Consider the following 51,057-nt stretch of genomic DNA (forward strand, 5'->3'; position numbering starts at 1 on the left):
TGAACGCACCCACCTCTTTTTCCTGCCCGCCTCCCCTTGAGGTGGACAGGTCCACTGTCCAATCACGATCCACGCACTGGGCGTCGCCGGGTTAACAGGCCGAGGCGGCTTCACGTTTCCCTCTTCGCCTCACAAGGGGGCGTCGAGGCGTTACTATGGTAGTCACAAAAGGCTGCCGGGGTGGCGGGGAGGGGCTTTGTCCTGTGATTGGCCCGCGTACGGACCAATCGGAGTGCCCAACCTCCGCCGGAAATCCACGGTCAAAAGGATGAGTACCTAGCCCCGATGGGTGCAAGCTGGGAGGCGGAGCAGCGGCTGGGGCAGGCGAGCCGATCTCGGTGAGCTGGTAGAAGGCAGGGGGTGCGCGTGGAGGGGTGCTCTTGCGTTATCTGGCGTCGCGGCCCGCCCGCCGTGAAGTCGGTGGAAGGATGGGCGCGAGGGCGAAGAGTGCGCATGTGCGCTGCCGGTGCGGCCTTTGCGACGGTGGCTGAGGAGGACCAGACTTCTCTTCCCCCCCCGCCCATCACCCCCTCCCTCAGGAACGCGTTTGTTCGAGCTGACAGCCCGGCCTGCGCTCGAGGGCGGTGGCGGGCGCGGGAGGTTTCCGCCTTCGAAGCTGAAGGTCTGCTGAGTGGGGAGGGGACGCCGAACGGGGGTGGGGATGGAGGGGAAAGAAGGTGGGTACCCAAGAGGTTTGGGGGCTCTGGAGGCAGGTATGACGGGTCTCACCTGGCAGGGCTGTTGCCTTGGATAAGGGAGGAGGGAAATGGTTTCGTGGTGCCTCTCGGTTCACCTGGCCTGGCGCCTGCACTTTGAGCCAGCGGCACCATGACGAGCCGAAGTACAGCAGGTAGAGCACCCCCCCCAGCCCCACCCCATATTGCCAGCGAGGGGATTAGAAATTAGATGGGGGGGGGCGCGGCGACGGACGTTCACCCGCTGAACTTCTGCTAGCTTTCCTGTGCCTTTTGAGCTAGTAGCTTAACAAGCAGAAATTCAAAGTCCCTCGTTTTTTCCTCCTTTTCTGGCAAAGGAGTAACTAAAAATTAAAACAAAGTGAGCAAAGGCTTCACCTGCTGAACTTCTGCTTGACAGGCTGGTGGCTCGCAGGAGCAAAGCCACTTTTCTTAAAAAGTGGGTGAAGCTCTTTTTCATCTCTCTGTCCCTGTGAGGGGCGGGGGCGGGGAAGAAGCTTCATGTGTTGAGGACTTGGTTGCCATACTGCTGGTACAAAGGTGCAGGGCCATTCAGGGTACCAGCCTTGGCTGGTCGTTTGACAAGTGGCTCAGCAGGTGAAGCTTCCCTGGCTTGGTGATTAAAATTAACACAATGGAAGAAAGGTAAGCAGGTGAGTGTTTGTGAAGATCCCGACAGCCTGCCTTTTAAAAGTGGTATGCTAGAGCAGTGTTTCCCAAACTTGGGTCTCCAGCTGTTTTTGGACTACAACTCCCACCATCCCTAGCCAGCAGCACCAATGGTCAGGGATGATGGGAACTGTAGTTCTAAAACAGCCGGAGACCCAAGTTTGGGAAACACTGTGCTAGAGTAAAAGGTGAAAAAAGATTGTTATATCTCAATGAGAGAAAATTAACTTTTTTTAAAATAGATGCAATACTTTTTAATTTTACCTCTTGTTACTATGTCTCTCTTATTAATAATAGTATTTGAACTTCAGTTGGTGAAACCTACATCTCTTCTCCCTCTCCCTCCCCCCCCAAAAGAAAGCTTATAGACATGAGACGTTGGCACAAAACAAAAGGTGACATATTCAGAGCAAGGGAAAGAATGTGGAAGGTGAGAAGAGGCTAGTCATTTGAAGCCAAATGTACCTGAGTGGTGCCTCTTTTGTGGAATTGGAAAAGATGTTGGTGAGGAGCACTTGATGGACCAGTGGATTTCCTTGCGAGCCAAAAGAGAAGGTATCCACCATCTGGGTGATGGAGGTGGAGGGGTGGGGTAAGAGGTGCAAGAGGAGTTCTGGTCCAAAAGGTGTTGTATGTTCTGGGAAGTTAAATGGGGTGAGTGACTCATGAGTAGAAGGGGTCTGAGTAAAGTACAGTAGTGTCACCCTCTGGGGATGGGAAGCTCTGCCTCTGGCAGGCAGTGAGGCATAGGTGGAGAAGGAATTGGAGGTAAAGGGGTTGTGTGTAAACATTGCTGGGGAATGGTTATTTCTGGAGGCTGAGGAGAGTCAACTCATAAGGGAGAAATGGAGAGTTCATTTCTGGTTTAGGGGTTAGTAGGGAAAAGGGCTATGTTTAATGCTGGGTTGTAATATGATTGGGTACAGGAATGCTCTCCAAATGATGGAGAGACAACATGTTGAAGAAAAGCTAGGAAGTTAGCTGGGTTAGGGACTTACGTTGTTGGATTTATGTGGCCTTTGTTGGAGAACCTCACTTCTGGTGAGTGAAGATAGATTTGAGCTTCAAATTCTGTGCTGCTTTGTTGCAGCCACCCATTCTGTGACTGTCTTTTACACAAGGAGCTATTGTTCCTAAGAGTACTGTGCTAATTCTCTGTGAATGCCTCTTGGGAGGTTGTGTTGTTTCCTTGCTGATCAAGGGTGCACCTGTGGGGCTTCACATAAGCACCTGGCTAGCTGCTGTGCTGGATGAGGTAGACCTCTGGTTTGTTCCAGCTAATGTTCTTAATCAGTAAGTAAATTAAGTCACATGAGTATATTGGTAACACAGTCTGGGTTGAAATAGAGAGATCCCTACCACTAAGCCTGCTATCAAAGATGTACAGTATGTGGTTTTTTAACTGCAAGCTTTCTCACCCCACCGTTTTTTGTTTTTGTTTTGCTTATTTTGAACTCTTCGCCTTTTCTCCCCTCAGCTCTCTGGGGTTTTTCTGCCTGTGAAATGGTTGAACTAAATCAGGCATCCCCAAACTGCGGCCCTCCAGATGTTTTTGCCTTCAACTCCCATGATCCCTAGCTAACAGGACCAGTGGTCAGGGAAGATGGGAATTGTAGTCCGAAACATCTGGAGGGCCGAAGTTTGGGGATGCCTGAACTAAATGTTAAGGCAGCACCATTTCATCTGACCTATTTGTGCTCCTCTCTTCATCAGTACGGAGTTCATCTGCCTTGGTGCATACCCTTGCATATTGCAACCAAATCAATTAGGTGGGCAAATATAGGTGTCCAGAATCTGACATATAAGAAGGGTTGCTATAGCAGATTATTAAGAGGCGTGGGGTGGGGAGGTATGACAGCATTTTAATGGACCTGGCAGACGAGTTTAACCTGTTGCTATTTCTCAACTAGCCTATTTTTATGTTGCATGCTCATAAGGTGAGCTCATGCCTCTTTGAAGATGGCTTGCAAAGAGTATATATAAACTCAGAGGAAAGGAGAGGAGAGCCATAGAGTGGGTCATGAATAAAACTTGCTAAAATGTACAAAGAAGTGACTCATGAATACACGACAAAGAGGGGAAAACACTGGAGAATCTGCTATTTTTTTGGGGGGGGGGAATCTATTATGAGCCCTGCTCAAGTCCCTCTGAAATGAAGAGAGACTCTACAACAGCAAATACTGACTGCATTGTTCAAAATTCAAGGGGTTTCATGGTTGGATGTGCTTGTTAGTCCCCCTTCCTTCTCCTGTGAAACATACAGTGCCCTTAGCTAGAGTTTGCCCTTCAGCTGTAGCATGTGCACAGTTAATTTGCTGTGTGGTCCATGCAGAGAAAGAGCATGTTAGTATATGCGCTTTTGGGTAACCATATTTATTTGTTCAGGAACTGCTTCACACTCCCTCGTTTAGCATTAAAACCTTAAGCTAGTGCCATGGGAAGCACACATACGGTGTTCCTTTAGTTGTAGTTCATATATGGCATGGGTAGCTATATGAATTAAAGCTGCATTGGGGTGTGTGTGTGTGCAGATCTATGATGATAACAGGTTGGATAATTAATAGACCTAAGGAGGAAGATACAGCTGGATATTCATTTGGTATGTTTTAATCATCCAGTGGCAGAAACAAAACAATTTTTGCCTCTTGAAGAGATAGTAGTGATTTAAACCCTGTATAGAGAAATTTCAAAACAGATTGTTTTGTGAAATTCTTGGTAAATACTGGTTGAGAATTCCTCCCCCCCCCATATTTTTATTCTAAATCTGCTCCATCCTTGAACCTAACTGAGTTCTTGTAACTTGCCTCAAAATCATTGAGGCTAAAGAACATACAAGAGTGAGTTAAGGGCTGCAATTTATAAGAGGACACTTGAAATAAAAGTGGAAGTTGTTGAGTGGCTGGTGTTCAAGAGCTTGTCAACCTTCTTTGACTATATTACTGAATTTATCTTGTTGCATATTATAGAACATGATACCGTAGCTTGAGAGCAGCATTCATATATCTGGGGCTTGTTGAGATTCCCTTGGAAGTATTGTATACTTTATTCCAGGACTAAGAAAAAGCAGTGGATGCTGAAGTCAGGTTATAGACATTTCTCTTTTATAACAGGTCTAGCAGAGGTTGCAAACTCTGAGCTCAAAATCTATTCCCTAAGCTGCGCTCCTTCTTTTTGCAGAAATGCGAAGTTAACTATACCCTTGGCTAACTTGTGTCAACTGGGAATGGTGCTGACTGGGACTGATGGTAGTTAACATAAGAAGAGCTCGGTGGATCAGGTCAATGGACATCTAGACCAGCATCCTGCTCTCACGGTGGCCAGCCTGATGCCTGTGGGCAACCTGCAAGCAGGACCTGAGTAGAACAGCTCTCTGCCCACCTGTGATTCCCAGCAACTGATGTTCAGAGGCATACTGTCTCTGACAGAGGAGGTTGAACAAAGCTATAATGGCTAGTAGCCATTGATAGCCTTATCCTCTATAAATTTGCCAAAACCTCTTTTAAAACCATCCAAGTTGGTGGCCATCGTTGCCACCTGTGGGAATGAGTTCCACAATTAGTACTTCTTCACACCGTGCATAGTTTATTTTCTCTGGCCTGAACATTCAGTTTCACTTGATAGCCATGAGTTCTAATGCTCTGAGAAAGGGAGAAGTAGTTAAGGTCATATTGTAAACCACAGAGCCTTTGTGGTTGAATAAAGCCACATAAAACAGGATGTACAAAATGTAAAAGCACATGGAGATCTGGTCTCTCAGCCATTTTGGAAACATCCAGGGTGTGGGAATGGCCATCATTTCTACTCTGCTTAAGATCCTGTAGTGTTGAATGCTCTTGCATGACAAGGTGTGTAAGAAATTTGTTTATATGATCTCACCTCAGTTATCCCCACCCTTGTTAAATTCAGATTGGGTGGCTTTAACATGCTTTTTGTGGGGCTGCCTTTCAAGTTTGGAAACTTCAGCTAGTACCAAATATGACTGCCTACTTTTTGGGTGGGTGACAGGTGGCCAGAACATGTGACGCTGATTTTTGTATCTGTTGCACTGGTTGCCAGTGTATTTCTGGGCCCAGTCCAAAGTCCTGGTTATGACCTTTAAAGCCCTCAGTGACCCGAGGCTGGGTTACTTGAAGGACTGCCTACAGCCCTGCATTGCTGCTCATATATTGAGATATACATTCAGTGTCTGCTAGTGAAGGCAAACCGGCTGGCAGAAACTCTGAACTGGACTTTTTCAATGGTGGTCCTAAACTTATGGAATTCAATTCCTGAAGAGGCTAGAGACCACGTCCTGTGTAACTTCCAGAGCTTTAAACATGGTATCAGAGTGAATACCTGCTTATTGGAACGTGGATAGTTTTATTGTGGTCCTTTTGCCCACATTGATTCTGTTGTTAATGTTTGGTTGTGCATTTTAAGTAGCTTTTTATGGTTTGCATGTATATTTTAAACCTGATGCAAGCTGCTTTTGTAGAAGATTTCCTTTAAAAAGTTGGCTATAAAACAAAAAAAGATTTTGTTGAGAAGTGATCGAATTCGTTCTTCTGCATTTGCGTACAAAAATCTTCTGTAATGTATCTGGTAGAGGCATATTCAGTTTATAGATCAACTTTAGGATTGACATGTATATATGCCCCATCAGTTATGAATAACTTGGCGTTTACATTTTTAACAATTCACATTGGTGTTGATATATAGATTAGGATTAGCCCTGTGCTTCTGCTGCTGCTTCCCCTGGGAAATGGGGAAACTGGGTTCCACACCTATTAGCTGATCAAGTCAAAATTATATTGGAGTTTTCATGGGAGATGTATGAACTGTTGTGGTAAGAATATAGTTTTTCCACAGTAAAGGCTTCATGGGATGCAAACACATTTGCATATCAGCTGGGAGATTCTAAAGTGATAGCATATATTTTAAGAAGGGGGTATCTGAAATTGCCATTGTTGTTTGGTGACTGTCTTGAAAGCATGATGTTTATGGTTGATCAACACAAAACTTTAGTTCATCACGGAGTGTGTATCAACAGCAATAAGTACAGTGGGCCAACTTGCTCAAACAACATAAAGAATACTCAGTTCCAACAAGATTGGCTAATGTATGTGAGGCCTCATCCACTCTGTGAGCTCTGTGACACAGGAAATGTTAACTCCAAGTGCTGATGTAATAGGTTTATCTTCTAAGTATACTTCTTAATTAAAGAGACAGAAGATTACTAGAAGAGTAGCATGCAGCAATGACAGGACATGCTATATTCAGCGGCTGAAATCTCATTTTCGTAATGCTAACTATGCAGGAAGTTACCGGTAGAAGAGTGGTAACATCTACACCATTCTCACTTTCTTATGAGTGCAATGAATTTGTCCTAAAACCCTTCAAGTAACCAAGGGTTTGTTAGATGGGACTAGAAAGAGATGTACAATAAGGTGACACTCATGTCTTTTATTGTTTCTTTGAAGCCGGAGTTGCAGTGAGTCATAGTATAGTAGATTACTTTGATAATCTTTTAAGGGAGAAGTTTTATTTAATGATTCATGAGTTGTTCCCACTGACAATAAAAATGTTACTTGGCCTCTACTGCTTATTTTCCTGTGGGTGCAACTACATGTTGCAATTAAAACACGAGGTTCCCAAGTCCACACCATAATGCGATGTGGGGCATTTGTGAGAGGGGGTGGTCTTTAATTCTTCCCCACCTGCTACATCTGATCTGCCAGTGTTGCTTTTCCAGACTGCTGCACATCATTTGACTCCCTCTCCCTCCTTCCATGTTCTTAAACCAGAAATAAGTTGGGGGGGGCAGGCTGCACCCCCTGTTCCTGTGGCCTCTGATCTTCCCTTGCAAGTGCTCCGCCCCTACATTTTTGTCATCTCGCCAAACAATCGTTTGAAAATATGTTTCCTAAGGTGGAAGCCCAGCTGAGTGCAATAAATTCATACTATATCTGAGAATCGAACTATCTGTGGGTGACCCTGAGCAAAATTGTATAACTTGAATGCTGAAATTGCACACATAACAACAAAAACTAAAACAACCAAAAGTTCATTTCTCTGCCAGAGCTTTGCTGAAAGAGCTTTGCCGGTGGTTTGACTCATGGTAGCCTCTAAAAAGCCCTTGGTTATACGGGTTTTATCTGGATAGCCTGGGAAGGGCCGTTGCATAATTAGTGGTGTCTGTGAAAACAAAGGTGAGGTTACTTGATTAGGTCCTACTCGCTTTGAACAAAATATTCTCGTGTGCTTCACAAAGATAGATGCCATGCTAGTCCTCTTGCTCAGCTCCAGTAAAATAGCACAGGTAAAACAACCTGTTTATTGGCCACAAAACTGTGCTGCAATCTTGAAAAAGAATTGGGAGGGACTATTGATAAGTGGTTTAGGTTGTATAACATGTTTGGGGTGTCTCTTAATATTTGGGTGGAATCACAATATGACATTGAATTGGTAACTTCACTTTTTTTGTTTCTAGGGCAGAAGGTAATCCCAGAAAGCTGGCTATTTGGGTGGCATAGAAGATTTACCACCCTCTACTCGGAATACACGTTATGAACCCTTTCTGGAGCATGTCTACAAGTTCTACACGCAAGGTGGGGTGTGGCTGACTGCAAGGCAGGCCATTTTCAGTTGATGAAATGTGTGCTATATGACTCTCTCCCCTCCCCCTTGGGTTTTATTATACTCTGAAAGAGTATCCAAAGGATCTTTAAATAATATATGCTAATCGGAAACCTGATGTGGATTAAAAATTATCATCATGGGATCCATTAGAAAGCAATCTTGAATGCAAGAAAGCTCAGCTTAATGTTTCAGTTGAACTATAATCACAGGCCTTCTCAGGATGATCTTTCCGATTACATTTTCTCCAGAAGTGGGCATTGCTTACAAGAGATTTTGGGTAGTAGTTTAAACAGATCATTTGGTGAGACAAATATATATGTGGACAATTTTAAAAGCAGACTTGGGTGCGTTACGTTACTTGTGGCCAGATCTCAGCCAGTTCCATAGTTGACAGTAGCCAATTTTATACAATTGCCAAATTCAGCTAAGCAACTGGATATATCATAACTGTTTGGACTGGCAGGATATCTTCAGTTCAGTACCCGAACTGGAGTGTTAGTGAATATGAATTGGAGTGTTAACCATTGGATACAACTGGAACAATTACCCCCCCCCCAAATGTTTTACATTTTCTAACAGAGATCTGAAACAGAAGAAAAGGCTCTGGTTGGTGAGCTGAAGAACAGTCCTCCACGCACCACTCAAAAAAAGCAGCTGCCTTCGATTCCCAAAAATGCTGTGCCAATGACCAAGCCTGCTTCACCCGCCCTTTCAGCGCAGTCTACAAATGGGACACATGCCTCCTACGGACCTTTCTACCTAGAATACTCTCTCCTGGCAGAATTGTATGTTTCTTTGTGTGTGGTTTCAGTTCAGAAATTCACTACTTCGTGCTTTATAGAGGAGTTCCTTATCAACGCTTATTTTTGGTTAGAATATTCTATTGAGGCCAAAAAGCAATGTATAAAATAATGTGTTAGCTGATTTTCCATGCTGCATTCACTTTGGTGGCAAGTGAAGTGAGGCATTTTCCTGTTTTCTTCTGTGCAGGAGCTGAAGAGGGATTCTTTGAGCAGCTGGAATTATGTGACATTTGTTTTCAAATGCTCCTTGAAAGTGTGCAGCGCTGCAATTGGCCAATTGTTAATATGTAGTATCTTTTGAGGCTAGTTATTTATTTATAGACTCAATATACTGCACAGTAAACAAAGTATCTAGGTGGTGAAAGTAACACATTCATAAAGCAGTGTAAACATACTTAGTCAGTATCTCAGTAGTGATACACAATAGCCAAAAGTTAAGCTATAGGTCAGAAAAAGCCTGTGTAAACAGAAGAGGTACCTGAAGCAAAGTAACCAAATGTGCTTGCTTAATAGAATGCACATTCCCTTCCATTTTTCAAGGTTTGGGGAACCGTTTGTCCTGCTGTCTTTATTAGAGCAAGATGCTTTTAAAAAGTCATTAGGCCCAGTCTTTTTCACACTGCATTGTGCCCAAGGGATCTGGAGTAGGACTAGGCAAATGAAGGGGTGACACTATGACACATAGGCTTTACTTGGGTGATTCTCATTCAGTTCTATGGGACTAAGTCAACAGGCCACAATGTAGGGCACAGTTCAAGGAGGGCAAAACATGCCCCTGGCAGTAAGGGCCCAGGCACTCACTGCAGGGGCCTCTCAGTGGAGAACAATACATTGCTGTGTGCAGAGCACTCTCATATATGTATTATGTCACCAAAGTCTCCTTTTATCTGGCCCAGTTGCACATCATAACTGGTAGTTCATTAGCAAAATTGTTGAAAAAGAGATGGAGTTAATAGCAGTGTATTTCAATACATGAGATGGACAGCACTATATGAGTAAGAGTGGATCTGTGTGATTCTCTCTTCCACTGTGTGTGAACTCTTGTTATCCTGTAGTACATTTTGATTTTGTAAAGTCGTTTGTTGTAAGCTGGGACATAGCAAAAGGGCAAGTTGGATTAAGGCTGCCTTCTGCCTTGCTGGCCTACAGCTGAATGTGTGGAGTCCTTACATAAGTTGTACAGCTCCCATGTGGATCTCCTTGGCAAAAATTGCCAGGTCTAGTGGCTATAGTTGTGAGCCTGCCTTTAGAAGGGGAAACAAGCCAGCTTAGTAAACGAGAATGCTTTCCTCATTCGGCTGTAGAAACTGAACCAGGAACAGAAAATGAGTGTTATAAATGAGAGTTTAAATTATTTTCTGTGATTCAGGCTTTGCTGGGGGCACAGCTGGTGACGGGGCGCATTATTGTTCTGTGGGCAAGCTTTGTTCAATTAAACAGGCTTGCATGCTTCAGCTACTGAAAAGCTTGTTTATGAAAGCTTATTTGAGGCACACTTGGCAAAATGCCGCCCATGGCCATTGCTTTGCTGTCATAGGGTGGCTGGGTAAAATTCCATTCATTAATGCTGTGGTGTTGAGAACACAACTCGCAGTTTTCGCAGTTGTCTTTCAGCAGAAGTGAAGCCTTGGATCTCTTCCCTTAGGACTGTAATCTGGTCATGTTATATAATGTATACCAGAAACTGGGGGGGGGGGGGAATGATCAGAAGTCATCCTCCAAACATGTGTGAACTTTGACTGCAACAGCAAAGGAGAGCACAAAGGGACAAGCTTCTGTTTTACTTATCTGATGCAGGACTAGAAAGCAGTTTTATTTATCTACCCTTTACCTGAAGTGGAAACATACACAGTCTAAACCAAAATCAAACAAGATTGAAACAAATGCACTTTGTTTAAAAATAAAATATGCAGGGACAGAAATTAAATTGCCCAATATACCCCTCCCCAAATGCATCAGTTACATCAAAAGCCTCATCCACTAGGTAGCTTCTCTGTGTATCTGAGTGATGGAAAGAGATTGACTTTAGCCTTATGGAGTATGCTTGCTTTGTTGCATTTATATCCTGCTTTCATTCTATCATAGAACTCCATGTGGCATATATGGGGATTCCCAGTCTCCCTTTCAGACGCTGACCAGATTCAGACCTGCTTAGCTTCATCAAGGTTGCTGCATTGCCTGCCTTCAGAAACCATAGCCCTGCCCCCTCCCCACACTTGCATTTATGGCTTGTTCTCATTGCTGGCTTCTGCCTTGATGCCTGCTCCCATTTCCGTGCCTGTCTTTTACTCTGTCCAAGTGAGTCCCTAAAGCCAATAAAATAGCTAACTGTTTTGGTTTATTACAAGCTTGCAAAGGCCTGTCTGATATTTAAAGTGCATTTCTGTTGCTCTTGCAAGTGAGTTGAGTGTGGATGACATTGATTCGGCTTCTCTGATGTCAGAAAGAACCTTCTTGCAAAGCCTTGACTTGTACTGCCTGCTGGTTCAGTCCTGAGATTCACAGGCAACTCCTCTAGATAAATTGGAGTGCACTTTGGCTGTGCACATGTGGAAGGGGAGAGGCTTTCAAGTCAGTGTCTTCTTGTTGCAGGTAGGCTGTCTGGCTTCTGAACAAAATAACAAAAATTCCTTCAGTAGCACCTTAAAGACCAACTAAGTTTTTATTTTGGTATGAGCTTTCGTGTGCATGCACACTTTTTCAGATACACTTGAAACAGAAGCGTTTTTGGTCGTGAGGAAGAAACATCCTTAGCTGCTTAAGTAAAAAGATTATGGGGAAATTCACGGTGTACTCTAATTGAGAGTCTTTGAATAGGGGTTTGTGTATGCCACTTTAAACCTAACTAGGTGGATTACATTTCCTTACAGCACGTTGGTTGTGAAGCAGAAGCTGCCAGGTGTCTATGTGCAACCTTCTTACCAATCAGCGTTAAGTAAGTATATCTCTGTGTTTTTCTTCCTATAGCAAAGCTATTTATTTACTTTTTACATCTCATCATCTTTCTTTTTTTCTTTTGCAGTGTGGTTTGGAGTAATATTCATAAGGCACGGATTGTACCAGGATGGTGTGTTTAAATTTACAGTCTACATCCCTGACAACTACCCAGATGGTGACTGCCCAGTAAGTATCAGTAGGCTGAAACGTCCATCATTTGTGGACTTGCTTAGTTGGCTGTGGGGCATGTGATGTTTCTCTTCTAGGACAGGGCTTTGCTCAGCAAGCTAGACCATGGAGGAACTGGCAATTCTGGCTTACATAACACTTTGCATTTATAAAATCATACCTCAGTTTGAGTATGCTACGGGTTGCGTACTTTCAGGTTGTGTACTCAGCAGACCCGGAAGTGTTTACTTCCGGGGTCTGCTGTGCGCGCATGCGCAGAAGTGTTCTGCGCGCTTCGCACGTGCGCAGAAGTGCTCTATTGGTGCTTCACGCACACGCTCTATTGCGCTCGGGTTGAGTACTTTTCGGGGTGCGAACGGCACCCTGGAACGGATTGGGTACTCAACCCAAGGTACCACTGTAGAGCTCTTTTAAAACATTCAGGAGTGCTTCACATATGTTATTGTTGCAGCTTTTAAGGTAGGTCAGTATATCTCCATATTGCTGGTGTGAGATATTATTGTTTTTTTGTTTGTTTGTTGGTTACTGTGCATTCACCATAAGGTCTTAGGGAAGGTTACAACAATTTAAAAGCCAGTATTAAAATATTTTAAGGAGAATGGGGTGGATGCTAAAATACATATAATAGTTAGCCTAAGGCCACCTAGTGCATTTGTGGCAGGAGAGATTTGAACCATTCTCTTAGCTATTTATATGATGCCAACTCTTGACGCTTCCATTTATTGTCAGCAGAGGGTAATTTCTTACTTTCTCTGGTGGTAGTAAGTCTTAGCTGTTCCTAGCAAGTGAGATTGTTTGAGATTCAGCTATGATGATATTTAGTTATCTGTAGAAACATTTGCCTGCCATAGCTTTGTTCTCTTAGTTAAATGATCTGGCCACATCTGCTATCCACAGTTATGTTTTTATTGCTTTTGGAGATCTGCTCTTAAAATCAGACTCCTTGGATCAAGCAGCAGAACGTTCTTGTTTACCAACTTCGGTTTCCTCTGTTGGCTCTGGCAGATTTCAAAAGGCAAGAGAGTCAGCCAAGCTTGGACGTTTTTATGGCAATGGGCAGAGCAGTTTTTGGCAGAACACAGTGGGCACTAAGCTTCTAACGGTAGAGGCTACTTTAAGAAATTAACAGTGCTTAAATTTAAAAGGTATTTAAATATTTAACATGGTATCTACTAGGAGTGTGCATGGTCAACAAAGTTTCTCTTAACTGTGTCACTGCATTAAATTTTTTTATTGAGGTCTGTTCCTGAGTTGCTCTGTGCTCTAATTCCACTTGGTTCTGTAATTAAGTGTTCTGGGCTTCACTGAATAAAAAGAAGCCTGATTCTCATAGTTACTTGCTCCCCGCACCCCTCCACCAAGCCAATCCACATCCCTATGATCCACCAGCAACACATTTTAGCCAATTGCAAATGCTTTTAGATTAGTTGCATGCCCTACCCAAATTCCTACTTGTATTGCCCCTTTCTATGGATATAATTGTAAGCTGCTTTCAGAACAAATTGTAGCTGAAAAGTGGTGTACAAACTAGAAATAGTTCTGGTTTCCCAGGAAATGCAATGCAATAGTCAATTTATTTTAGTCCTTTGTATCCCACCTTTCAGGATAAAAAACCTCCTGCAATACCTTAGCACAAAATATTAAACTACAGTTTAGTAAAGCATTACAGGCTCATTCACATAGGACAGATGATTGGTCACTTTGTCAGGGGACTGGGGAGGGGAAGAGAAGGTGCAGCTGAGACTGGCTCTTTACCAGCCTCCATCTCTCACCTGGAATTCAGTGTGCTCAGAGAGAATTGTGCCTTTTGAGGGCTTGCATTCTCTGAAGGTACATCTCTGCTCCCTGCCTACCCATGTCCTTTAATTCATTAATACAGTGCCAGCCAGAGCTGTCTTTTCTCTAGCTACCTACCACATTTGCTGAAGCCATCAAAAGCAGCAATTTAGTTACATGTAGAAATATCTCCTGTATTGTGCTTGGATACCTAACATACACCTAACATTCTCATGTATATGAAGCTTTCCCCCCTTTCTAATAATAATAAAAATAAAAATAAATAATAAATAATTTTATTCATACCCCACCCATTTGGCTGGATTTCCCCAGCCACTCTGGGTGGCTCACAGCACATATAAGAACATACAAAAACATCAAACATAAAAAACTTCTCGATACAGGGCTGCCTTCAGACGTCTTCTAAGTCAGATACAGTGGTACCGCGGGTTACAAACACTTTGGGTTACAGACTCCGCTAACCCAGAAATAGTACCTTGGGTTAAGAACTTTACCTCAGGATGAGAGCAGAAATAGTGTGGTGGCAGCAGGAGGCCTCATTAGCTAAAGTGGTACCTCAGGTTAAGAACGGTTTGGGGTTAAGAACGGACCTCCGGAATGAGTTAAGTTTGTAACCAGAGGTACCACTGTAGTTGTTTATTTCCCTGACATCTTCAGGGAGGGTGTTCCACAGGGAGGGCGCCACCACCAAGAAGGCCCTCTGCCGGGTTCCCTGTAACCTTGCTTCTTGCAGTGAGGGAACCAGCAGAAGACCCCTGGAGGAAGATCTCAGTGAACAATGGGGGAAGAGACGTTCCTTCAGGTATACTTTTTAAGCTGCCTTGGGAAGGCTTTACCTTGCAAGGTGGCATATAAGAGTAAATAGGCATCCTTTCATGCTGCATGTTATCAAAATATGTTATCAGAATATTGTTCTAGGTTTGTAACTAGTCAGTTGGCTGAGCTACATAACAACCTCTCCACTGACCAAAGAGGGAAGCATTTTTAATGCAAAAGGTTAGTTCTGCATGTATAATAGGCAGAGAGGTTAATAGCCCATCAGCTAATCTGTAAGGTTGCTTATCAGCTTGGTTTTGTCTTTCAGCGCTTGGTTTTTGATCTGCCCATCTTCCACCCACTAGTAGATCCCACCTCAGGTGAACTGGATGTGAAAAGAGCATTCACCAAGTGGAGGTCAGTGTGATGCTCTAGAATGCAAGTATTGAACAGAAGTTATGTCTGGGTGCTTCACTAAATGTGCTGCTGTGGCTTTCTTGTGCTTCTCCTAAAGGCGAAACCATAACCATATATGGCAAATACTGATGTACGCTCGAAGGGTCTTCTACAAGATTGACACAACCAGTCCTTTGAATCCTGAGGCTGCTGTGCTGTGAGTTACTATCAGGGTTGAACTTTCTAGTACTACTCCAGGTTTTCTCACAAGTACATGCATCTTACCAAATGTCATGGATATTCCTATATGCATTGGTACCAGAATTGATTTTTAGCTGCATGTTCCTAGAATTGGCTTCTGACATTTAGACACACATATGTGAGGGGCCAACCTGGATAGGAAGATTTTTAGTGTGGTGCAGGTACATGGCAATTTACTCTTCCTCTGCACTTGTGATGCGATGTGTCCTGCCCTGTAACTAACATCACACATTTGGGCAAAGAGCCTTGTGCTTTCCCGATAGCTGATAGGTTGTAGGTATGTGGCATTTCTCTATTTTGCATTGGCTGTGGCAGCTTTCCTCAATCTAGTGCCTGCAGATAGCTTGGAGTACAAATAAGAGCTGATAAAGGGCACCAGGTTGGAGAAGGCTTGCTGTAGAATAGGAGGCTCACAGTTTAGCCTGATTATGCCAGTTGGGTGGAAATGGCATTTTGTCTGGGCCTTTCTCCTGTCTTAGCCTTGGCATTGTGGCTACTGATTTCATCTAATGTGTCTCCTTTTTTGTCTTTGTCTCTCTCTTAGGTATGAGAAGGATATTCAACTTTTCAAGAGTAAGGTGGTTGACAGTGTGAAATTATGCAGCAGTCACTTATTTGATCCACCAAAAATAGAGGATCCCTATGCAATTAGGTAGGAAATTGTACTACAGTTGTCATGTGGCATATTAGCAGTGTTTTTAAGGTATTTGTGCATCAAAAAAAAAATGAAAGTTACGGTGCCCCTGTTCACTTCTGCAACATGTAAGCAACAAACATCTGTTCCTGCCGTGCCTCACTGGGAGAGGCTGTTGCAGCTCTGCTGTGGCCCTGGCAGGGGCTGGACATCCCCATCCTCCCTTGGCTTTGGCATGGCAGGAAAAGGCACTTCCATCTCTTCTTGCTGTGCCAATTCCCAAGGACTCACCTGTGTGGCTAATCAAAGGCATAGTGAGGGGGTAGAGCTTGGGAGCAGAGCCAAGAGAGAACTTTTTCCTTCCTACCTACTCCCTGGGCATATAAAGCCGGCCGGCCGGGAGCCCAGACAGTAGTCAGCACTGGATTCCCCTCCCTCCTTTTCAGGGAGTATGATTTGCCTGAATTTTAGGAGGCATACCCTTCCTGGACTTTGCTATGGATTACCTTGGTCAATGTATTTGGGGCCAGGGATGAATGTTCATTGCAGAGCAATTGGGCCTGTCTACGAGTTTTGCCTACCTCATGGCAATTGTCGCGACTTCTTGGTGGAAAAGGCATTTGGTTGGATCCTTAGTCCATGAAGCCCCCCTGCTCTGCTGTCCTGGGTATCCTCCTAAAGGAGTCTGGGGAGTCGTTTTATGTCCAGATATTTCGCTCAGGAGTGGATGCGCCATAGCCCATTGGTGATCTTGGCAGGTTGCCTGGATATGATGCACATTGCAGGGATACCCTTAGCCTTAGTCAACACCGTTTTACCACCAACCAGTAGACTGACTGGTTGATCTTTGGAGACATATCTAATGCCTACATCTGCAATCTGTAATCAATAGAATTAAGACCTTCTTTCATTCCAACAATGTTGCCCTCTCTTCTGTTGCATGGCCACATGTGCTTTCACCTTGCCACTGGCTCCAATGCTGCCGGGCCTGCAATGCGTTCCCGTCTCTTGTGTTGTGCTTGCTTCCAAATTGTGTTCTCTCTTTCCCTTCACCTTTCAGCTGGGATGACTTCACCGTCACAGCAGCCCAACCTTCAAACACTGTTATAAATTAATCCTCTTAGCATAAATAGAATACATTTTGTAGCTGAAGTAAATTTACAGAGATTATCTGTACAGCAGCATTCCTCAACCTGGTACCCTCCTAGATGATGTTGTTGTTTAGTCGTTTAGTCGTGTCCAACTCTTCGTGACCCCATGGACCAGAGCACACCAGGCACTCCTGTCTTCCACTGCCTCCCGCAGTTTGGTCAAACTCATGTTCATAGCTTCGAGAACACCCTCCTAGATTGTGTTAGACTAATACTACTCCTATCATCTCTAGCCAGCATTGTCAGTGGTCAGGAAGTATGGGAGTTGTAGTCCAAAATGTCTAGAGGGCAGCAGGCTGGGAAAGCTACTGTAGAGTGAATAATTACTTTGCCAATTTTGTTGTTTGAAGTGTGTAAGCAAGCACAAATACTTGTGGTGTCCCATTGATATACAGTGGTACCTCTACTTATGAATTTTTCTACTTACGAATGGAGCTCCGTCTGCCATCTTGGATGCGGTTTAGAAAGGATTTTTTCTACTTATGAATTTTTAGATAGGGTTGCTTCGACTTATGAATTTTTTCTCCCAATGCATTCCTATTGGATTCGACTTACAATTTTTTTCGACTTACAAATGTGTGTTCGGAACACATTAAATTCATAAGTAGAGTACCACTGTACTGTACTTAGAAAAGTGGCCATTTTCATTCTCATGTGTACTACTTTCAGACTTATTGCATGTCTCTTTAAAGATATTTGTATCATACAATGGATACATTTTATTTCAGTTTTGGAGATCAGTTACAGGCTCATGTTCTTATGTGTTAACAGTTTTTCACCCTGGAATCCAGCTATACATGATGAAGCTAGAGAGAAGATGTTGACCCAGAAGGTACGTAAGAGGGATTGAGCTTGCTCAAAGTAGTTGGATTTGAAAACAAGCAAGACATATTGATTTGGTATGAAGCACAACTGATAAAAGTTCTATGCGAATGAAATGTTTCTGTAAAACCTCATCTCAGACGTACATTGGCAGTATTGTAGCCCTAAAGAGTTAGTTGTGTCTTGTAAATGTGGTTGTGCTGGCCCTACAACGTACATCCTGCACTTGGGAAGGAAGTGGTATTTGTGTTTAGCTGGCAGGCTGGGGGGTGGCAACATTTTAGACATGCTTGGGTTTCCCTCCAGGAGGAGCTTAATCCTCCCACATACCTCCTTTGCCCAGAAGACTTTCTTCAGGGTGCCTTGGCTCAGTGTTGGTGGTTGGCACTGTTGGGTGACTGCCAAGACCCATGTTCCTCAAAGAGGCTCCCTGCCAGCTCCTAGAGTCTTCTTGTCTTATTGGTTCTCTTTGCTGGCTTTTTCACATGCTCCTTCTGTGTGAGCAAGCAGTTAGGGGAAGATTGCAGTAACCTCCACAAGCCTTTGGTATTTCTCCTCTCTTGGATATTGTTGTGATTTAGAGAGGAAAGTGTCAACAGAAGTGGTGAGGAGGGAGTCTCTAGGAGCATTTTGCTCAAGGGCTCGGTAACTCCTGCGATCGGCACTAAGCTGGCTAATCTCATATGGTAATGTAGAAGTGACTGAGGAAGAAATTAACAAGCTTTAAAAAAATAAACATCTTCCTTAAAGGAGCATTTTTGATCTGGGCGCAGAAAGTTGGTATGTCAAAGTTTATTGCGATAAAGGCAGGGCTTTTTTTCAGCCAGAACCCACCAAAACTCTGATCTGGCACCCCTCAGGTGGGTGCATTTTCAAGATAACAAAGGAGGCTTTCATGGTGAGTTCCGGCACCTTTTTCTAGAAAAATAGCACTGGTTAAGGGTACTATAGGACCCAGGTGGCGCTGTGGTTAAACCACTGAGCCTAGGGCTTGCTGATCAGAAGGTCGGCGGTTCGAATCCCTGCGACGGGGTGAGCTCCCGTTGCTTGGTCCCAGCTCCTGCCAACCTAGCAGTTCGAAAGCACGTCAAAGTGCAAGTAGATAAATAGGAACCGCTACAGCGGGAAGGTAAACGGCGTTTCCATGTGCTGCTCTGGTTCACCAGAAGCGGCTTTGTCATGCTGGCCACATGACCTGGAAGCTATACGCCGGCTCCCTCGGCCAATAATGCGAGATGAGCGCGCAACCCCAGAGTCGGTCACGACTGGACCTAATGGTCAGGGGTCCCTTTACCTTACCTTAAGGGTACTATGCTGGGTTTTTAAAAAACCACATTTCCTGCTACCTTCTGCACCTAGAAGCCCTTCTGCTGGCTAGAATTCAGATGTTTATCTGGACTAAAGCTGAAGGATTGGGTTTTTAGCTTCTCTCCATACTGCCACCACCCCATCTTCTTAAATAGGCTCATCCACCAGTCAAGTTATTAACATTCGTGTTTATCATTGCTAGGGTTACATGTATGTCTTTAGAGTTCTGGAATTCTCTCTGGGGCTGGGAAGGTCTTATTTCCCAAAGCCCTCAGCAGAGCTGCTTCCACCCTCAAAGGCTGGACCCTACTCACTTACTCATTCAGACTGGTGGATGCACATATTATAGTTCAGGTAAGAGCCCAGACTGCCCTCTTCCTGGCAGTGTTTGAGGTGCATGTGGATTTTTTTTTTTGATATATGAAATCTGTAGGGTGTTTGACACTCTTATACATTTTTACTTACTGGCACTTTATTTTAAAGCATTTTTCTTGCTCTGAAGCTGATTGAGGCTTTTCCCAAAGGAGGGTCAATGATAGCCCTGGACAATGTACAACCCTATTCAATGAAAATAACATGCCATTGAAACAGGGGAGGGGGGAGAAATAACTATTGAAGCAGTTTGCTGCTGCTTCCTCTGTGGCTCACATGTACTTGAGAGAAGGTGGAGCTCAGTCTCCGCTGATCCTGCAGCAGCAAAGGAAGTTTGCTGACTGCTTATCACATGCTCTTGCAAACAGCTCCCTTCAAGATGTGTGGTTTGCCTAGGGTCTCTCTTTTTAGAGACTTACCTGCCTGTTGCTTTTGTAGGAAGGCACATCTTGACCTCACCTAAGGTTGGGCATATTCCCATGACCTGTACATACTAGCAAACATGCTGTGAATGGGGATTCTTGCTGAATCATGCCTCCCCCCCCCCAAAGATCTTTTTAAGAATCAGCAACATGGTGCATGAGGAAACAGAATTGTGCATGTACAGTTGCGTGTGTGGGGCTTCTTTTCAAGTATGGCTGATGTGAAGCAGCCCTTTCAATTCAATATGAATGCCATTGTTTTGCGAGTATTGAGTTCATCTTAATGGCGCTCTTTCTTCTTCCTAGAAGAAGGCAGAGGATCAACAGTGCAAAAGCATGCAGGTGTCTGGCCTCTCATGGGTGAAGCCTGGCTCGGTTCAGCCTTTCAGCAAAGAGGAAAAGACTCTACCTACCTAGTTCCTGTGAATGACGAAGCACTCAACACTTTCTGCAAGAGGGAATGTAATGGAGAGCCAGACAGCAAAGCAGTGGCTTTCCTTCTTGACTTGGATTAGTAAAGAGTTAAATGGTAGCAATGACTCAAGTAAACCTGCTCAATGGGATTGCTCAGACTCTTGGTATTTTACATATGTTTTAACTGCAGGTTGGAAGTTGCTCTTAACAAGGCTGGACTCCAGTTAGTGAAGTCCACCCTGGTGGGTAATGGAAGCCTCAGGGGTCTAATATCTGAGGTTCTTCATCGGGTTACTTTTAAAAGCTTTTAAAATTTTCCTTCCAGGGGTAGGTTTTTTTTTTAAAAAATGTAAAGAGCAGGTGGGAAAAACACTTTCCAGAGGTAATCTGTGTTTATGTAAACTAATATAGCAGAGTAAAATACTATATTTAAAACTTTTAAATGCATTGGTTTCTATTGTAAATACATTAGGATATGGAATTTGTAAATAGTTGGTTCTGATTCCTTCTAGCCCTTTTAGGGGCAGTGAGGCTGAGATTGGCATGTATGATGTGTATCTAATTTTCCTTCCTCCCCCAAATAGATATTGTCACTACAGGCTGCTTATAACATAACTTGTTCAACAATCTTTAGACCTACAACCCAATTGCCTGTAAGCATCATATGGTAGAAAAGTTAAACGGATGCAGCTAGCAAATCTCAAAGGATTTTCAAGAAAATATATGTATAACCCTTTTCTTCATGTGGTTTGCAGGCATCTTATACCAGTGGCCTTAAGATGTGTCAAAGTAATGTTAGAGGCAGCCTTAATTTGCACATTAGTCAGGACTGTAGCGCATTGAGCTTTTTACCACTAGAAGAAAAATCTGTGCTCTTCATTGTGCACATTTGTTGATTTAATAAAATCTGTAAGGAGAGCTAGGGTTGGAGACTGACATGACTAATGTGTTAAGAGTGGCATCTTAAAATAAAAGACCAATCGTGGTAAAATGTGTCTTGTCACTCGTTCCTTGGAAATGTTTCAGTTCATCAACTTCAACGTTAGATAGAAAGGCCGCCTTAAAATTTCAGTCTAATCACTATGGTTAGTAAACATAGGTTGTCCCAAGACTCCTGTGCTATGTGACAGGCTTGGCTTCTAGCACGACCAAGTATGCAGGTATACAGAGGTTCATACCTGTTGGGTACAGCCTGAGACAGCAGTTCGTTGGTGACAGATTACTGGTCTACTTAAAGAAAAAAGGTAAGTTTGTTTTTGCAGCAGTGATTTTTTTAAAAAATATCCCTAAAGGGCATAGGCCTAGCCTAATAAAAATTAAGCATGTTCTAGAAATACCACTTCAAAAGTCATGTATGTTTAGGGTGATTCCACCTTGTATGTATAGAGATGTCTTTGCATACTATACCTCTTTCATATTCATTCTTTGGTACAAGGAAGCTGCAGTTACAAGGGTATACTATTACTCACACAATAAATCAATATCCTAAGATAAATGCTGGTGGAAGTTCTATAAACTACTAGTGTGTATGTATGTGTGTATATATATATATATATATATATATATATATATAGCTGGTCACCTAACAAATCAGAAGTAAAACGCTGCAGGCTTTAACAGTTTTGATTTTATCTTAGAAAGGGATGAAACTGCTGTAGATTTGCTGCAAACATTTGTACACTACCATTGAAACACAATATGGCCACTGCTCAGAAACACTGGTAGTTAACAAAAGAGTAATCTCACTACTCTAAAACTCACCCATTTGATGGCCGATTGTGCACCGTTTTTCACTGCCTCCTTTTGCTTGTTTCACTCATGACAAATTTCAGCTGCTTTGACTTGTGCAAACTGAATGCTGGCAAGTCCATGTCACCATTTTCTTCTTAAAAGTGCTAATTTGTAAAAACAGTCTATAGGTTAAGCATTGCAGTGCACTTGGATCCCTGCATTGTTGTAACATAATGGTAAGCCATTTCTGCAAAAGGCATAATTTAATGTCAAAAGCTGCTCAAGTGGTAATCACACCCTAGAAAATCTTCATATAGAAGCTGAGCATTACGAGTGTGCACTTTGAGAATAAATACAATTTAGGCAATTCAGCACTACTTGTATATTATGGTTTGGCTATTTAATTTTGTTTAAAAAGTGCCATTGTGAAGTAGCCACACCTCTAATCCACATTTCGAAAGAATGCTTTAGAGTTGTTTAGGAGTTACTCTGGGTAGGAATTCATTTAAAACATTGCACAGCTAAAATCCAAAGTGTTGTATATACATAAAGTGCCCCCCATTATCTTAATTACTGGAAGAGCACATTAAAAAGACTAAAAGACTGCCTAAAATACCATTTCTAGTCTAGCTCCAGTGTAGTCTTAACTACAGCCTGCTATGTGTGCTGGAGCCATCAGTACTGCCAGTTTCCTGAAATAGGTAGCCAAGGTCACAGTACCGGTCCCATCATCACCTTCTGAATTACCCTTTCCCTCCTGATTCCAAGCATTACACCGATAGGCTTACCAAATAGCACAAAAAATTAATGTTCTCAATTTAGTAGGAAAAATAGTTATCAGCAGGTGTTCTACTTGACTTATTTTCAGTCACTTCAGTCAATAAATTTAAACAGCTGTGGTTTTAACTGTAGCCATTGCCACTCGCATAACCTAAGTTAAGAGATGGTGTGACCTTTTCTGTCCCAGCATCAAGACTATTGGAGGAAACGGTCTCCACTTCTTCCTAGCTCAGCAGGATTATAGTGCTGCAGTCCTCTGGTGTATGGTAGACTGAAGCCTCTTCAAGAGTTGCAGTGCACCTGGTACTAGAAGCAGCACATCCTAGGAAAGGGCTCAAATACTTCATTTCCCCATGGAAAGTGCCTCAAAGATATTAGGATTGCAAGCTCTGTCACTACTGGCAACAAAACAGATGGAAAAGAAGAAATAAAACTCCAGGTCAGTGAGAACCTCTGTCATTTGCCACATCTTGTAGCCTCCTCAGGAGGGCCGTGTGATTTTCTGGGCAGATGCGCTTGGCGGGTGATTCAGCCCCCTCCTCCAGGACAATGCCACGCTTTTTTGTTGAAGTCTCCCCAGTTCTAATCATACTGTTGATCTCTTGAAGCCTCTGAAACATACCACAAATAAGAACAATTGAATGCTGTCTACCACTCATTCAAGTCAAATAGGGAATTTTGATTTTCTGAATCTGATTCATGTGTTACATACATAAAAAAACAAACACCAGTCTCAAAAAGCTATGACATTACAAAGAAAATGGTATATATAAATGTTTTGCTAAATTAACTTATAAGCTAATGGAAGAGTTTGGAGATCAACAGTAAACATTTACCTTTGATGGGCTGCTGCTAAAGTAATAGAATATTTTCTCACGTGGAGAAAGTGCAGACTCGTTTTTGTGAGGGGAGATGTAAATCGAGTGATTCTGAGAAAGCTGTATTCTGCGGGGAGAGCCACTTCTTACAAAAGGATATGGAGACAGGGGAGGAGCTTCAGCCTGTCATACAAAGATAGCAAAAATAATCTGCAGTTATCCACACAACAGAGAAATCAGGATGTTATGCATTTGAGTCATTGCATGGTGATCCACACCATGAAATGACTCACGAGTATACTTTTGTTTTTGCACCAGTAAGGCTGAGATAGATACATGTTCAAGTGACAAACCTATAGAGAACAAGACATGGTAACTAGTTTTAAAACCATTCTGGGTAATTCAGTTCAAGAAGTCTTGTTTCATGTTACTCTGTACACCCATGCAACACTATTTTACATCTAGAGATGCATTTTTGAAACCCCTTCAATATTTAACTTGAAAGCAAACATTGCCAAAGCTTTGCTGCTTGAGACTTAACCCTAGCACAACAGACTATGTCTATGTGCAGAGTACATAAGTCCTACTAGCAGTGCAATTTCCAGAGCTGGACATAGACCTTTTACTATAATAATGTAGATGTGGTATAAATATAGTTTGTACCTGTCTCCCAAATGTCCTTTTGAGGTAAACACACAAAAACAAAATGTATTCTTCACAAGTAAGAACATAATAAAAGACCTGCTGGATCAGGCCAGTGACCCCTCTAGTCCAGCATCCTGTTCTCACAGTGGCCAACCAGATGCTTCTGGGAAACCCACAAGCAGGACCTAAGCACAAGAGCCCTCTCCCCTCCCAGTTTCCATCAACTGGTATTCAGAAGCATTGCTGCCGCTGTCTATGGTACTATTTTAAAAGCAGCAATGGACCCTTGTTTCTAGGACCACAAAGTAGACTGTACAACATGGTGGTTTTTTTTACATTAATAGGACTTATTATGAAGCAGGAAAGGGTTCTTACTCCATTGGATGAAGAGTACTTCAGGGCAAAGCCTTTAATCCGGTCACTATAGACATTGTTATAAAACTGGATCAGGTCTCCGCGCTCTTCTTCCTCAATTTCACTGTTTGCTCCAGTCAAGCGTGTTGGAGTAGGGGGAGCACTGCTGGGCTGTGGCACTGGCAGGGTGCTACTAGATCTCATCACTGGGCTGGAGTCTCTGCTTGCTGTGAAGGCACAATGGAAGTTTTTTAACAAGTTATAAAGAATTTGCTAAACAAAACATACATATCAATATTTTCCTCTTGCTACTGGATGATCATCAAAAAGTCCCAGCCAATAACACTTTAAAGCAGGTGCAGATTATCCAGCTGCTTTTCATATGGTCTTTGTTGGAATGCCAGGATTTCCAAGTGCTGCTCTTTCTGCTCAACAACTGTCTTGCAGGCAGCTTAAGAGAAGCTTACAGGAAGCCTGGGACACTCTAGAGCCGTGATTCCCAACGTGAGGGGCAATTCGAGAATGAGTTAACAGTGAATGGCCTTTTAGGCTGCCTCCACGTGAATAGGAATTCACATTTTGAATAATAAGAATTATATGTCACGGGGGGGGAGGGGGCAGCAGGATATTAGAGATGCTTAGGTGGGGCATGGCCAAAAAAGGTTGGGAACCACTGCTCTAGAGTATTCCAATCCTGGATTCACATGCAGTTCAGTCCTCTCCATGGTCAAAGAAATAAGCCCTACTGTGCCTGATGGGGCTTGTTCTCAAGCAAATGCACGTATGGCTGCATCCTTTTTCAGGATTCCTTCAACTAGAGTAGGGCAGGGCAACCACAGGGGCCAAATCTTTCATCAAAATCCTAGACATATTACAGCCACTTACTTCTATCCTTGTTTCTTTCAGTTGGGGAATTCTGCTGGTTATTGCTGTCACTGTTGCCTGAATGTCTTCGTCTTCTGCCTTTAATCAGGACACTTCGATACACCTTCCAAAAGCCAAAGTTGTGGTAGATGAAAGAAAAGAATTACAGAAGATTACTCCCTTGTCTCATATAAACAGGGGCTTCATATATAAATGTTAATTATTTTATGGAAAACTCTAAATGTGCTCAATTATACAAACTGGTGCACTCAGGACCTGGACCATTCATTCCAATGGGGCATTCCTAATGAGCAATGATCAATTTCTGTATGCACTGCACATAGTCAGACTCACTGAAATTAATGGACATGACTAACAGGGTTATTACATTCAGTGGGTGTTCTACACTGATGCGGACTTCCTGGGGGGCAGGCAGGGTAGGGACCTGGAAAGTTTTCCTTTTTTATTTTATATATTTTTATTGAACAAATTTAACAGAACACATTATCAATCAATATAACCAATTACATTCCCCCCCTTTTTATGCCCTCCAGAGACTTCCCTCAGCTCCCCCTTCTGATTTGTTTACACGTTATTCTCTGCATGTTATAAAGTTGTACACATCATTGCCTTATCTATCCTATGTTCTACTAATAAATTGTGGATGTTTATTCAAAACCTCCAAGTAATCCAAGTTGACTGGGATCTGATTTATCGTGTTTTATTTGATTTATATTTAGCAAATCTTTAAATGGTGAAATGAGAAGGAAAAAAAGATCATTAATGCATACTGGTTTAAAACCAACCAACAAACGAAAAACCTGCTTACTTGGCTCTTAGCTTGTGGCTGGGTCCTATAGCAGCGCATGATGTTCTGAAATGACGTGTCTTCTTTTGTAACCTAAAACACAAGAGGGGGATTTGGTGCCATAACTAGATCTCTCTTCTTTCAAGTTATTTAGCACCCCCCTCAAAATGTACTTTTTGTGAAGCTTTACCTTTGCTATTACATAAATGGCACACATTAAGAGCTGGTCTAAATGCCGGTCCATCATGAGTTCAGAGCACTGTACCAGTGAAAACTCAAAACATGTCCATATTTTCTTCCTCAGCTCATCTGAAATATCCAGTTTAAGACAGAGATCCCGCAGACGGATGCTTGCTAAGTGGAATACCTAATAGAGAGAGGAGACTGTCAGAATTACCCTATATTAGGTGTTTATAGAATTCTGTGTTTCATATCTGTTAATGAGTCATGTACACTAAAGTCACTGGTCCTAACTTGGTATTTTTAACAAACGTATGCCATATCTAAATTTTCTAACTATACCAAACTGTAAGAGAACATTTTGTTGTTCTGTTTTAATGTTTTACCCTCCCATGATCCTATCAAGGATAGGTGCTGTAAACATTCAGAGACAGAAACAGTCTGTTGTTTGTTCTATTACTGTGGATTTTATAATGGAGTTAAGAAAATGCATAATTCTTAAGAGGAAGTTTATTGGTCAATTCAAAGAGACCCTTTTGAAGTATCTTCCTTGAAAGGGATAATAAATCATTACTAAACAAGTGGCAAAATGTCTGAATGTTGTCATTTTCTTCTCAGAACTGCTATGACTGTTAGTCCCTGTTAAGTCAGTTTGGTTTATTGTGTTTAGCAAATAGCCATTACACACATAAAAATGATAATAACAAGAATACTGCTACTAATAGTGGTTTACATTTTTACTTCCCGACCTTTAGAAGATAAATCATTTCCCATTCCCCCTTTAAGTTTTATTACACAAATTTTTAAAGCCATGGCAATAAATGTGGATCTTCTAAAGAATAAATACCTATCTACATCAGACAACAAAAAACAAGTCTTTGCAAAAGATGACCTTCCCTTCTGGGATCTAACAATTTTTTTTAAAAAAAATTCCATTGTATCCATCCCTGCCAAGGTAGATTTACCAAATTTAAAATGATATCCTTTACACAGACAAGACTAAATGTCCTTCCATTAGTGGATTGGATGAGCCAACATAAAGGAGTTCCTAAGAGTTTGTAAAAATTTGTTTTGCGCTATCTGCAGTGATCTAAATTAGTCATGGCCCACAGTGGTGCTCCATATAACAACTTTGGTAACACCCTGGTCTTACAAAGTTCTAAAGTAGGCTAAACCAAGTTGCCCCGTTTTGTACGGTGGAATTGTAATAGTCCATTTCAAGTTCTACCAGCTAATAGGGTGCTTGAGTGGACCTGTGCAGACCAGTTCCCTGTCCACTGAAAGACCACACTGAGATACTTGCTCCAGTGTATTTCCATCGAGTGACCAATTGTGAGTTTTCTTGGATTTGCCAAATACCATACATAACTTGTGTTTTTGGGTTATTTATAGTAAGATGCTCATTCTTGCAATACAAGCTGAAACAATTCAGCAGTCTGCGCAAGCCCAACTGGGTGCAGGAAATCAGGATTGCATCATCTGCGTAAAGGAGGACTAAATATTTCTGATTTTTACTGGAAAACAGTGCTCACCTCTTAGAAACTCAGCTACCGGTACATCATTTATAAATCCTTGTCTTACTCCTTTTATAACTGGAACAGTGTCAGATAGATGCCCTCCATTTATTCTAACTCGCAAAGATGTGCCAGAATAGAGCACCATTATGCATTTGATTATAGTTTGCTCCCGAAATATAGAATTGAAAGCAGCTTTCAAATCAATGAAAGCCACATAAACATGTCTTACAATTCCAGCTAAATATTTATCAATAATATGCTTGAGCATAAAGCAATTGTCTAAAGTTGACCTGCCCGAGCAATAGCCAGCCTGTTCAGGAGTGAGTAGTGTTAATAACGGGTTCTACTGAGGCTGGTATTTAGTACTTTTGTTTCTTAGTCAATAGACTGTGATGAACATTTGAACTGATACAAAAAATGTTGATGCCTATTATAAAAACAATGCTCTACTATGGTCACAAACCTAACATGTGAGTTGTATTCCTTAAGCTTATATACCCAATTTTATCAACAAAATTTCACTTCAACTATTTTTTTTTCCAAAAAGGTAGCTGGAAAGCAAGCAAGGAAGAACAAAGTCCCCTATTTAACAGGAATGCAAAGCCAGGGAATGCTATGGGGGTGGAAAATGGGTTGGGAAGGATGAAAAGAGAGATCGCTTTCTGGGAGAACATCTGGTTGGCTGGCAGCCAAAAATGCCCTTTGCAGATTCAATCAATCAATCAATCAATCAATCAGAAGCAGTTATAGGGTGGTACTCTGTATAAATGTGAGAGGCACAACAACCTCTTCTAAATCAGTGTTTCTCAACCTTTTTTGGGCCAAGGCACACTTGTTCCATGAAAAAAATCACGAGGCACACCACCATTTAAAAAGTTAAAAAAATTAACTCTGTGCCGCCCTATATTGACTATATAATTATGACTGTAAGAAACACTTGCCAATTGCTGTTTTGGTTGCAATCTCCTGTAATAAGGCTTCACAAGCCGCTGATTTCTCTGCCAGCACAATCCTTTGCTCAGCAAGTTTCAGGTTGAGCTCATCCAGCCAGCTTCTTTAAGTTTGTCTAAATTTTAGTTTAGTTTGTCTAAATTTTGCCGCGACGTGCGGCGACGAGAAGGGCGATTTGCATTGTCACGTGCCTGGCGGCTGCCAATAAACAACTCTGACCCGCCGGAAAGGAAGCCGGCCGGGTCACGACGCGGGTCACGCTGTTCTAAATCACCATCATAAAAGATAAGCGATTGCATGAAGTTCAAACTGATATGTCTGAGGACTGTTGCAATAAAATCAGCTAGAACAATGTGGATTTTGAACTCTTATTTATGAGTGGAATTAGAAAAAAATGGTCTGAGTTTATCATACACATCTTCCTGTCTGAGGATGTTCTTACCCTAAGAAAGAAAGCTTGTGTTTCCAGCCAAGTCAGCACTGTAGTGACACATGTGATTTTCTACGCTGGATGTACCTTTCTAAAGAAGAGTGAGAGTGAGCCGGCCTTCCTGGACTTAACACTGCTACTGCCCATTTGCTGCTTTTGTCGCTCTCCGGGAAGGGCAATCTGCTGGAACTGGCCTTGTATCTGAAGGGCTGGGCCAGTCATTTGTTGAGTACTGAGAGTCCCAGCAAGGGTCTGGGCACTGAGAGGCTGGATGGCACTGGGCAGTGGTTGGGCCTGCCCACTTACGTTGACCTGGACTGGAATGAAAGTTATTCCTCCATTTTCATTGGCAATGCCTGTAAAAGGAAGAGCAAATAAATGCTGCAAAGGGACAGCTGGGAGAAAATCCAGAAACATTTTTAACAAAAACTACCTACTACTTAGGGAAGTATATGAATATGTACATACTGAACTTTGAGAAAAAGGGGGAAGCCAATTTGCTTCTGGGGCTGAAATAATAAATAATAAATTATTATTATTATTATTATTATTATTATTATTATTATTATTTATACCCTGCCCAACTGGCTGGGTTTTCCCAGCCACTCTGGGCGGCTTCCAACAGAAATATTAAAATTTCTTAAAGATTAAAAGCTTCCGTACTGGAAAGTCTGAATTTTGAGGACATTATTTACTCCCTTACTTCTACCCTACATACCCTCTCACCCTGGTCTAAAAATATAGATATCTCAAGTGTCAAAGGTCAGGGTTAAGAGTTGTACCTTCATTATATGGCAGAAGGTTATTGCAGAAGGTGTAAACATACTTTCGTGGGGAGGGAATTCCACTATTTAGGGGCTGCCACAGAGTATGCTCTCTTCTGGGCTCCCACTCGCCCCCCCCCTTCTGCAGGTGCAGGAACTCCTAAGAGGGTACCTACTGAGAAGGGGTACTTTCAAACTCTTCAATTATATGATTCACCCACTTCACTACAATCCTCACGCCAAAGATGGCACTGGGAGCCACCGTAGTGGTTATTTCTTACATCTTGCAAAGACCATGCATCCTCCTTACCTTGTACCGGTATTGTAACTGTCTGTCCATTATTTGCAGTCACAGTTGCAGTTGCTACAGTAACTAAAGTCTGCCCAGGCACAGGAGTGACAGGTATTGTTTCTGTGGAGACGTTCTGAACAGACATTGTACTGATCACGGGCTGCTGGGAGACCCTCACAGGAGTCCGAGTGGCCTCAGTAGGGGGGTCATTATCAACAAAGAGCCTTCTCCTCGTAGGATTACTTGTTGGAGAGTTGTATCTCTCATAAAGCGTGGTTGGAGAAGATGAAAGACCTGCAGATTGACAAAGAAAAAGTGTTTGTGTGGTGGGGGGGGGGGAAGAATTGCACGTAATCCAATGGCTTCTTGTTTAAAGTTTAATCCCACTCAAAAAACATCAGATTAAGGATTCATGTACATTTTGGATGTGGCAAGGTTGTCAGATTATTTTACTATGTAAATTTCATGGAAGAGAATGCTCCTTGTGAATAGGCCAACACAAGTCACATCTGATTATCATCATCCACAGGCCTTTCTCCCAATATGATCATGCCCTGCCCAATAAGAGGTGGTTTTAAGTAGTAATATTCGTCATGTGCAAACACTGAGACAAGATAAACTGTGATAAACTGAGTAAATCTTACCCTTTCCCAGTGTTCCAGTTTCAGCACGAATCTCATTCGGTCTCCTTGGGGTTAAAGGGGAACCTGCCACACTGTTCCCATTTGATTTTTCAAAATACTGAGATGGCATTACCTGAAAACATAAGATTCATGCATTTTTTATCCTTGCAAAACCTCTTTTAAAAATGTTGCTCTCTGTAGTCCAGTTCAGCCATTAGAGCAGGGGTCCCTAGACTAACGCCCGCAGGCTGCATACGGCCCAAAGGCCTCTTTTATCCGGCCCGCGACAACTGATAATTGTTTGTGCGCATGCGCATGGGCCTCTCCCGACCCGGAAGTGCACCGGAAATAACGTTTGCGTGCTTGCCGGGTAAGTTTGGGGACCCCTGCATTACAGGAACATTTTGAGGCCTTTTAGAGTTTTTTCTCCCTGTTGCTTCTTGTTGATTTTTCAACCTCCACTGTTATGTCCAAAACATTTAGCATTTATGTCCAAAACATTTACCATTCACCAAAATTGCTCCAAATCATGGTTTTAATCTAGTGCAAACTATGGTTAATGATGTCCCAGCCTTGCCTACAACCCAAGATTTGAACAACAGATTTGGAAAACCCTAGGAAGCTGTAACAATAGTAAGTTGGGATCTAAATATAATAGAAAATTCCAGTTATAAGCAAACTGGGAAGGGGGATTTTAATGTGAACTGGTTTTTTTTTTTAAGAGAACATACATTTAAATAAACAAACATGTAGGAACAGGGAAGCACACAATCTCATAGCATGGTTGAGATATCTAGAAACATGACATCTGAACTGTGCCTTACTGTGTGATCTATACATGTCTACTCAGAAGCAAGTCCCATTTAATTCAAGGGTACTTACTCACAGGAAGGTGGTATAAGACTACAGCTACAGTACCAGTTAAATAAACACGATTAATCTGTTTTCTAGATACTTCATGCAGGAGCCAGAAACTCCAGTAATAATACTGGTCTGCTATGACAGATTTCAATGACATTTTAATAGAACTAGATCAGTTGGGCACATTGGAGGGAAATAGTTCTTCTTTACTTAATGTACATCTTTATATTTTCTTAAAAATTGCTGGTTCAGTGTTTTCTTGAGGAAAGTAGTGAGGGACAACGAGCTGGATCTGCAAAAAAGTCTGCTTAAACCTGTATGATGAGCCTGCTGGCAAATAGTCTCCCCCCATTACACTCACCCTCTTGCTCTCACTGGGTAAAGAAAATGAGATACTAAACAATCAACTGATGTCTAAAGGAAAGGAGGACCCATTGCTGACCAATAGCAGGGCATGAAGACTCAAGGGATGGCTGTGCCCATTATATTCTCAGAGGCCAAGCTGCTGGCAGTTTTAATGTAGAATTGGTTGAACACCTGAATCCATGCATCCTAAATAGCTTCACTGACTACAAGAAAAAGCACTGCTGGCAGACACCGCAGACAGTTTTTAAGGAGCTGCCTCAGTAGAGGAATGGGGTTGAGGAGAGGGGCAATGAGTGCTGACCACAGCTCTCATCAGCCCCAACCAGAATAGCCAATCATCAAGGATGATGGGAGTTGTAGCCTGAAACTTCCATAGGGTAATAGGTTGGATAGTGCTGGTTTAGGGTTAAGTTGGCTTCTCAGCTGATGAACGAGGGCTAAATCCTTCCCATTTTGGTTAAACAGGCAGAATAAATTCCCAAGTACTAAATAAAGAAGTATATACACACACAGCAGATAAGCCCCATATTTTACCTCCTCACATGTGGGAACTTTATTTTCATTTTCTTTTATTTTGTCCCACAACGGCGATTCCACTTTCCACGCCAGACTTTCTAAAATCTGCTCTTCGATATGATTGAGGTGCTTCACTACCTCTCTGCAAAGGCCATCTTCTGCTCTAATCAGAATCTCTATCACCTATAACAAATATTGCAAATTTAAACAAACATACATCATTAAGTCTTGAAATTCTATTAATTCTATGAAATTCAATAGCATTTTTAAAAATTAAAAGGTGTTAACTTCTTAGTAAATTATAACATTTTCCTTGCTGACTTTTAGAAGTCAGAGCAAATGGTAAAAAAGAATTCACCTTATAAAAGTGAAAGGCAGGAACATCAAATATATCAGCGATGAATGGGAAACTATCAGTTGCTTTGTAAGAATAAATAATTATCTCAAGGCAGCAAGCCATGAGAGATCTGTGAAACACATCATGCTCCAGGATCCCCTAGGATAGAAAAGGTATTAGTACAGTGAAGAATTCAATCAGTTCAGCATAAAAACGCAAATAGCATTTCTTCATTCAAGCAAGTCCTTTCAAAAATCTAGCACGATATAATTTGCTACTAGCTAATTTGCACCAGTAAGGTGGAAGTTGACACTGAGCAGGCAAAGGAAAATGTCTGAGTTATGTGTCTCCATCACTTGGTTCCTAAACCTCATGGTTATGGCCAATCACTAGGATAGGAAGACCCATGTTCATGACTCTCTTGCACACACAAACTCATTTAATTTCAATTTAGGAAGGCAGCATTTCTTTGTTGGGGAATATGGACATCTCACAGGTCTCATCCACTTATAAAGACAGATTCCCTTCTGGGCAATGGACTTATCATGCAGCCAGTGTTTGTTGGTTATTTTTGGGAAAACTGGGATAACAACACCTGTCAACAATATTAAATGCTTTTAATACTGCCAAGGTTTATGTATATGACCATTTAAAAATGACCATTTTATTCACTGTCAGGGAGACTGCAACTTACATAGCAATTTCTCTGGAGCAGAAGTTATAATATTGTATAGAAGAGGGTAAACTGCTTTGATCTCTAGGCAACAGAAATTTAATTAGAGTTTAACATTATGTTTACACAAACTACGAGGTTAGGCAATCTTAAAGACTAACAATGACTAAATTGGTGCCAGCTTATGGACTGATTACCATTAATTCTTATTGTAGCTAAGTATTTCATTTTGTATTAGTTTCTTTTGAAATAAAAGATGTTGAAAATTTATGCGAACTATTCTGACTTACTTACAGATAAATCAGCATCTCCTAGTCTTCTCTTTTCTTGCTCAATGACAGACTCCAATACTTTATAATAAAGGACCTCAGCAAGACGAAAGTGTTTTCCAACAATTTCTGCATATTAAGAAAAGAAATTGAAGACCTAGACTTGGGGCTAGATTTTGTCAGCTGCCATTAAAAAGAATCATAATGGGGGAGGGGAATGCTTCCAAACAACAATAATTACTTTTAAATTCCTTGAAACAAATAGAAATTACAAACATGTTAGTATAAGGCTATACTGCACTATTTCCAGATGGATCAATTTTCGGACAGAACACATGCCCAAAGGCCAGGCAGCTTTCAAATACTAGCTGCACTGTGTACAGGAATCACTGAAAATATCAGAACACAATGGAAGTTGCTTTATATAAGAGCATAGTATGGCCTTACCTTTAGAAAAGTTACCAGGTTCTCCCTGTGATGGTGTTCTCTGACAATAAATGTCATGCATTTCTTTCACCCTGTTGGCAATTGACAAAGAAGGATCCCTGGAACAAGCCCTGGCCAGAAAAAATGATTTATTTATTTTTTAAAAAAATGTAAATTAAGAAGGGGTGATATGGTTTTTTATTACATTTTGTTGTGTTGCATTACCAACAAATAAACTGATTTACCATGGTAATGCAATACTGTTAAATGCCAGTTATAAAAACAGTTGTCGTTATTTCATCCAAGAACAGGGGAGCATAAGAAGAACACACTGTATGTTTTCTTATACACAAAGAGGCTACATGTAATCTTAAAAGGTAATTACTCCAGAGAACTGTATCTCTGCACAAATGGAGGGGTGTGTGTGTGTGGGGGGGGGGAATGATAAAGTTGTTCACGCATCTGTGATCACAATACTATGTACCCTGAAGTACTATAATATCAAACTCCTTCAAGTAATCTAAAAATTATTGTTTTCTGTATTTGGCTTTCTGGTCCATAATATTCCATTTCAAAGCAGTGATTCTACTAACCTGAGAATCTGCTCAAGATTTTCACTAGGGGCATTTTTCAGGCCTGTCAGCATTGTATGAAGTCGAGTCAAGCTGTATGTGGCTATGGAAATGGGACTTGTACACGGGTCGCTCTCCTTTATATACTTTCGACCAGTAAGAGGTGTTGCTATTCTAAAGGATTTTGCCTAAACAGCAGCAACATGAAAAAAAATTAAGATCTGAAGTTACTACAATGATTACATAAAAATTAATTATTTCATGATTTAAAATATTTTAGGCCGCTTTTCTGGGTAAAAGCCCATCCAAAAAGCTTACAAGCAAAATAAGAGACAAAGGTAGTACAAAACTAAAACTTCAAAATGCTACAAATCAACACTTAACAAAACTGGAGAGAATGTAATTCAGTTAGACTCTCACTTGGTTAACAAGCATCATGTCTGGAAAAGGTACGTCTTCAGGGCCTTCCCCGAAGTCTGCAACATAGAGATTTGGTGCTGGCCCAATGGAAGGGCCAGCATGGCTGTGGGGCCACCATAAAGAAGTGCATTTCCATCCTGGCAACCCACCTTGCCAACCTGAGGGTGAGCACAGCAGAAGATCTTCTGAAGCAGATCTTAAAAGTTATTACTGCAAAGCTTAAAACCTTTACTTTGATTTGGGCTTGGAAATGCACCAGAGACAAATACACCCAGACATGTAATTCTGTCACCTACTGACCATGGGCAATATGCTACTATGACTGTTCTAAGGACAGACAACAACTCACCAATAGAACACATGATAGAACACAGTATACTCACTCGTTCAAAATGCTCTTGCAGATTATATTTCACTTGAACTCTTTTGGCTGTTTCCATGCCTGAGGCTGTATTTAAGCATCTTCGCAAAGTTCCTATTTCTTCATCTGCATCATCTCCAAGAAATATTCGCTCATCTAGATTTCCAACTGACAATATGTACTCCTCATAGGTCTTGTTGATGGCTTTGCTATAATATTTGGGGGTGGGGGGAGAGAGATAAAAACAGTGCTGAGTACTCAAAATATAAGTGACTGCAACAGAACAGAGGGAAGCGTTTCAGTGAAAAAGGTCTTCCTAGGCCTTTTCTCTTCTGTCATGAGAAAAGTCAAACAGGGTTAGAATTTCTACAAAGTGTTACCACAGAAAACTATTGGATTTTTGATTCCTTCTATGATAACTTTTACAAAGCGTAACTACTAAGCCAACATTTATTTCTTCAAAATAATAATTAAAAATGAGACTTTTGTTGTGGCATCAATCTAAATAGTGAGGATCATTAAGATTTTTCTAGAAAAAGAGGTGCCATGAACACCCCTCCTTTTTCTCTTATAATGACAATGGTGCCCACCTGAGGGGTGCCAGAACTGGGTTCTGGTGAGTTCCAGTTGAAAAAAGCCCTGCTGAGTACTATCAAAATGTAATAAAGTAACCAACTGATATCTAACTGTATATGATCAAACTGCTGACAGAACTGCTCTGCTCAGATAATCACCTCTCCAGTTTATGAAGCCAAGACATGGATTAACCCAGGCATCCCCAAACTGCGGCCCTCCAGATGTTTTGGCCCACAACTCCCATGATCCCTAGCTAAGAGGACCAGTGGTCAGGGATGATGGGAATTGTAGTCTAAAACATCTGGAGGGCCGAAGTTTGGGGATGCCTGGATTAACCTTTCATGTACATATGCAGATGTGTTGTTCCTTGCTTCCCCAGGCAAGCAATCAAAACCATTAAATGTAACTGAAGCAAAGATATTAAGCCAGGGTCCAGCAGCTATATGTTTGGACAAAACACTTGTGCATCCCCCAGCTTCATCTTGAAGCAAGTTATGATAATGCAAACATGGGAAATGATTTGGATCTTAAGTTGCTCATTTGTTAATCTAGAGGAAGGGGGTGGGGAGGAGATATCTGCAACCCTCCTCACCACATCACCTCCCCAAATCTCCCAACCCCTAGAAGCAGATTTTGGGGGGTTAAAGGAAAAAGGGGAGACAGAAAAAAAACTAGGATCCAACCACTGACTTTTAATATTTCAAGGTCAAAAGAGAGCTAGGGAAACTCAACCAACCTGGGACTTTGGTGCACATTCAAAGGCAAATGGATGATTGGAAGAAGGGGTGGGATAGAAATTTAATAAACATATATAGACAGGGGTACCTCAGTTTACGAACTTAATCCATTCCAGAAGTCCATTCTTAAACTGAAACCGTTCTTAAACTGAGGTGCATTTTCTCTGATGAGGCCTCCTGCCACCGGTGCCTTTCCACCATTCGGATTCCATTCTTAGACTGAGGTAAAGTTTGCAAACCGGGACACTACTTCCCGTTTTGCAGAGTTCGTAAACCGAATTGTTCATAAACAGGACTGTTCTTAAACCAAGGAACCACTGTGTACACACACACACACACACACACACACACACACACACACACTTAGGCAATTTGTCAAGGATGCTCCTGTTTAAGATACCTTTAAAAGGTACAAATGCATTTGAGGAAGCTAAAAAATTATAGCCCAGGATTTCACAAGTAACTAAAACTGAGTGGTTCAAAATATGGTGATTTACAGGAGCAAATTTCATACCATTACCAGTGGGTAATGGGCTTCAAAACTTAGCTCTAAGTGGTGAGGGATGTTGTGATAGATTGAGAGCAAACTAATGGAACCTCTGTATCCAGCAAATTCTGTGACCACCAATACCAATGTTCTACAAAACTCACAAGCTTTCTCCGAAGTTTCCAGGATCTAGAAAGCCCATCAGATTTTCTTCCTTTCCCTTTAGAATCTACAAGAAAACAGAACTAGAGCTAAGTGCAAGCAATGGAATAATGAAAAAATCATTAATAAAGCATAAAGTTTTAAAATTAGTTACATACCTTTTTCTCAAAAAGTTTCCTCACATAGGGCTTCCAAAAATGTTCTTTTATGCCCTTGGCTTCCAATACTAAGCCATCATGTAAGGAGCAGAGCTTTTCAATGATGCAAGGAGTTTCAGACACTACCTTAAAATCTTTACTATGGAAGTCTTCAGGCAGCCCTATGATACCAAGTAGCATCGGGGGTAGGGAGGGGAAGAGAGGAGTAAAAGTATTTTGCATGTTCCGGGTTTACTAAATTTTAATATGAAAAAAAAAATCCAACACTCAATCAATCTTTATTGTGGTCAAAGACCAGACAACAGAAATAACATCAGCAACAGGTACTACATCAGCACCAAGCAGCAGACGCAGTAGGCAAAATTGAAAATTCCCTATATACTGTACTTATTTATATTAAAAATAACACTTTCTCAACTAAAATCTATGATTCAGAGTTTAAAATCAGTATTCATTCACCAATCACTGTCACCGTGGCAAACATTTGGGCTTTTTTGTGTGAATCAATTCCCGGTTTTATGAAGGAATTTTTGTTTCTTGAAGACTATGATACAAACCATGCTCTCTCCCTTCACTTTTCATCAATCCAGCCCTGTGTACAGTGGTACCTCGAATTACGAATGCCTCGACTTCTGAAGTCCGCTAACCAGGAAGTATTTTCACCACGTGCGCGTTCTGCGCATGCGCAGAAACGGTGCATGCGGCCTGCGCATGCACAAAAGCAAAATTGCACTTTGCGCATGCGCAAAATGGACGCTTTGACTTCCGAAGAGCACCGCGGAACGGATCGCCTTCATAAGTCGAGGTACCACTGTATAGATAAACAATATGTTCTTTGGCCTGCTGTATTTTTCTATGGCAAAGTTAGAGAACAATTAAATGTGCAGATAAAGCAAAAGTGTGAACAACCTGCATTATATCTAATCCTTTTTAGAGTTCCACCCAGTGTGGCGCACCTAATCTTTCAGTGCAATATTTGGTTCACTACACTCAAAGCCAAAATAAAAAAGCAAGTTTTTTTTCTTTTCATGGCATACCATGAGCAGATTATAAAAATATTTTTAAATGTACCTTTAAAACTAGGATTCAGAAGCTCCTTACGATTTGGGCACTGGAGAGCATTTCCATAGACTAGATCGAGGACACATAATAATAGATGGTAGGAATTGACTAAGTCATCACTGATCATAGGGAAATTGCCTGAGAGATTACAAACAAGATTTGAATTACATTTAGATTTCAGAATTCTCAGAAAAATGCAAATGACTGTGAATTTTAAGATTGGACAGTTAACAATATTATCTTACAGTCCCTTACCCATGAATCTTTTAAAAATACATACATCGTTCATTGTTACTATCAAAAAAGATTTGACTGAAAAATAAAGCAAGGGAAAATGTTCAGTATTCCCTCTGGGTAAATGCATTCTGAACTATTACATGCTCCTTTTTAGAGGTTTCAAACTTAATGTAAAAATATTACTCCTTTCTTACTGTACTTGAGTTCTCACTGTTTAGAAATCAATTTGTGTTATGAAATCCTTCAACATATTATAAAGAAAAGATGATTAAAAAGTGCTCCTAACTTTAACAAGATGAGTGCAATCCTTAGAAAATTTCTCATAGAATAAACTAGACTTCTCCAACCTGCTGCCCTCTAGATGTTTTGGACTCCAGCTTCCAACAGCCTCAGTCAGCATGAGTGGTGGTCAGAATTAAATAGGAGTTGTACTCCAACAACATCTAAAGAGCACCAGCTTAGCATCAACAGTATTCATTAAACCGTGTGCATATGCAATACTGGAACAGGTATGTAAATACATTATAAATGTACATGCACGACATCTACTGACATCATATTTAAAACTGTTGTCATGTAAATTACAGATAATTTATATTAATACTGTAATACTATAAACTAAAAACTGTACATATAATAACTTCCAAAGCAGGAGTGTTAGGACAACTGTTATTTCCAAGTTCAGCCTTATTACTCTCTAATTTCTTATTTGCTATTTTCCTTTTAAAAAATTAAATAGCAAAAAAGTGAGAATACTGCTACTGTTTAATTGCTGCCTCAAATAAAGAACATTTCCACCTTAAACAAACCACAGACAACAAACCACCAACAAACCACAAACAAACCTACAGTACCTTAACACTTCCCTTACAACACACGCAAGAGGCTAATTCATCTGCACCAGAAGTAGTAAGCAATAAATCTATATTACTTTCTGTGCAGAGAAAGGAAGTTGCAAGTGCTTATCTTTAAGCAAAGCTGGCCACACAGGCAAGCCCAAACTTGTCCTTGAAATGTGGTTGCTATGATAAACGCAGAAGAAACCCTCAAAAACAGTGCAAACAAGGTCCCATGGCTATTTGTCAAAAGCAAATGAACCCTGTGCATGTGAAACTCCGTTTCACAGTTTGCAAGCTACATCATCCCATTTGAAAGTCTTAAGTATTTCATGGGAGGTATCTGCCATTCTTGCAACAACAAAAAAACAATTTGTTCTCATTGACTGAATAATCAGCTAGAAAACAGCAGCTCATTAATAGTGCTCATTAAATTGCAAGTCTTTAATACTTAAAAATAAAAAGGTTAATCAAAAAAGATAGACAAAAAGTCCTGTAGTTTCTGACACTAACCCCTATAATCCTAGTCAATTTGCTTTTTAGATTCATTGTCCAATCAATTATTCTGTACTTTACTTGCAGAAGTGGGCAGATTTCAGGGTTGCAATATCTACTTTGGTTTTGAAACCCAAGATTCACTATCCACAGCCAGGTACAAAAGGCATAGAAGAAAAGAATTATGAGTCAAGAAATTTGTTTTGAGTATCAGAATTCAGCTCACAGGGAGCTGTTAAACTACAGGGAGTCAGAAATACTTGCCAATCTACTTCAAATCATCCAGAGATATACCAGTAGATATCAATATACAGTAACATCTGCCCACCCCTGCGCAACTGGTAGGAATCTTAGCAAGAACATAACAGTTTTTTTCCCTTTGAAAACAAATTAATGGTGGGTTTTGAAATAGAACACATTCTAGGAACTGTATTCCATTTCAATGAGCTGTGATGCTCATATTATTTTCTTACATTGTAACAACAGATTAAGAATGTTGTCAAAAGGTTGACTGAGTAAATATACAACAGTCATCACTACAAATAAAGCAGCACATAAAGTAGGACTAGATGTTTAAAGCCAATAGAAATACTCAGTTTAGACAACAACTTTTTTGTACTTGTATTATAGTTGAATTAAGCCATCAGGAGTGTAAGAATTGTCAACAGTCTATAATGGGTGTAAACCAAAGCCTCTTCCACAAATTATATACCGTAGACACTTCATGCCTTCAGACAAATTACAGACACTCAAGATAAATCTATACACAAGGTTAAAACAGCAGTGTCTCATTTAACAGCCCACACCCATAATTCCAAGCTTGTTAAAGAGAACAAGAAGAATGGCTATGCTATTTCCCATCAAGATTTGAAAGGGAGAGCTTTCAGCCAATTTTCAGATACCCCAACATCAGTACAAGCAAGACTGTATTGAAGATACAATCCTGTGCATACTTAACTGGGAGCAAGGTTGACTGAAATCAATAAGCTTAAGAGAAACAAAACACAATGAAAATCGTAATAAAATGGCCTTTTCAGTAGTGGTTCCCAATTTGTGGAATGCTTTCCCTGGTGAGGTGAGAGTCTTCCTTTTTAATAGCTTTCAAGAGGAACTGAAAAACATCCCTCTTTACCCAGATATTTGATGGATGGAAAGATACTATTCTTGGAAACCCTGAAATCACTGTTTGAGACAATGATGCGTTTTGTTTTTGTTTTTGAATACTAAACAAATAATCTTATTACTGATGTGTTTAACACTATGGGTTCCTTTGTGAGGAGGGGAGGGGTACAAATTGAATAAAGAAAGACAAACCAACACCATCAAAACAGGGACAGCACCCCTCACTAACTATGTAAGGGAAGCATGGCCATATCAATTACACCTTTTTTTAAAGAGGAAAACCAGAAGACTAGCTAACCAAGTCAAAATCCAAAAGAAAAAGGAGGCAGTTATGAAAGAAAGACCATTCCATAGATTTGGAGCAATTATTAATGTGCACTGCCACCATCACACCTGTTAAAAGATAGCATCATGAAGGCTATGGAACACAATAATAAACATCAGTTCTTACCTTTTGCATAAACAAACAGCACCCAGGAAAACTGAAAAACTTCAGAGACTGTGCAAGGCTGTCTCCTTTTTAGTAATGACACCATAAAAAGAAACAAATTATTATATTTTCATTTATACAATGAAGGATCTCAAAAATATACCACTCCTATAGAAAAGTCAGACACACTCCGGGCTGTACAGTGGTACCTCGGGTTGCGGACCCAATCCGTTCTGGGGTGCCATTCGCACCCCAAAAAGTCCACAACCCAAGCGGCAATAGAGCGCATGCATGAAAGCATGATAGAGCACTTCTGCGCATGCACACATGGCGGAACCCGGAAGTAAACACTTCCAGGTCCGCCGTGTTCACAACCCGGAAAAACGCAACCCGCAGCGGACACAACCTGAGGTATGACTGTATTTGAATGCTGCACACATAGATTTCCTTATTATTTCCCTTCTAGACTGACAGCTCAGGAGCGTTCAGGCTAGGAGGGAGATTGTGCAGCACTCACAGCCTTCATAGTTCTTTGTTTCGTTAAACAGGGCAAGGATACAGAGAGAATGCATGACCATCTAATTCTGCCTATCAGTCAGAAGCCTGGAAAGACACTTAGAAGCAGGAGAGTAATTGATGGGGGGGGGACAGAGAAAGGGGACAGGTGAACTACTGCAGGTGAGCGAAGCAAGGATTGGGGTGGGCATTTCCTAAGAAGATAGCTAACAAAAGGGACTAAACATATTTACTTAGGTTACAATGAAACTAACACGCAACTTACTTCTAATTAAATGGGGTCAGAATACAAATCTTAGTTTTTTTAAACAACAATGTATTAATACCTTAATTAATATAAGAAATCCATACCTTTGTTTTCTTCCTCTCTGCTGGCGTGGTTGGTCATCTTGGGGGTACTTGAAAATATCCTGAAAAATGGGTTCATACTTCTTAAAAATTACAGCAGAAACTGTAAAGTTTCTTTCTAATCTTGTGGTACGTTCTCTGAACTGGGAGGGTAGATTTGCCATATCTTCCCATTTCTTCATCTTGTTAAAAAATTCTATCAAACTGAAGACATTTAGATTATCAGAAATGTAGTCTTATGAATTATCTTTCTGAAAACTGATTGTAATTTATGTAACTTTGCATGACTATAATAGAAAATATGCAAGGAATCTTAATTTTCAAACTCTTTAATAATAAATTAGGACAGCCTCTTTTCTATATTAAAATTCAAGTAGCTATGACTACCTGTGTGTCACTGCTGTCTATTCCTCTGAATGTTCCCTGCCCCCACCTAAGTAGAACAATATTTATTCAATGTTACCCCTGATGTTTCCATTTTCAACTCTATTGTAGCCTCTCTTCAATTATGGTGCAGTCACATATTTTGTGATTTCTTCTTAGCCAATCCTGTGACAGACTATGCAACATCCTATAGCTCTAAGGCTACTTTGAGGAAATTTGCTATAAAAATGCTTCCTAGGCGAAATAGTATATTGCCTCATACGGCATAGGGTTGTATAATTTTTGGGAGATATCTTATAATAAGACCCCAACAGGGATCATACTACCCTATTTAAAGGTATGTACACCTGGAGTCCACTGGAGTACCTCCCACCATCTGAACAAAGCAATGATAGATAAGACAAGTTAGCAGGATTTAAAAGCAATAATTACAACTAAAGCACACACCAAAGAAAAAGCAACACATATAGAGATATTGATTCCAATGCATGAAAGTATCTTAAATTGCAAGCATAAGTGACCCCAGACTGCCCTAAGTATTAGGTCTCACCTGAGAGCCAGTCATTCCACCTGCGTTTACTTAGTTACTCTCTTTCCTTTTCTCATGCAGCTAGTCCATAGTCTTTTATCCCCTTTTACAATCTTCTGAGTTTTTTCTTTCTTTCTTCCCCTCAGTGATAATCTCTCACCTAGTTCTTTACCCCGAATGTTCCAGAAAAGCTAAGCAAATTTGGCCATGCCTCCTGCCCTTCCCTTTTTTGGTCAAACTGTCTTGAGCTTAGTATATTAATGCTGAAATCTGTTTAAGCATATTTGCTACTGAAGACCTGTTTTCTCATCAACTTTCTATTAAAAAATCTTACCAAAGTATTAGTCATTTCTGCTTATTCTAATTGCTTTTACCTATGATCTCTATGCCAATCCAATGATTTTCTTTATACATATATACAGTGGAACCTCTACTTACGAATTTAATCCGTTCCAAATGCACATTCGTAAGTAGAAACATTTGTAAGTAGAAACGATGTTTCCCATAGGAATGCATTGAAAACGGATACTTTAAAGTATGCATTGGAAACGGCACTTTAAAGACAGGCAGGAGGCCTGCGAGGGGCAGCAAGCGCAGGGCAAGAGGAGGCAGGCTGAGTGGTGGTGGTGGCGAGGGCCTGATCCGGGCATAGGGCTGGACCGGCAGGTAGTATGGGCAGCGGGTGGCCAGGGGCAGCGGTGGCGAGGGCCCGATGCAGCCCTATGGCAGGTAGTGTGGGCGGCGGGAGGGCGGCAGCGGCGGGGAGGGCCCGATCCCACAGCGGCAGAGGCGGCGGGGAGAGCCCAATCCGGCCTTGCAGCAGCGGGGGGCAATCCCGCGAGCGGCAGAGACGGCGGGGAGAGTGCGATTGTGCGTGCAGCGGCAGCCGATTGCGGGCCTGATCCACGGCGGGGAGAGCGCGATCGCGCACGCAGCCACAGCCAAACGCGGGCCCGATCCGCGGCGGGGAGAGCCCGATTGTGCATGGCGGCGACCAATCGCGGGCCCGATCTGTGGCGGCGAGAAGCCGATCACGAGCGCGCTGGCGGCATCCAATTGCGGGCCCAATCTGCAGTGGGGAGAGCCCAATCGCGTGCGCGGCGGCCGATTGCAAGCCCGATCCCCCCGAGGCCTTGCAGTGACGGAGGTGGTGAGGAGAGCCAGACTGCGCACACAGCAGCAGCAGCAGCCGATCGCGCAAGGCCGGCAGAAGGCCGGCAGAGCAGCGGCGGTGGCGAGCGCCGGGCAGCGTAAGTCGAAGAAATTCGTAAACATGCGGTCATTTCCCCCCTTCGTAAGTGGAAAATTTCGTATGTAGAGTCGTTCGTAAGTAGAGGTTCCACTGTATATTCTTGCATTACAAGACAACTAGAAACAGTATTGGAACAAAATCTACCCTCTCATCATTTTCGAAGACATGAGGTCACATTACAACAGAGTTCACATCCCTTAAATTGTTGTATTGCTTTTGCACGGCAATTCCAGTTAACGCATCATTCATTTACAATATGGAGGTGGTCCCATGCTTTCCTCTTTCACACTGTACATCGTAAAAGCATGCCAGTACACTGAAAAAGTGTCTTTTTGTTTCATTCCCTTTGCTATTTTTAGTTTACTGCTTATTTTTTCTCTCAGAGCTTATTATCAGCCTTCTTTATACCATGTGGTCAATGACGCATCCTCTAAGAATTTCCAAAACCTAGCTGTTACTAGCTTGGCTGCTAATGAAAGTTGGCAAATAAGATGCTTAAAATGCAGATTTGTATTGTCCCCTAGGTAAAGATTAAGTGAAGCTAACTCGGGCCTCTGACTATATTTTGTTCAGCTATCTCTCTAATTTGATTTGAATGCTTCCTCCCAGAATGTGGCCGCCTCAGGTCTACCACATGTTTTGTCACTGTGTCCCCATTATATCACCTCTTTCTATCTATAATTAATCTAAGTATCCATGATCAGACAACTATGTTCATGTATGTGACCATGCACATGTTATTCTAGTCCTACAGTGAAATTAATGGACCTCCAGAAAATTAGTCATGTTGATTAACTCAATGCATCTCTCTCTTTTTTTCCTCTGCTGTAAAACTTTCCACCTCAATCATAAGTCTGAAATGGTACAGAAAACAGAACTTTGGGGACAAGCTGTGCTGAACAACAATCCTGATGGAAGTGAACCACTTTTTCGTTACAAAAATTATTCATGCCAACATTTAAGTCGTTGATGCATGTTTGTATTATTAGTTGATATACTGCACTTAAATGTTAAACAAATATCTCTGACAGGAAATAAATATAAACATACTGTTGTTACAAAGGATCAAACCAGCAAGAGCAGTTTTAACAAGTCAAATTGATTAAAGTCACTTGAAATATTATATTTAGCAAGGTTATCCCTGATCCCCGTACAGCTAACTACAAGAGAGCATGCCTAAGTCATGATAACAGTCTCACTAGTTACTTACTATAGCAATTCACACATTAGTATCAATTCTAAAACTTTCTGATTTGTTAAAATAGAAGTTACCTTTGTCCTGAGCAGCGCAATATTCTTATTAAAGACACATAGTTTCCTTCAACGGTTCCTCTGCTCACTGTTGGGACAGCTTTTCTGCAAGCCACGTATAAAGAACATGCTAGCCAATGTAGATCATTTCCCTGTTACATTAAAAGAAGCAGAAGCAGAAGTTGACTCCTCTCTAACTCATATGTCTAAAACAGAAAGGCTTAATTTTGTTACAGCAGGCGTTACTAACCTATGCCCTCCAACTGTTGCTAGATTACACTAAATGTTCACTTGAGCTGTTGAGAGTTGGAGTGCTAACATTAGAAGCGCTACACGTTAGCCACTCCTGAACTACAGATAAGATGAATGATCAGGGAGTGGAATGATGTTTCAAAGAGCTACATCATGACATGTTAAACTACTCTGAACAGAAAGCATCAATGCCCTATCACAAGCAGCTTTTTAAAATTATTTATACTTATTACCGTGTTTCTCATATTATAAGACATGTCTTATATTAATTTTTTCCTCAAAAAAACCCAACATGGCTTATTTTCAAGGGATGTCTTATTTTTTAATAAAGTGCACGCGGGCGCTGTTTGCCGGGCTTGTCAAGCCCAGCAAACAGCGCCCGCCGATCTTCGGTGACAGGCGGGGGTGGGGGGAGAGCGGAGAACGATCTCCGCTTTCCCCCCCACCCCGCCCGTCACACAGCACAGGGCCGAAGATCGGCGGGCGCTGTTTCCCGGGCTTGTCAAGCCCAGCAAGGAGCGCCCGCCGATCTTCGGTGACAGGCGGGGGTGGGGGGAGAGCGGAGAACGATCTCCGCTTCCCCCCCACCCCCGCCTGTCACACAGCACAGGGCCGAAGATCGGCGGGCGCTGTGTGCCGGGCTTGTCAAGCCCAGCAAACAGTGCCCGCCGATCTTCGGTGACAGGCGGGGGTGGGGGGAGAGCGGAGAACGATCTCCGCTTCCCCCCCACCCCCGCCTGTCACACAGCACAGGTCCGAAGATCGGCGGGCGCTGTTTCCCGGGCTTGTCAAGCCCAGCAAGGAGCGCCCGCCGATCTTCGGCTCTGTCCCCCGATGCGCTACAGCTCGGGGAAGCAGGCAGGGAGCTCCTGCTGGGTCCCGCGGCTTCGCCTCTCGCTCGGTCGGGGCTTTGCGATAGTGCTTATTTTCGGGGTATGTCTTATTTTTCACCAACCCTTTGAAATCCTGTCATGGCTTATTTTTTGGGGATGCCTTAAAATATGAGAAACACGGTAGCATAATATGGATTCTCTATGTACCTCTTGGAAGTTCCTTCAGTTTAAAATACAATTTGCCATCCAGTGTGGGGCAGAGGAGGTGCTGCATTGGAGAAACACAAGCTGAAATCCCCCTTGGGCACACACAACCTATTGCACAGTTATTTTGAATCCCAGTTTATATGTTAGTAAAGTCTTATAAAGCAGAGGGTGTGAAGTAACAAACCACGTAAGAGAAGTAGCATTCACTGAAATGAAATTGCTAAGAGGCAACTGGACACAGAAAATATTTAACAGGGTCAGAGATTAAAGCAAATATAAGTCTATATTTGCAAGAGCAGCCTTTCCATCAGTAGAGGGAGAGAGGTAGGACTGCAGGGCATCTCCATCAGCTCTGCTGAAATGCATTTTTCTGGCACCTCCTTCCCTTTAAATCTTTCTATTTTTGCTGGTCATTACAGTAATTCTTTAACCAATTGCTTGAGTTTTATTTTTCACTCCTCCCTTCCAATCCCTTTTCCTTTTGTGTTGTCTCTTTCAGAGTGTAAACCTGTTAACAGGTACTATCCTATCACTGATAATTAAACAAGCTTTAAATAAGTAAAACATTTTAAAGCACAAAGAAAGCTTTTTCAACATTTCTTGTATACAGAGTCTCCTTAGTTTGGCAAAGACGGCCCTCACTGGCCGAGGCAGTGTCAGCTGCATGTTGTTCTGGTTTAAATCTGGCCTAGCTTTGTAACGATATATAGGTGAGGAAAAGACCAGAGAATAGAACTTTAAAATAAAAGCAGTTGCGGGAAATACGGGGCTACTTTTGAATTAATCACATTATCCAAAAGTAATAATCTTTTCAGAGAAAGCATTAGATTTATAGAAAGTAGTTCTGCAAATAACAACTTCAAAGTTAAATTTCTGTTTATTTTCTTAATGTAATTTCATTTATCATTCTGAAAATGTGTTTTCATTTATAATTCCTTAAGTGTGTTTCCAAAGGATATTAAGTGCTATACTATTACACTTTCACATCCCTTTCAATCCACTTCAAAATACACCTTCTGCAGAGCAGTACTCCTTTGGCCTGAAAAGCAAGATGAGCACCACACCCAGTCACCTTTTACAGGATTTAACCATCTAGGGGTCCTTTACTCTGATTCTACAGAGCAATTCATAAAACATCTGGATTAATTAACACAGGGTACAAAAGTGTCATATTCATGTATGTTACATGAGACTGGGATGGAGAGGAAAAGAAGATTAGAAATAAAAAACCAAAAGGTTGACTATAGACAACTATTTTGACTGGTAAATTATTACAGCAGGCATACAGCCATGTGGTAAATGGAACAGGAATAGACAACCTGCAGCCCTTGAGATACTGGCGAGCTATAAATTTCACCATCCCTAATCATCTGCCATTTTGGCTGGATCTGATCAAAGTTGGAGGGCCATAGTGTCCACACCGTTTGGTAACTTCTACCTCTGTCAAAGCCCCTTTCTGGTGGGATATATAATTGTTCCTCGTTGCCTCCACCCCACTATCCAAGCTAAGGACACACACACCCTTCCCTCAAAGCCCCTCCAATCAAGGTTTATTTCTAATTCACTGCCTCTACCATAAGCCCCACCAACTCTGTCTAAGCTTAGCCTATCTAGATTTACTTCTGCCTCATGACTCTGCCCCTCTACAAAGTCAAGGCCAATCCTCTCCACCACAAGCCCCGCCCACTGCCAAAGCTCTTTCTGCCAAGCAGTGCTTTTTTCTTGGAAAATAAGGTGGGGGAAGTTAGTTTATTGTGGGCCCAGTCACAGTGCCACTCCCCACCCGCCATCCAGGGCAGTGGCTAAATGTAAGACAAACTCAAGCAGACAATGATCTGGACTGGAAACGGCAACAACTGATTGTAGCTATCGGTGGATTTTTGGCTCAGGCATTGGGTGTATATCCGTTCTAGCCCCCTCACCCCCAAGTTATTTAATTTAATAAAGGTAAGGGGATTCAGTTCCCCCGCGTTCCTGCTCAAAACGCCCCCTGCTGCCAAGATGAAGTTCTACTTTGTGACCACGCTCCTCCCGCAAAGGCCTTTCACCGAAGCCCCTCCCACCAAGCAGCGCCCCTTCGCGGCGCCCCTCCCCCTACCTCCAGGGTGTAATTCCGCCTCATGCTCTGGTAGCTCAGCCAGGCCTCAGCTCGGGCGCGCTCGTCCATGTTGAGACTGCTGCACAGGTCCTCGTAGCGCTGCCGGGTGTCTCGCTCCGCCTCAGCTGCCGCCGCCGCCGCCGCCGCTTCCTCCTCCTCCTCCTCTTCGTCGTCGTCCTTTTTCTCCTCATCGCCGTCCGCTGCTCCTTCTTCTTGGACGGGGACGTCGGTTATGGCGGCCCCCGCTTCCTCTGCGGCCGCTGTCGTCGCTCGGGGTGAGGCGACGGGGGTCGGCGAAGGAGCACCCCCGCCTGCGGAGGCGGAGGCAGACGCAGATGCGGCTGCTTCCTCTTCTCCTTCGTCTCCGCTCAGCATCGCCACTGACGGGCGTGGAGAGGATGAGGAGAGCGGAAGGCGGCGGCGGCGAGGATCGCGCGCAACAACGCCGGCGAACTCGAGCGCCGCGGCTCGCGCACAGGGGCAGACTGCGCCTGCGCAGCGGATTGTTTTCGTGCGTTTGAAGAGGTTGGGTGGAAAGAGAGGCCGATGCCGAGCTGGACCTTTCCTTTTCCACTGCCGCGGCGTTCGAATCTAAACACCTCGTCTCCCCGCCCCCACGGCCCCGCCCCTCACCGCTCTGCTCATTGGGTAAGGGCGCGCCCACGCGGAGCCAATCAGCGTGCTGCCGTCTGCGTAAGAGATTTAAAAGTCAAGAGCGGCGGGGAGCGGAGCGGAAGTGGCAGGGTTCAGTTCTTCTGGGAACTACAATTCCCATAAAGCGTCAGCCTCAGTGAGGGGCGGGGCGAAGCGGGAAACGTATACTGTAATGTGTCATTTTCCTCCTCCCTATCAATACCAAAGGAAAGAAAGCACTGATCGCCAACTGCCTCAGAAATGATAGGATCTTACACATTCGACACGAACTTTGTTTAATTACATCACATGAGGCTTTTTCTTTCTAAGTTTCACGGTGAGGTCTTTTAAAAAACGAAATCGACACACCCACACTCAACAAGACACAGGCCTCAATTTTGTCCCCTGTAAAAAATATAGAAAATGACTGGATAAAACCGGTGGTTTGCTTTTTCATATTTCCTGTTTTTTTAAAAATAAAAATGGTGCGGATGCCCATCATGGATAAAGGTAGTAGTGTGGTGAGTGGGAGCAGCGATTCAAGGGAATGGGATAGAAAAACACACCCCAGATACACCAAGTATTGTATGCTGGTGTGGACTGCAAGAAGCCGAGTAGCAATTAAAATTTGGACTGAAATGCATCCACAG

The 51,057-nt window shown here is 42.1% G+C and overlaps 2 protein-coding genes across 52 annotated transcripts; one reads left to right on the plus strand and one right to left on the minus strand.

The window, feature by feature from the left end:
• Positions 1–278: 278 nt before the first annotated feature.
• Positions 279–21,235, plus strand: AKTIP (AKT interacting protein). 50 transcript variants are annotated; one of them, XM_060276078.2, is made up of 12 exons: positions 279–622; positions 1,722–1,919; positions 7,834–7,951; positions 8,562–8,767; positions 11,656–11,720; positions 11,808–11,908; positions 14,793–14,881; positions 14,979–15,077; positions 15,666–15,773; positions 17,678–17,738; positions 19,239–19,390; positions 20,137–21,235. In XM_060276078.2, the coding sequence occupies exons 3-11, from the start codon at positions 7,910–7,912 to the stop codon at positions 19,383–19,385; spliced, it is 918 nt and encodes a 305-aa protein (XP_060132061.1). In that variant the 5' UTR covers positions 279–622; positions 1,722–1,919; positions 7,834–7,909; the 3' UTR covers positions 19,386–19,390; positions 20,137–21,235. The 50 variants fall into 50 exon arrangements, with proteins under 50 accessions (XP_060132061.1, XP_088528001.1, XP_088528005.1 ...); XM_088671875.1 differs by having other exon boundaries at positions 20,140–21,235; XM_088671879.1 differs by having other exon boundaries at positions 7,839–7,951; positions 20,140–21,235.
• A 616-nt stretch (positions 21,236–21,851) lies between these two features.
• On the minus strand, positions 21,852–50,833 carry RBL2 (RB transcriptional corepressor like 2). 2 transcript variants are annotated; one of them, XM_035116844.3, is made up of 22 exons: positions 49,775–50,833; positions 46,406–46,536; positions 42,972–43,172; positions 42,126–42,190; positions 38,994–39,122; positions 37,923–38,083; positions 37,767–37,831; positions 35,825–36,011; positions 35,043–35,209; positions 34,471–34,580; positions 34,049–34,152; positions 33,103–33,240; positions 32,763–32,927; positions 31,023–31,134; positions 30,397–30,672; positions 29,410–29,678; positions 26,435–26,611; positions 26,266–26,337; positions 25,458–25,560; positions 24,594–24,799; positions 23,592–23,756; positions 21,852–23,366 (listed from the first exon to the last, which is right to left on the minus strand). In XM_035116844.3, the coding sequence occupies exons 1-22, from the start codon at positions 50,147–50,149 to the stop codon at positions 23,196–23,198; spliced, it is 3,549 nt and encodes a 1,182-aa protein (XP_034972735.1). In that variant the 5' UTR covers positions 50,150–50,833; the 3' UTR covers positions 21,852–23,195. The 2 variants fall into 2 exon arrangements, with proteins under 2 accessions (XP_034972735.1, XP_088528000.1); XM_088671874.1 differs by lacking the exons at positions 42,126–42,190; positions 42,972–43,172; positions 46,406–46,536; positions 49,775–50,833 and adding an exon at positions 39,240–39,442.
• Between the last annotated feature and the right edge of the window lie 224 nt (positions 50,834–51,057).

This window comes from Zootoca vivipara, chromosome 6 (genome assembly GCF_965207765.1).
Source record: "Zootoca vivipara chromosome 6, rZooViv2.hap1.1, whole genome shotgun sequence".
Taxonomy (NCBI): Eukaryota; Metazoa; Chordata; class Lepidosauria; order Squamata; family Lacertidae; genus Zootoca; species Zootoca vivipara.

Bases quoted from the DNA above. Each gene is read 5' to 3' on its own strand.
- RBL2 (XM_035116844.3), bottom strand. From the start codon at position 50,149: ATGCTGAGCGGAGACGAAGGAGAAGAGGAAGCAGCCGCATCTGCGTCT. The intron at 39,123-42,125 runs GTAAGAACTGAT...GTAATCTCTCAG, and splicing joins GCTGTTTGTTTATGCAAAAG to GCAATTTCCCTATGATCAGT. The intron at 29,679-30,396 runs GTAAGGAGGATG...TTCCTTTTACAG, and splicing joins AGTTACAATACCGGTACAAG to GCATTGCCAATGAAAATGGA.
- AKTIP (XM_060276078.2), top strand. From the start codon at position 7,910: ATGAACCCTTTCTGGAGCATGTCTACAAGTTCTACACGCAAG. The intron at 7,952-8,561 runs GTGGGGTGTGGC...ATTTTCTAACAG, and splicing joins CTACAAGTTCTACACGCAAG to AGATCTGAAACAGAAGAAAA. The intron at 15,774-17,677 runs GTAGGAAATTGT...ATGTGTTAACAG, and splicing joins GAGGATCCCTATGCAATTAG to TTTTTCACCCTGGAATCCAG.